General features: G+C 40.1%; 1 protein-coding gene across 1 annotated transcript; it reads left to right on the top strand.

Annotated features, from left to right (window-relative positions):
* The first annotated feature begins 273 nt into the window (after nucleotides 1–273).
* LOC126083882 (cytochrome c oxidase assembly protein COX16 homolog, mitochondrial) lies at nucleotides 274–25187 on the top strand. Its single transcript, XM_049897960.1, has 4 exons — nucleotides 274–513; nucleotides 8125–8196; nucleotides 20904–20966; nucleotides 24837–25187. Exons 1-4 carry the CDS (start codon nucleotides 445–447, stop codon nucleotides 24951–24953), a joined length of 321 nt encoding a protein of 106 aa, XP_049753917.1. The 5' UTR covers nucleotides 274–444; the 3' UTR covers nucleotides 24954–25187.
* Nucleotides 25188–60948: the final 35761 nt, after the last annotated feature.

Raw genomic sequence — 60948 nt, 5'->3', positions numbered from 1 at the left:
ATTAAGCTGATAAACTGCCCTAGCCTACAAATTTCCAGAGGCTAGATAGTATCAGCTCGGAAGTAACTTTTTTTCTTAGCAGGTCTTATCGAGCGGATATGTGCCAGGATTGTTCTAAGAATACTGTCCCCAGAACATGCGAGGTACCTACTGCCAGTTTTACAGGACCGCGAACCAGATTTAAGTTCCTCAAACCCAGCTGCACGCTGGCGTGCGGGAACCAAATTGCTGGCGCTTGACTTTCCGGACGGAGAGCTACTACGTAGCGGTGGATCGATTGCTTTAGCCTGGCGGAGGCCCATAAGGGGAGCACCGCGCTCCCGGCGGCCGAGGAAAGCTGGTGAACTCAGAGCGGCCTCTGTTTGGGAGTAAGCTTGAAACACAGATTCGCTAGGCAGCGCCAGGCCTGCTTGGCGGGGAGCCAGGCGGGACCGGGAGTCGGTAATGTTTGGTCCCGCCGCGATGCACGCTTTGCGCAGGAACAAGACCCTTCGCTACGGAGTCCCCATGTTGGTGAGTGGAGGCGAGGGGGAAGTTTGGGGCGGGATACCGGAAGGGGTGCCGCTCTCTGCGTGCCGGGTAGCCATTGCGGGAACTCCGTGTGTCATACGTGGGGCAGATGACCGGGACCTGGGCAAGGAAAGGGTTGGCGATGGGTTGGGAGTGTTTAGTCAGTCCTAGTCTTTACCCCTCCCGGAATAGGATTTTGCGTTTCCCTTTCCCACCCTGGTGGTGCTGTGGTTAAGAGCTCGGCTGTTAACCAAAAGATTGGCAGTTCCAATGCACCAGTTGCTCCCTGGAAATCCTAGGGGCAGTTCTACTCTGTCCTTATAGGGTTCCTAAGATTCGGAATCGACGCGACAGCAACGGGTTTGGTTTTGGTTTCCCTTCCCATGGTTGTTACCAGGGTCTTGCCTGCTTAAGAGTGTGACGTTTTCCCCCATTGGAACGTGTTTGTTGTTCCCAACTCGGTTTCATTCTTGAGTAAATTGAAGCCCGTAGAACGATGTCAGAGCCAGATTTTAACCTAATCCTGGATGATTACAAAGCTTGCATTTTTTTTTTTTCACTGCAGCATGACTTTTCGCTAGATCATTGGGACCACGTTTAATTACTTACTGTATCTGTACAACTTCGGGCATCTCCCTGTTTCAGCTTCCTACTTGTGAACTGGCGTATTTCTTCCAGGGTTGTTGTGTTGAGTTAAATAATAAAGAAATGCATAAATGTCTACCTACCTCCCTAGGATTGAATCGCTGGGTCATGTACTAATTCTATATTTAGCTTTTTGAGAAAGTGTCAGACTGTTTTCCAAAGCAGCTGCACTATTTTACATTCCCACTAGCAATGCAAAAGGGTTCCTTCCAATTTCTCCTCATCCTCGCCAACAGTTGTTGCCCATCTTTTTTGTTAAGCCTGTCCTTTTGGCTGTGAGGAAACCCTGCTGGCATAGTGGTTAAGAGCTATGTATGCTAACCAAAAAGTCTCTAGTTTGAATCCACATGTCCTCCTTGGAAACTCTGTGGGGCAGTTCTACTCTGTCCTATTGGGTCGCAATGAGTCGGAATCGACTCGAGGCAATCTTTTATTTTTATTTTTTATTGGCGGTGAGAAGCCCTGGTGTTGCAGTGGTTAAGGGTTGGGCTGCTAACCAAATGTCCGCAGGTGGAATGTACCAGCCGCTACTTGGAAACCCTATTAAGACAGTTCTACTGTGTCCTGTAGCGTCGCTACGATTTGGAATCAACTTGACGGCAACGGGTTTGCTTTTTGGTTATTGGCTCTGAAATGATACATCACTGTGACTTTGAATCCCATTTCCCTAATGACTAAAGGAGCCTTGGTGGCACAGTGGTACAGCGCTTGACTGCTAACCAAAAGGTTGGTGGTTGGAACTCATCAGCTGCTCCAGGGAGAAAGATGTGGTAGCCTGCTTCTGGTAAAGATTCACAGCCTTGGAAACCCTATGAGGCAGTTCTGCTCAGTCCTGTAGGGTTGCTATGAGTCACAATCGACTCCACAGCTGTGTTTTTTTTTTTTTCTAATGACTAATGATATTGAGCATCTTCTTAGGTGCTGTCGGGTGGGTTCTACTTTATATTGACCCCATGTGACAGATTAGAGCTGATCCATGAATTTTTCTTGGCTATAATCTTTAGGCAAGCAGATTGCCAGGTTTTTGCCAACCTTAGTAGCCAAGTACTTATCATACGTTTATTGGCCATGTATATATCTTCGTTGGAGGAAATATCTGTTCAAATCCTTTGCCTGTTTTGTAACTGGGGCATTTGCCTTTTTATTGGACAGATATTTCCTTAAACAGCTGGAGCCAGTAAGTCTCCCAGCCTTTGCCCGAAGCTCTGTGTGCTTGTTTGAGCACACTGAACACAACCGGGCAGTTTACAACTCTGACTTGGCTTTCACTTCTAGCTTGTGCACAGCCTCAAGGTTAGCTGTAGGTGAGAGTTTATGGCCCTCTCAGGTCTTCCCTGAACACGCATACTGCTCTGGGCATGCACACAGTTCTGTGCATAGCCATCGCCGTCTAGGCTCCCAGGAATATGTCCAAGCTTTTCAGAATCCTCTGTGGACATCTTATTCTCCATATTTTCTTTATAAGCTCTTTGGTTAGCCTATTTTTTGTGCTGGTTAACATGCTGGGCTGTGAACTGAAAGTTTAGAGGTTCCAGTCCAGCTAGAGGCACTGTGGAAGAAAGGCCTGGTGATCTACTTTCCCACTATCAGCCATTGATAACCTTATGGAGCACAGTTCTACTCTGACACACATGGCGTTGCCATGAGTTGGAATCGACTGGAGGGCAACTGGTTTTGGTTTATTGTTTGTCCAGATTGCTGTCCACCACCTGAAGCAGCCAGGATACTAAACAATTGCCTCTGATTTTTTTTTCAATGAATGCCTCCAGGGGAAAGTCTGTTCACACTGGATGAGTACCAAGTCAGGTCAACTGAAGGCAGCATTGCTAGTGGGATCCACCAGGGAACAGGTCAAATATTGACAATTCTCTGGGGACAGAGTTTTAAGGAGCTTCAGTCCCATTCTGCCCATTCAGTGGTTGCCAAGCTTTTCACCATGATTGCAGGCTGTTGACTTTTCAATACTATCACAGACCGGAGGGGCATGGTGGAAATAGGACAAGTTAAAATGCCACACAGCTCAGTGTTCTTACTGAGATTCAGGTTTTGGGGTTTTGTTTTTGTTTTAGAGTAAATGCTTCCCAGATTGCTGCAAACCTTTGTTTAATTTCCAGAGTCTGAAAAGTTGATTTTAACAATTTTTTACCAGTGTTTTCTTAGCTTTTACGGACGAGATGATTTTTGGAGATCCTTACATGCTGTCTGACAGACATAACTCTGATTCTTCTTTTTTATACTTTATTTTTTTGTGGTTTTTGAGAATATACACAGCAAAACATATACCAATTCAACAGTTTCTACATGTATAATTCAGTGACATTGATTACATTGAGTTGTGCAACCATTCTCACCCTCCTCTGAGTCGTTCCTCCCCTATTAATATAAACTCACTGGCCCCAAGCCTTCTATCTGACCTTTAAAGTTGCTGTTATCAGTTTGATCCCATATAAATAGATCTTAAAAGAACATAGTGCTCAAGGCAGACATTCTTTACTAGTTAAGCTAAACTATTGTTAGGTTTTAAGAAGACTTTAGGGGATATTTTTGGTTTAAGGTTCAATGATTATCTCAGGGGAATAGTTTCAAATGTTCATCCAGCCCTCTTGGCTCCAGAAAGTCTGGAGTCCATGAAAATTTGAAATTCTCTGCATTTTTCCCTTTTGATCAGAACTCTTCTATAGAATATTGGATCAAAATGTTCAATAATGGTAGCCAGGCACCATCCAATTCTTCTGGTCTCACGGCAAAGGAGGCAGTTGTTTACGGAGGTGATTAGTCACACATTCTGTTCCCTGTTCTTATTCCTGACTCTCCTTCTTCCTCTTTTGCATGCAGTTGTTGTGCCTTGGGTTCACCACTGGCAAGCTTTTAAGATCCCAGGTACTGCACAATGAACTGGGAGATAGAACAGAAGCTCCAAGGACATTATTAGGCCAGTTAAGTGGAATGTCCCATGACACCATTACCCTAAATCCCCAAACCAAGGAACCAAATCCTATGAGGTGTTTGGTTGTACATAAGCATCCTCAGCCTTTTTTTTGGTCATTTTTGTAAAAATGTTGGTTCTCTTTTATATCTTCTATTTCTTTGGTGAGATTTTCTAATTTTTCATTTATTTCAAGAACATTGCTCATTGCAGTTGCTTTTTGAGGCATTTTTTATGATGGCTGCTTTAAAATCTTTAAATTTCAGATAATTCAAACATCTGATTTACCTCCATGTAAACATCTATTGATAGTCTTTTTAAAATTCTAATTCTGTTATTTTCCTGATTGTTGTTATGACAAGTGAATTTTGGCTGTATTTTGGACACTGGATATTATGTTAGGAAACTCTGTATCCTATTTGAAGCCTCTACTTTAGCAGGCAGTTACCACGTTTAGATTTAGCATGTAGGTTGTAGCCTACTTTTTTGGCTTTCTTCCCAGTGATAATTTAGGTTCCAGAGCCCTTATAGTGCTAATCTGGTCTGGTTTGCGCCATCACTGATAGGGGTGGAATGCACTTCCCTAGGCTTCTCAGCGCAGCCTGCTGGGGAATGGCAGACACTGGGCCTGGAGGGTGGATAGCACTTCCCCTGTCCTATTCTCCAGGCTGTCCAGTGCTGGTAGGGTGCTCACTTGATCCCTACTTGCTTCTTTTTGCACATATTGTTGCATTTCTATATGTTGCACCGTCTATTTGGTCTGTTTTTCCCCTTAATGCTTTGCTCTGCTAACTGTTCTTCATCTTCATAATCTAAATTTAAGTTCAGGTCTTCTGAGAAGTCTGTTTTACAGCCTGTTCTCTGGGTTAGGTGTCAGGCTTAGATCCTCCCATGGCTCTGCTCCTCTGAATCATGTCATACAGTGCACTGTTTTTTTTTTTTTTTTAATTTTTATTAAGCTTCAAGTGAACATTTACCATTCCAATCAGTCTGTCACATGTAGGTTTACATACATCTTACTCCCTTCTCCCACTTGCTCTCCCCCTATTGAGTCAGCCCTTACAGGCTCTCGTTTCGTGCCAATTTTGCCATCTTCCCTCTCTCTCTATCTTCCCATCCCCCCTCCAGTCAAGAGTTGCCAACACACTCTCCCGTGTCCACCTGATTTAATTAGCTCACTCTTCATCAGTATCTCTCTCCCCGCCACTGACCAGTCCTTTTCGTGCCTGATGATTTGTCTTCGGGGATGGTTCCTGTCCTGTGCCATCAGAAGTTCTGGGGAGCATTGTCTCTGGGATTCCTCTAGTCGTAATCATACCATTAGATGTGGTCTTTTAATGAGAATTTGGGGTCTGTATCCCATTGGTCTCCTGCTCCCTCAGGAGTTGTCTGTTGTGCTCCCTGACAGGGCAGACATCGATTGTGGCCGGGCACCAACTGGTTCTTCTGGTCTGAGGATAATGTAGGTCTCTGGTTCATGTGGCCCTTTCTGTCTCTTGGGTTCTTAGTTGTCATGTGACCTTGGTGTTCTTCCTTTGCCTTTGCTCCCGGTGGGTTGAGACCAATTAATGTATTTTAGATGGCCGCTTGTTGGCATTTTGATTTTCCTTTCTTGTAATGCCCTTGTTAGGTTTGTGGTCAACTTTATGATGGCCTGATAAGCTAAATTAGAAAGTGTTCCTTCTTTTCCTAGTCTTTTAAAAAATTTGTGAAAGACCAGGGTCTTTCATCCTAGTTGTTTAGAAGAATTCACCAGTGAAGCCATATGAGCTTGACATTTTCTTTGTTGGACTTTTGTTTTTAATTACAGATTCAATTTATTATATAAGACCATTCAGATTTTTTTTTCTTCTTGTGTCAGTTTTGGCAGGTTAATTTTTACTAGGAATATTTTTCTTAATAATATCTTACTTTTTTCCCCCATTTCTTTAGAATGGGTTATGATGTCCCCTTTGTATTTCTTTTATTGGTAATATATTCTCTCTTTAAGAATCAGTTTTTGGTTTTGTTGATATTCTCTGAATTGTACATTTAAAAAAAATTTTAATTTTCTCTTGATCATTATTATATTCTTCTGTTTCCATTTGGTTTAATTTACTATTATTTTTCTATCATTTTGAGATTAATTTTTAGATTTATTTATATTTTTAGTATTTCCCTTTAAGCTTCCTAGTGTGAAGGTTGTAAATAACATAGAAAGGCCACCTACTATATAGTAGTCTATGCCTCATATCAGTGATGCCATAAAGAATGTTTTGTTTAAGTAGGTTATAAAAAAGGATACTCTGTCCCACTCTGAGGTGGCATAAACCATAGTTTTCTCCATTAGTCAAAGACAAGTTGATGGGTTTGGTCTGTGTAGCTTTTTTTTTTTTTAAATAGTTCTGTTAAGATTTTTATTTCATAGAGAAAATTAATATTTAGAATTACTAAGTAGGATTTGCATGCTGTTATTAAGGACTTTGTATAAGTTTTCCACTGAATGCAGTGGGAGCCATTGTAGGGTTTTGAGCAGAGGAAGGATATGATCTTATTTACACGTTTAAAAAATCCCCTGGAATCCAAATAACAGTCTATTGCAGTAAACCTGATGATGAATTATGGGGTCTGGCACCAGAGTGGTAGCAGTGGAGAGTTGAGAAAATAGAAGCAAAAGAATTTGCTGTTGAATGGATTTGATGTGGGGTATGCGAAAGAGAAGAGTAAAAGATGACTACAAGCTTTGTTTGTAAGCAACTGGAAACATGAAATTGCCATCAACTGAAATGGGAAAGGCTACAGGACAGGCAGGTTTGAGGAAGGGATATCAAGAGTTCAGGGATGGACCTGTTGCATTTTAGATGGGGCCTAAGGTGGAACAAGGAAGACTGAAGAAGAATTGACGCCTTTGAATTGTGGTGTTGGCGAAGAATATTGAATATACCATGGACTGCCAAAAGAACGAACAAATCTGTCTCGGAAGAAGTGCGGCCAGAATGCTCCTTAGAGGCAAGGATGGCGAGACTGCGTCTTACATACTTTGGACATGTTGTCAGGAGGGATCAGTCCCTGGAGAAGGACATCATGCTTGGCAGAGTACAGGGTCAGCAAAAAAGAGGAAGACCCTCAACAAGGTGGATTGACACAGTGGCTGCAACTATGAGCTCAAGCATAACAACAATTGTAAGGATGGCTCAGGACCGGGCAGTGTTTCGTTCTGTTGTGCATAGGGTCGCTATGAGTTGGAACCGACTCGACGGCACCTAACAACAACAATAAAGCTGGAAATATTAATTTGTGAGTAATCAGCATATTAATGTTTTTAAAGGCATAGGTTGGATTGAGGCCATAAAAGAAGTAAATGTAGATAAAGAGGAAGACTGACATTTTTCCCTGGGGCACTTCAACACTAGAGGACAGAGGCTTCCTGGAGGAGCCAATAAAGGAGACTAAGAAGAAATGACTTTCTCAGGTAGAAGAAAAGCCAGGTGTAAGGGAAGAGAATCAACAGTGTCAAATTTTACTCATCAAATTAGATGACAACAGAGAATCAACCATTGGTTTTAGTAACTTGGGTGCCACTGATGGTTGGAATGGGCTTAATAAAGAGTAGGGGGAACAGTGAGTATAGACAACTCATTTGAGAAATTTTTTACTGCAAAATAGTACAAAAAAAAATAGTAGCTGGTGGGGAAGTAGGGACTAGAGAAGTTTGTTTTTTGGTTTGTTAAATTGGAGAAATAATGGTACTTTTTATGATGAGTCATGCAGTGGTGAGCAAGAACTTGATGACACAGGAAAGAGGAGAGAATTAATGAAGCAGCGTCCTTTAGAAGGTAAGAGGAAATGGGATTTAGGGTACAGATGTTTCTTGGAGACAGTATATACTGGGAAACAGACTGTACATACATACACTTTTCCATCTACTCTGAAAAGATGAATGGTAACTCGCCAGGAGAAAATGATCTATAAGACTTTGCGGAATCTGTCTCTGTGGGTGTTTAGAGAAGTAATCTCTAAATTTTGCCATTCTTTTATTTGATTGTTCCCTTTTTTTGTTTCAGATGCTGATTGTTGGAGGTTCTTTTGGTCTTCGTGAGTTTTCACAAATCCGATATGATGCTGTGAAGATTAACGTAAGAACTAAAATTAGAGTTTGACATATGTTTATATATGTGTGTCCTGGTTTAGAGGAAGTGTATACTCAGTATTCCAAGTAGTCTGAGCTTTGTGTTACTTTTCAAGGCTAATATATACTATCTGGGCTGTTTCTTATTCTTTAAAATAATGCTAAAGATGACATGGAAGTGAATCATGGAGTGTAAAGAATTAGTAATCTTAGACTCCTTAGTCACTGGGAAATTTGTAATGTTGTTAGATTTCTTCCACAAAATATACTTTGGTGAAGTTTTTAGGATTTGTCGTTTGGTGCCATTGAGTCGGTTTCGACTTGTAGCTGTCCTATGTACAACAGAACAAAATGCTGCCTGCTCCTGTGCTACCCTCACAATCGTTGCTATGCTTGAGCCCGTTGTTGCAGGCACTGTGTAAATCCATCACATTGAGGGTCTTCCTCTTTTTCGCTGACCCTCTACTTTACCAGGCATAACATCCTTCTCCATGGACTGGTCCCTCCTGATAATGTGTCCAAAGTATATGAGACAACGTCTTGCCATCCTCGCTTCTAAGGAGCATTCTGAGTGTACTTCTTCCAAGACAGATTTTATTTGTTCTTCTGGCAGTCCATGGTATATTCAATATTCTTTGCCAACACCATAATTCAAATGCATCAATTCTTTTTCGATCTTCTTTTTTTATTGTCCAGCTTTCACATGCATGTGAGGTCATTTTAGAATTTAGAAGGGACTAAGGAACCGCCACCCATCTGTCAGCTTGTTGTACTGTGGTGGCTTGTATGTTCCTATGATGCTGGAAGCTGTGCCACTGGCATTTCAAATACCAGCAGAGTCACCTATGATAGACAAGTTTCAGCAGAGCTAGCTTCAAGACTAAGACAGACTAGGAAGAAAGGTCTAGTGACCTACTTCTGAAAATTAGCCTATGAAAACCCTGTGGATCACAACAGAATATTGTCTGAGATAGTCATGGAAGATGAGGCCCCTGGATTGGAAGGTTCTTCAGGATAGCCTCAACAGTGAACTCAAATATACCAGTATTCATGAAGGTTGTACAGGACCAGGTGGTATTTCATTTTGTTATATAGAAGGTTGCCATGAGTTAGAGCCAACTCTACAGCAGGTAACAACAACCTATTCTCATAATGTCTGTTTTGTGGTAGGACTGTATTAGTTTGTTTATATACATTATTCTCTTGAGGAAAATGAGGTTCAGAGAGATTAAGTAACTTTCCTAAGGTCACATGGCTATTTAGTGATAGAGTTAGGGTTCTCACCCTCTGTTATTACACAGTTGCTTTCAAATTTACACAAAGTGATACATAAAAACTCTTTGGGTCATTCACTGAAGCATGTAGTTTTTGTTTGTGACATTTGTATTTTTTCCAAGTCAGATATGTATTTCATTAGCAGACCTCAGTAATGTTGGTGGGAAAGTAAAGAGTATTAAAGGCCTGTTCAATATTCGTAGTTAATTTTATGGTCTGAGAGAAACACCACCTTCAGCTAGCCTTAAAGACAGTAGGTATGTGAGTAAATATTACATTTAAGAAGAGTGTATAGTTCAAGGGAATGGAGCAATTTTCAACTGTGTTTAAAGGTTTCTGTTATCACCCCAATTTATCAAGCAATTTTTTCTCTTTCTGTTTTAAGATGAAAGTTATAGTAATCTGACTTTTGGAAATGGGAAGACATGCATATTTGAAAAATAGTTGAGAATTTTTCATGTGTTAATCAATGTATTAGGCCCTACAGATAAAGATTCAAGAAACTGGTCCTTATAAAGCTTATAGCATAATCGAGGCCAGAGACATCTAATTTAAAAATGTACCCAAACATACCTATGCCCAATAAAATGCTGTATTAGAATTATACCATAAAACATTACTGAAACTGCAAGGAGAGGCAAACAGTTTAGACTTGGAAAAGGGAATTAGGGAGGTTTGCTAGCGGTATCAGCCCTTGAATTAAGGCTTTAAGATTGAGTAGGAGTTAGCTAAATAATGGAAGTGATTTAATTCCTATAAGGTAGAGGGAGCATTGTGTGTATGGTCAGATATTCATTTTAGAAATATCTCTCTGGTAAAGTGGTGTATAGGATGGAAGGGCAGTGCGGAGCAAGATAGGAGGGAAGATATTGTTTAGATTGGAGGTCAAGAGACCCATTAGGAAGCTATGGCAGTAGTGTAGGTGAATAATAACAGCACTTGAAATAAGATATTTACAGTGAAGACAAAGAGAAATGATGGGCTCCAGAAAAAATTTTAGCAGCAAATTGATAGTATTTGATGACTAATGTCATGTATGCAATATAACAATATGGGTAAATGTAGGCGGACTCAAGGCTTTTAGCTTTGAGAAAGGGATAGATGGTGGTGCTAATCACTGAAAAATACAGGATTAGTTTCACCTTTCTTTGGAATGGGTACAAATACAGATCTCTTCCAGTTAGTTGGCTAGGTAGCCATCTTCCAAATATCTTTGCATAGACGAGTGAGCACCACCAGCCCTGCGTCTCAATTGGTATTTCGTCAATTCCTGGAGCCTTGTTTTTCGCTATTGTCTTCAGTGCAGCTTGGACATCTTCCTTCAATACAATCGGTTCTTGGTCATATGCTACCTCCTGAAATGGTTGAACGGTGACCAGTTCTTTTTAGTACAGTGACTCTGGATTCTTTCCATCTTCTTTTGATGCTTCCTGCGTTGTTCAATATTTTGCCCGTAGAACCTTCAGAATTAAAACTTGAGGCTTGAAATTTTTCTTCAGTTCTTTCAGCCTGAGAAATGCCAAGAGTATTCTTCACTTCTGGTTTTCTAACTCCAGGTCTTTGCATATTTCATTATAATACTTTACTTTGTCTTCTCGAGCCACCCTTTGAAATCTTCTATTCAGCACTTTCCCTTGATCATTTCTTCCTTTTGCTTTAGCTTCTCTCTGTTCAAGAGCAAGTTGCAGAGTCTTTTCTGACATCCTTTGTGGTCTTTTCTTTCATGTGGTTTTTTTGTGTGTGTGTATTTTAGGTGAAAGTTTAAAGCTCAAGGTAATTTCTCATTTAAAAATTTATACACAATTGTTTTGTGACATCGGTTACAGTCCCCACAATGCGACAGCACACTTCCCCTTTCCATCCCCAGTTCCCTGTGTCCACTTGACCAGTTCTTGTCCCTTCCTGCCTTCTCATCCTGCTTTTGGAAAGGAGCTGCCCATTTGGCCTTGTATGTCTGATTGAACTAAGAAGCACATTCCTCATGTGTATTATTTTTTGACTTACAGTCTTGTCTAATCTTTGAAGAGTGGGCTTCGGGAATGGTTTCAGTCATGGGTTAACAGAATGCCCAGGGCTATAGTTTTGGGGGTTCCTCCAGTCTCTGTCAGACCATCAAGTCTGGTCTTTTTACATGAGTTTGAATTCTGTTCTAATTTTTCTCCTGCCTTGTCTGGGATTCTCTGTTGTGTTCCTTGTCAGGGCAGCCATTGGTGGTTGCTGGGCACCATCTCATTCTTCTGATCTCAGGCTGGAGTCTTTGGTTCATTTGGTCTTTTGGGCTAGTATTTTCCTTCTGTCTTTGGTTTTCTTCATTACCCTTTGCTCTGAGTGGAATGCGACCAATAGATGTATCTTAGATATCCTCTTGCAAGCTTTTAAGACCCCAGGTGCTACTCAACAAAGTAGGATGTGGAATATTTTCTTTTTTTTTTTTTTTAATTGTACTTTACATGAAGGTTTACAGAACAAACTAGTTTCTCATTAAACAGTATACATATTGTTTTATGACATTGGTTAACAATCCAACGACATGTCAACACTCTACCTTCTTGACCTTGATTACCCTATTACTAACTTTCCTGTCCCCTCCTGCTTTCTAGTCCTTGCCCTTGGGCTGGTGTGCCACTTTAGTCTTGTTTTGTTTTATGGGCCTAGCTAATCTTTGCCTAAAGGGTAAACCTCAGGGTAAACCAGGAGTGACTTCATTACTGAGCAAAAGGGGGTATCCGGGGGCCATACTCTCTGGGTTTCTGCAGTCTCTGTCAGGCCAATAAGTCTGGTCTTTTTTTGTGAGTTAGAATTTTGTTGTACATTTTTCTCCAGCTCTGTCTAGGACCCTCTACTGTGATACCTGTTAGAGCAGTCAGTGGTGGTAGCTGGGGACCATCTAGTTTGTACTGGACTCAGTCTGGTGGAGGCTGTGGTAGATGTGGACCATTAGTCCTTTGGAGTGATCTTTCCTTGTATCTTTAGTTTTCTTCATTCCCCCCTGTTCCCGAAGGGGTGAGACCGGTGGAGTATCTTAGATGGCTGCTCACAGGCTTTTAAGACCCCAGAAGCTACTCATCAAAGTAGAATGTAGAATATATTCCTTATAAACTATGTTATGCCGATTGACCTAGATGTCCCTGAAACTATGGTCCCTAGGGCCCAGCTCCAGTTACTCTGGCCCTCAAAGTGCTTGGACGTGTCTAGGAAACTTCCATGCTTTTGTTTTGGTCCTATTGTGCTGACTTCCCCTGTATTGTGTATTGTCCTTCCCTCACTGAATTTAACCTTTGTAAATTTTTTTTTTTTTTTACTATCTAGTTAGTAATTTCTCCCTTCTCCTCCCTCCCACCCTTGTAACCATCAAAGAATGCTTTTTTGTGTGTTTAAACCTTTTCTTGAGTTCTTCTACTAGTGGTTTCATGCAATATTTGTCCTTTTGTGATCTCATTATTTCACTCACCATAGTGCCTTCGAGATTCATCCATATTGTGAGATGTTTCACAGATTGCTCATCGTTCTTTATCATTGCATAGTATTCCATTGTGTGTATGTAGCATAATTTGTTTATCCATTCATCTGTTGATGGGCATTTAGGTTGTTCCATCTTTTTGGTATTGTTAATAGTGCTGCAGTGAACATGGGTGTACATATTCTATTCGTGTGATGGCTGTTATTTCTCTCAGGTGTATTCCTAGGAGTAGAATCGCTGGATCATATGGTATTTCTATTCTAGCTTTTGAAGGAAGCGCCGTATCACTTGCCAAAGTGATTGTACCATTTTACATTCCCACCAGCAGTGCATAAGAGCTCCAGTTTCCTCACAATCTCTCCAACATTTGTTATTTTGTGTTTTTTGGATTAGTACCACCCTTATTGGGGTGAGATAGTATCTCACTGTAGTTTTGATTTGCATTTCTTTAATGGTAATGATTGTGAGCATTTCTCCATATATCTGTTAGCCACTTTGGTGAAGTGTCTGTTCATATCCTTTGGTCATTTTTTGGTTGGATTGTCTTTTTGTTGTAGAGGTGTTGGGTTTTCCTATAGATTTTAGAGATTAAACCCTTATTGGATATGTCATAGCCAAAATTTTTTTCCCAGTCTGTAGGTTCTCTCTTTATTCTTTAGGTGAAGTCTTTTGATGAGCGTTAAGTGTTTGCCTTTTAGGAGCTCCCAGTTACCCCATTTGCATGGGGAATGCTTTCAGTCTTCCTCCGTTTAGAATGATGTTGGCTCTTGGCTTTGTATAAAGGCCCTTTATTATATCACGGAATTTCCTTTCTATTCCTATTTTGCTGAGAGTTTTTATCAGGAATGGGTTTTGAGCTTTGTCATATGCCTTTTTTGCATTGATTGATAAGATCATGTGGTTGTCATCTTTTATTTATGTGATGGATTATGCAGATTGATTTTCTAATGTTGAGCCATCCCTTCATACCTGGTATGGATCCCACTTGGTCACGAAGTATTATTGTTTTGATATACTGTTCAGTTCTGTTGGCTAGAAGTTTTTTTTTTTTTTTTTGAAGATTTTAGCATCTATGTTCATGAGGGATATTGGTGTATAATTTTCTTTTTTGTGGAGTGTCTTTGCCTGGCATTGGTATCAGAGTTATGCTGGCTTCATAAAATGAGTTTGGAAGTATTCCTTTCTTTTCTATGCTCTGAAATGCCTTTAGTAGTAATGGTCTGAACTATTCTTTGAAAGTTTGGTAGAACTGCCCTGTGAAGCCATCCAGGCCATAGCTTTTTTTTTTTTTTTTTTTCTTACCTTTCTAATCTCTGCTTTTATTATGAGTTTATTTAGTTTTTCTACCTCAGTTTGTGTTAGTTTAGGTAGGTAGAATGTTTCTAGACATTTATGCATTTCCTCTAGACTTTCAAATTTGTTGGAGTACAATTTTTCATAGTATTCTGTTATGATCCTTTTTATTTCAGTTGGGTCTGTTGTGAAATCATCCATCTCATTTCTTACTCAGGTTATGTACTTCCTCTCCTATTTTTCTTTTGTCATTTTGGCCAATGGTCTGTCAATTTTGTTGATTTTTTCGAAGAACCAACTTTTGATCTTGTTGACTCTTTCAGTTACTTATTCTCTATTTGGTTTATTTCTGATCTAATCTTTATTATTTCCTTTCTTCTGGTGCCTGAGGGCTTCTTTTGTGCTATTTTTCTGTTTGTTTGAGTTCTTGGGTTAATGTTTTGATTTTGGCCCATTCTTCTTTTTGGATGTGTGCATTTATTGCTCTATATTGCCCCCTAAGCACTGGTTTTGCTGTGTCCCAAAGGTTTGGGTAAGATGTGTTTTCCTTTCCATTTGATTCTATGAATTTCTTTATTCCAGCCTTGATTTCTTCTATAACCCAGTAGTTTTTAAGCAAGGTGTTATTCAGTTTCCATGTATTTGATTTTTTTTCCCTTGCTTTTTATGTTACTGATTTCTACTGTTACAGCTTTATGGTCAGAAAAGATACTTTGTATTATTTCGATGTTTTGGATTCTGTTAAGGCTTGCTTTGTGGCCTAAGATGTGGTCTATTCTGGACAGTGTTCCATATGTGTTGGAAAAGAATGTATGCTTTGCCACTATTGGGTAGAGTGTTTTGTATATGTATATGAGGTCAAGTTGATTGATTGTGACATTTAGATCTTCTATATCTTTATTGAGCTTCTTTCTAGATGTTCTGTCCTTCACCAAAAATTGTGTGTTTAAGTCTTGTACTATTATCGTGGAGCTGTGTATTTCTCTTTTCAATGCTGTTAGTTTGTTTCATGTATTTTGGGGCTCTGTCATTGGGTGTGTATATATTATGGTTTTGTCCTTCTTGTGTATTGACCCTTTAATCATTATATAGTGACTCCTTCCTTGTCCTTTGTGGTGGATTTTGCCTTAAAGCCTATTTTGTCAGAGATTAGCATTGCCACTCCTGTTCTTTTTTGGTTGTTGTTTGCTGGATATATATTTTTCCATCCTTTGAGTTTTAGTTTGTTTTGTCTTTGTGTCTGACGTGTGTCTCTTGTAGATAGCATATAGATGAATTGTGTTTTTTAATCCATTCTGCCACTCTCTGTCTCTTTACTGGTGCATTTAGGCCATTTACATTCAGTGTAATTATTGATAGATACGAGTTTACTGCTGTCATTTTGATGTGGTTTTTTTTATGGTGTTGACAGTTTCTTTGTTCCACTTAATTTTCTGTGCTGAGTTCTTTATGTATTTTCTTTTCATCTTTTTCATTATTGTTGATTTTGTGTTTGCTGAGTCTTTATGTTTTCCTTATTTTTTATTTTGATGGGTGGGTTTGTTAGCTTCCTTTGTGGTTACCTTGAAATTTACCTTTATTTTTCTAAGTTTAAACCGGTCTCCTATTTCTTGATATCACCTTAACTTCCTCTCCATATGTAAGTTCTATGACTGCATTATTTATTCCCTGTTTTATGTTTTGTCATTGTCATTGCTTACATATTGACATCTCTGGCTTCCTATTTTCAGTCTTTTAGCTTTGATTTGTTTTTGTGAATGCCCTGTCTGGGTTGATATCTGATGGATATGTGTGTCCTAGTCTTGGATTGTTATCTGATATTGTTGGTTCTCTAACCAGAGGACTCCCTTTAATATTTCTTGTAATTTTGCTTTGGTTTTTACAAATCCCCTTAACTTCTGATTATCTGGAAATGAGCTTCAGGTATATGCCGTGCTGTTTTATGCTAATTAGGGCATGCAGTATTGAATTGGCCCACACAGGTCTGGGCAGGGGTAAAGGGCACTGCAAGTCTGTGAACCCCTTATACTAGTGACTGGGCAAAGGAGCAGGGCCTCCTGACCTGCCCTGAGTTCCCACCTGAGGGGGCATGGTGTTTTTTAGTACTGAGGGACTGATGTGGGCACGGAGAGCATTGAGTTCCTAGTTAACAGGGCACGGCAGTTGTTGAATACCTGGAGACTGGTGTTGGAGTGGATGGGGGTGGGTGAAGGGAAGTAAGCGTTTCTCTGCTTTGAAACTCTGGAAGAGGAGGAGTTAGTTTGCCCCCCCACAGTAGGTTAGAAGATTGCACTTAACTTTCACAGGTCTGCTCCTACTTGCTTCTGGAGGTGTGTGAAGATTCACTGCTGTGTGGCTGTGCCTGATGTGAAGCTCATCTTTGAATGTTGGTGCTTGACTCAGCTGGTGTACGCTGCACACATTCAGGTAGCAGGGTGCTGGCAATCTCATGATCTGTACTTCTCTGCTGCTTTTGAATTTTCTCTCCTTCCACCTGACACTCAGTCTAATTCTTCCGCTTTGTCTTTGATGAATAGGGTTCTTCGATTTTCATATATGATCGATTCACTTGTTTTTTCGGGTCTTTGTTGTAAGAGGGATGACTCGGAGCATCTGACTATTCTGTCATCTTGTTCCCTCTTCTCTTTCCTGTCTTTTTAATGACCTTTTGCATTCTTCATGTATGATGTCCTCGATGTCATTCCACAACTCGTCTGGTCTTCGGTCATTAGTGTACAATGCATCAAATCTATTCTTGAGATCGTGTCTAAATTCAGGTGGGATATACTCAAGGTCGTATTTTGGCTCTCATGAACTTCCTCTAATTTTCTTCGGCTTCAACTTGAACTTGAATATGAGCAGTTGATGGTCTGTTCCGCAGTCGACCCCTGTCCTTGTTCTGACTGATGATATTGAGCTTTTCCATCGTTTCTTTCCACAGATGTAGTCAATTATGATTCCTGTGTATTACATCCGGTGAGGTCCACGTATATAGTTGCCGTTTATGTTGTAGAAGAAAGGTAATTGCAGTGAATAAGTCATTGGTCTTGCAAAATTCTATCATGCGATCTCCAGTGTCCTTTCTATCACCAAGACCATATTTTGCAACTACAGATCCTTCTTAATTTGCCACTTTTGCATTCCAATCACCAGTAATTATCAATCATCTTGTTGGCATTTTGATCAATTTCAGACTGCAGAAGTTGGTAAAAGTCTTCAATTCTTGTTTGGCCTTAGTGGTTGGTGTGTAAATTTGAATAATAGTTGTATTAACTGGTCTTCCTTGTAGGCATATGGAATTATCTTATCATTGACAGTGTTGTATTTCAGAATGGACCTTGAAATGTTCGTCTTGCCGATGAATCTGTTGCTTATTCCTTTTCAATTTGTCATTTCTGTCATAGTAGACCATATGATTATCTGTTTCAGCTCACTAATGCCTAAGATATCAATGTTTACTTTTTTCCATAGCCATGCCAATAAGATTGAGTGTAAAATTCTTTTGAGGTTCTCTTGTTACCAGAGAAAATGCCCTTGGTTCTTGTCTTTGGTGTAGGAAGGAATTCAAATACTGAGACAAGTAGTGCCAGGCAAGCAGAGGTTTATTAGCTAGCAGAGGGTTAGTAGCAAAAGTACACTTGACCAGGGAGTATCAAGCGGGCTACTCCCAGAGAAAGAGAGAGAGTCTGAGTGCCCCAGTACAGTTGTTTGCTTAGGGCTTTACACCCTTTTCTCCTACCTCCCCCTGTTAACATTTAACTGCCAAGTCAGGGACCCCTGTAGGGACCATTTCCTCTTTCTCTTTCTCCAGTACCCGAGTGCAAGCTATCCCCCTTATACTCTCGTCTTCAGAACATTTTTGACTGTATTTGAAATGTTAACGCTGATTTGCAAATTGTATATTAAGTAAACTTCAGTCAATTTCTATTATTGGCTTAATAGGATTTTTGCTTTAACACACATTTAGGCCCTTGATCCATTTTGACTGGTTTTTGTGCATGGTGTAAATCATGGAACCTGATTTATGCTTTTGCATGTGGAAATCCAATTTCCCTAGCACAATTTATTGAAGAGAATTTGCCCTTCCTCAGTGAATGGACTTAGCACCCTTGCTGAAAATCAGTTGACCGTGCAAATATCATTCATAATAGAGAAGCACTTGAAGCATTCCCATTAAAGCTAGGAACCAGAAAAGAATATCTGTTACTTTTTAATACTATCCTGGAGGTCATAGCCTATACATTCAAACATCAAAAAGAAATAAGTGAAACCTGTAAGAGCCAGAACTCGATGAGACTTCCTTGTTTTTCCAGGTCTCACAAATTTTCTGCCTTTGACAGTGTGCAGTCTTACCACTTTTCTGTCACTCTTTATTAGTAGAAAATATTTGAGTTTTCCTTCTCTGTTTTCCTCCTTACACAGGTTCTGGTTTTCACAGGTTTTACTGTAGCATAAATTTTGGAAAGAAAGAGATGAAATTGTTATTATGTACAGATGAAATGTTGTCTACCAAGAAAACTGAAGAAGATTAACTAAGAACTCTAAGAATGAAAAAGACAGTTTTACAGTGTGGTCCTTGACTTCTTAACACTTTGTCATTTCATTTTGATTGCCTCTTTAATGTGCTAACTTATTTTAAAAACTTTTTTAGCTTCCAGATATATTGGTTAATGATTTTAGGTTTTATTGATCATAGTTAGTGAATATGGTATATATGACAATATTTTTACATGTGAATTTGCCTAGTTTTACTTTATGCCCTAGAAGAGGGTTAACTTTCATAAATATCTTTTATATTGTTAGGTGCCATTGAGTTGGCACTGGATCATAGTAACCTTACGTATAACAGAATGAAGTGTTGTCCGGTCCTGTACCATCCTCACAGTCCTTGCTATGTTTGAGCCCATTTTTGCAGCCATTGTGTCAATCCTGTCTTGTGTATATTTGGGAGGAAAATGCTGGCAAGATTTTGTATATACCTATTAGAAAAACTTGTTAATTATTTTATTCGTATCTGCAATATTCATATTTATTTATGGTCTGCTGCTCTATTAGTTTTTGAAAGAAGTATGTGAAACTCTTCCACTATGTATTGTCTATTTATTAATTGCTTCCTGTATTTTTATCCGTTTTTTGCTGCACAAATTTCAGAGCAATGTAGTCACTTAACATTTTATAACAAATCTAATCTTGAAGAATTGTTCCATTTATCAATATAAAATGTTATTTGTTGATGCTGTTTGCCTTGAATTTTATTTTGTCCATTGTAAATATTGCTATCTCTTGATTTCCCCTGAAACCTAGTTTTTTTATTTTTTGAGTTGTGTTTTTTTAACCCTTTGCCTTCGATGTTGTGCTTTTATTCTTTTTTAAGTACATTACCTGTAAGTAGCATATATAGCTGGATGTTTAAAAGTTTCAGTGAGAAAACAGATGAGTTGAACACTTATTGGGATTATTGGTATGTTTGTATATATTTCTACCACTTGAAACAGTGGTTGAGAAAATTCAATCAAGTAGAAGCCAATAAAGAAGAAAAGGAAAAACAAAGAGAAAACAGTGAAAATAAATCGAGGTTCCAAGTGATCCTCTCTCAGTATTATCATTGAAAATATAATTTCATTTTCTTTGAGCATTTGAAGTTTCTAATGAACAGTCTTTTTTCCTAATGTTCATTCCTTTGTAAGTAATCTGTTTTTTCATTCTTTTAGCCTTTGAGATTTCCTTTTATCCTTAATATTCTGAGGTTTTACTATGCCTGGCTAAGAGTGTGTTCTTTCAGGCTAAGGACTCATGTCTTTTCTATATAATAAGGAATTCTTTAATCATTTCCCTTTCTCTTGTCTCTTCATTTTCTAATTCTGGAACTCTTAATAGACATATAATGGAACTTTTGGATTTAGCATTCATAATACGCATTTTCTTTTATTCATCTCATCCTTACCTCTTTGTGCATATTCTAGTGGAATCCTTAGGTTGTACTTCCCTAGTTTACTGTATTGCCCTTAAGCAGTGTCCAGTCACTGTTCATTCATTCCATTTAATTTAGTATTTCTGTTGTTTGTGTTTTTTAATTTCAACAGTCACATTCTTCTTTCCTAAAAACTTTGTGATACACGATAACATGGTCTCAACTATTTACCACCATAAAATCCTGTCTAATTCTCTTATAGCTATTTCTTTGTCTCTGGTCTGTGGAAGATGTTCTTTGTTTTCAAGAGCAGCATTATATTTATTAGTATATTTCTTATATCATTTCTATGTAACATAATTTAGGGTGGTGGTAATTAATAGCATGAACCCTAGAGGCAGAGAACCAACAACGTCCAAAGCACGCTTTGCCTCTTTGACAAGTTATTCACACTCCCTGTGTCTGATTTTCCTTCCTTGTGATAATAGGGATAATAATAATAATACCTATCTTGGATGGTTGTGAGGATTAAATGAAATAATATGATGAAATTTCTGGCAGAGAACAAGCGCTTAGCATATGTTAGCCGTTGTTGGTTATAGTAGTGATGGTCGTAGTACATTAGTTGTCATTATGCAATTAGAGTAGATGAAAATTTTACCGTGTATTTATAATCTGCCATGCTATTCCAGACGTTTCTCCTATAACTTTTAAAATTGAAAATTGAATCTAACAAATTCAAATAACTTACTTGGCGCCTCTTTCTTTTCTACAGATTGATCCTGAACTGGAAAAAAAACTGAAAATGAATGAAGTATCACTGGAGTCAGAGTATGAGGTACAGTATGTCTGTACTGTTTTTTGTAACAAGCTTTTAGTCAGTGACTGGAATCTATCTGCCTCAGATAAACTGCCAGAAAAAAAGTTATCTTGACTATATCATATGGGGACAACCAGGTAGTCACTTGAAAAGGAAATAAAGATGGATCCATACTTCAATTTTAGTTAATTTTAGATGAGTCATAATTTAAAAACAAAAAAATGCTAGAAGTACTAGGGGACAAAATGGAGAATTTTTTTTGTGTGTGTGGTCTCATGTCAGGAAAACATATTTAAATATGATACAAAACCCAGAAGCCATAACAGTAAAGATTGGTAAGTCCATACATAAAAATTCAAAAGTTCAGCCTAGAAAAAAATCCTGTATATGAAGCCACAAGTTAATGAGAAATCATAAGAATATTCTTTATCTTATCATGATGAATTAATTGATTTTAATGTAAAGAGCATGTACAAATCAATATGAAAAAGTTCAACACAGTAGGTAGGAACATGGGCAAAGCATGTCGAGAGTAAAGGAAATACATATGATTCTTAAACATGTGAAGAGATGCTCAGCTTAACTCATTGTAATAGTAATGTTTGTTACAATTATGCGGTGCCATTTTCTGTCCATTTAATTAACAAAAATGAAAGAGTTTAATGGTACATTGTATTATGGGGTGTAGTGAGGGAGGACATTCTCCATCTGTGATGGTTTGGTCATTTTGAGGGAAGTTTATTTTTAAGTTTTTTCTTGACTGTGGATCATTGCAAATGACTTCAGACACCAACTACCAGGAGTTAGACCAACTCCATAGGTGAAGGGCACAGTCCTCCACAAGTCTGCCCTCACTTCAGATAGCAGCCGCAAATTCAGGAGTTCCCAGGGCCACCCTCATTTCTGACCAGCTGGCTCTAAATTCAGGGGTTCTCACTACCCCCTCAGGTTTGATAATTCACTAGAACAAGTCACAGAGCTCATTGAAATTGCTGTACTTATGATTACAGTTTTATTATAGCAAAAGGATACAAATCAGAACCAGCCAAAGGGAGAGATGCATAAGGCAGGGTCTGGGAGGGTCCCAAACTCAAAGTGGCCCCAAAGACATGTTACTTTCCTGGCACATTGATGTACAGAGAATATCTTCCATTAGGGAAGCTCACCAGTGCCTTGATGTCCAGCGCTTTTAATGTGAAGCTTCATTAAGTAGGTGTGGTTGAGTGTATCATTTGCCATGTGATTAAACATTAGCTGCCTTCCACTCCCTGGAGGTAGGGCTGATACTGCATGGCCCAAAGCTCCAAATCTCTAATCACGTGGTTAGTTTTTCTGATGGTTTGGTTTTGGGTTTTATCCTGGGATAACTCATTAGCATAAACTATCTAGGGGCTCAACATGAGTTACCTCATTAGCATAATAGGTGTGGTGCAAGGGATCCATTTTAAATAACAAAGATACTCCAATCATGTAGGAAATTCCAGGATTTTAGAGTTAGCCCTGGTGGTCCAGTGGTTAAGAGCTGCTAACCAAAATGTCGGCTGTTCTAATCCATCAGCCGCTTCTTGGAAACCCTATGGGGCAGTTCTATTCTGTCTTACAAGGTCTCTGTGTGTTGGAATCGAACCTGTGACAAAGGCCAGACCTCTCCTTGTCATTTTTGATTAAAAGGTGAACATAATACATTAAAGAAACTTCTGAAGAGTGTTGATTCTTGTTTTTGCAGGTAGTTCAGTTATTGGCTGATTACCTTGAACATGTGTTTACTTTTTTTTTTTTTTTAATATTGTGGTTTTGGTGAAAGTTTACACAGCAAATTAGGTTCCCGTTTGACAATTTCTACACCAAATGTTCAGTGACATTAGTTATATTTTTCACAATGTGTTAACATTTCTTTCAGCACTTCTTGACTCTAATATCTGTTTCGCTCTCCATGTTAGCTGGCAGCTAAATGGTAAACCGTGGTGGTCTTGTAGAGGCATGTACAGCCTAGTCTTCAGCTACTCTGCATGTTTTGTGAAATGGAACTCTTTCTTTCACAAGGACTGGGCCATTTTTACGTGAAGTTGTCCTGCCAGCCTTGCACCCCATCTAAGAATTACCTTAAATTCTCGTGAGCACATATATCTGCCTTATCTGGGTGGTGCCTATTTTTGTTTTTTTTTTAATTGTCGTGCAGATATACACAACAAAACATTCACCAGTTCAGCAGTTTCTACATGCACAATTCAGTGACACTGATGACACTCTTCATGTTGTACAACCCTTTTCCCTGTCTTTTTCCTAATTATTCTACCACTAATTAACATACACTCAGTGCCTCCCAAGCAAAAGCTCTCCCTTTCCCCCCTCACCTTTGGTAACCACTAATAAGGTTTGGTTTCTATATATTTGCTTATGTGAGGTCCTATGGTATTTATCCTTTTGTGATGACTTATTTCACGCAGCACGTTTCATCCATATTGTGGCATGCATCATGACTTCATTTTTCTTTATGGCTGAATAAAATTCCTTTGTATGTGTGTACCACATTTTGTTTATCTGTGCATTAATTGATAGACAATTAGGTTGTTTCCATCTTTTGGCTATTGTGAAAAGTGCCACAGTGAACATTGTTATATAGGTTTTATCCTTTTTAAAAATATTTTATAATTTTAGATCATTGCATAACTATGCTTAAAAAATACTTGACTCTCTGGTACTGTAAATTACTGAAATTTTGTTCATCCATATATATTTAATACCCTTGATAAAACTGCAAGTAAAATTTATAGAATGACTTCATTCACTGCTTCCCCGTTATTTGGTCAAAAATTGTAACTTACTACTTGTAGACATATAAGCACTTTCTCAGTAGTGATACTGTGGAGGATTTGGGAGTAGATTTTCCTTTTAATTCTTTTAGAAATCATAAAATTTGAAAACTGAAGAAATCACATAGAGAATTTGGTCCAGCTTTTTCATTATTACTTACGAGGGAATTAAGGCCTAGATTCTAGATAAATCACTTGCCCAAGGTTATACAGTTAGTAAAAGAGTAATGCCTAGTATCCATGTGTCATGGTAAATTTATACCATTTTTCCTGTTTCTGAATGAATATAAGCTATTGTGTTCTCTCAGCCTTCTTTTCTATCTTACTCACTCAATTATTCCATAATAATCAAAGCAGCGTATGTAAAAATTATTGTCAGAGTCGTGGCCAGTAGAAGGGTAAAGAAACATTTATGTAGTTCCCTTTTACCCTACCTTCATTTCTGTGCTTGAGAGAGACTTCAGACAAAAATGAAGGTAGGATGATCCAAACTGTAATTAAAACTATGTCTGACTGCCTGAAATGCTGTTGCTCATGGCAGTTGTGAGAACTGCCTTTTTTTTTTTTTTTAATCCTCCTTAAGCCCAGCCTCATTTTTTGAAGCCAGGACACATCATCTTGGTCTCTTTTCTTCCTTGTTGCAGACTTTAGAGCCTCCACTTTTTTTCTTTTCCTCTCATCCTCTCATTTACTACACCATCTGTGTGGTCCCTTTTAGTCATTATGCCAGATCAGCCTTCAGATTTGGACTTTGTTTTCCCGGCTTCTTCCTTTGTGCTCAAAATCAAAGCATATTCACTCTTTTTCTGTTTTAGTAGTTTTATACTTACTTAGATATTGATGTTAGATAGGCACTAACATCAATAGCAAGCACAAAAACTTCCAAATACTAAGAAATATGACATCTCTTTAATTATTATGCTTGTTCAGCAGTAAATTTAATTGCTAAAATTATAATTGACAGCTCATTAGATTCTTTCCATTCACCTATTTATTCATTTATTTAGTAATGTCCTGATCAAAGCCACAGAGCCCCTACACTAATATGAATGCCTTAATTTTTGTGGTTCTGTAGAAAATAAAGGATTCTGCTTTTGATGACTGGAAGAATGTTCGAGGACCCAGGCCTTGGGAAGATCCTGACCTCCTCCAAGGACGAAATCCAGAAATCGTTAAGACTAAGACAGCCTGAGTATGCTGATTCTGTTTTTTTTAATTAAATATGTTATCAATTGGGCTTCCCACTATATGCTCATATATAGTGCTAAGAAAATTCCAGAACTGCAGAACTCTGTATATGAGTAATTCAGTGGCAAAGCAATCTTGATAAAAATCTGTATACTTCCCAACTATCCATTTGCAAATGAAGGTAACAGCATTGACAACATATGTTGTACACCTCTCAATAAAAATGTAGATACTATCACTCAAGAGTCATTTATTCTACTCCCCAACTGCCACTCATATTCCTTACTTACCAGCCACTAGGGGGACATCTTGGATATTTCAACCTGATTCCTAATGAAAACAGTGGATCAGCGTCCAAACTCTCAGTAAAATCAAGCAGTGATTTTATGTCAAACCTTTGTAGGAAAATCAGTGGTGATCACAGTCTGAGAAGAGTCTTGGTTTTATTGACATTACTTAATATGGTGTGGTGATCAGTCCTCAAAGTATCACATGATGTTTGTATTGGTATCATTAATTTAACTGACATCAGCTTAGAGGAAGTTGACTTGAAAAAAAATGTGTTAAGGAAATTATTGTTCCTGGGTAAAATAAAAATCATGGAGTGACATATGATTATATGCAGCTGTAGCAGATTTGTTTGGGTAATGCACAAATTTGGGGAACAGTGATTTAAGGTATGCTTTATGCCTTTTTTTTTTTTTTTTAATGCCTTAGCATAATTTGACCCTGTAAGTTTTTTTTTAAACTTTGGGTTTGCTATGATCTAATCCCTAGGCAAAAGGATGGAGTTGAGAGAAGTTAGTTTTTTGTTTTGTTTTAACTCTTTTTCTCCTTTCCGCCTATCTTGGGCAGCCTTGTTTTCCCCCACCCAGTTTTTCAGTCTGAGTTCTAGATGCCTAAAGCCTCTCAACTGAAATACTGCCCCTATAACTACCAAGAGATTATAAATCTTCTACACCTCTCACTCCAATCAGAATCTCTATTTTCAGTCTGTTTAGGAAAACCAAAAGCAAGCTGATTATCCGATGGCCATAATTTGTGCTAGAGATGATTCATAAGATACAGTTATCTCAAAGAGCATTTGAATTTAAAAAAGAGCTTCTTAAACCAATTGAATGTTAAACAGTAGAATGTTTTGAGCAAAGGGAGTTGTATCCCTAGCCTGTTCCTATTCTTTAAATCCACCAAAACAGAATCAGAGAGGGTTTTATTCTTAAAAATCTATTGTAACCAGACATCAGTGTGAGCCTCCTCCCCAAACCCACTCCCATGCTACCACCCTGCTGCTAAATGTATGATCTTTACAAACAATAATCTTTAATTTCCTATTTGTTTCCTCAATTTTAGGGGAGGATTAAAAGGAGATAGCTATATAAAGCACATAGCACAGCCCTAAGTGGTAACCATGATTGTTAGGATTTAGGCATCCTGTTTCTAAAAGGTTGCATACTCCTTGTACTGTATATTTTTGTCCCATTTTAGGTATAAATTATATCTTTGAAACATTGAGTTTTTTTCCTCCTAACCCTTGTTGAATTCTCCCCACTCCCTCCTGCATACTCACAGACTAAGAACACATTATTTTACGGTGTATATTCAATGTAGTAAACATTGCCTCTGACACAAGCATTCATTTTTTGAGGTCTACTACAAAATTTAAGTGTTTATTAGAGAAGCTGATTTAGTGGATTAAAAAAAAAATTAGAACTCATAAAATTGGAGGAGACAGTGTTAGAAACCTATAATATTTGACTTCTGATATTCTGATTTTTCACACTTATACTGTAGAGTTTCAGAAACCCACTGCCCACTGCTGTCGAGTTGATTCTGACTCATAGCGACCCTATAGGACAGGGTAGAACTGCCCCATAGAGTTTCCAAGGACCGCCTGGGAGATTCAAACTGCTGACCTCTTGGTTAGCAGCCATAGCACTTAACCACTAGAGTTTCAGAACAAGTGCTGCATTGTGACTGTGTTAGGTTCTTTGCTTTGGTGATCTCTATTTTGTTCAACCATTTCAAGAGGTAGCATATGATGAGGAACCGATGGAACTGAAGGAAGAAGTCCAAGCTGCACTGAAGGCATGGGCAACAAACAAGGCTCCAGGAATTGATGGAATACCAATTGAGTTGTTTCAACAAATGGATGCACCACTGGAAGTGCTCACTCATCTATGGGAAGAAATTTGGAAGACAGCTACCTGTCCAACTGACTGGAAGACATCCGTATTTATGCCTATTCCCAAGAAAGGTGATCCAACTGAATGTGGAAATTATTAAACAATATCATTGATATCACATGCAAGTAAAATTTTGCTGAAGATCATTCAAAAATGGCTGCAGCAGTATATCGACAGGGAACTGCCAGAAATTCAGGCCAGATTCAGAAGAGGACATGGAACCAGGGATATCATCACTGATGTCAGATGGATCCTGGCTGAAAGCAGAGAATACCAGAAAGATGTTTACATGTGTTTTATCAACTATGCAAAGATACTCACTTGTGTGGATCATAACAAATTACAGATAACATTGCAAAGAATGGGAATTCCAGAACATTTAGTTGTGCTCATGAGGAACCTGTATTTAGATCAAGATGCAGTTGTTTAGACAGGACAAGGAGATACTCTGTGGTTTAAAGTCAGGAAAGATGTGCATCAGGGTTGTATTCTTTCACCATACCTATTCAGTCTGTATGCTGAGCAGATAATCAAGAAGCTGGACTGTATGAAGAAGAACAGGGCACCAGGATTGGAGGAAGACTCGTTAACAGCCTGCGTTACACAGATAACACAACCTTGCTTCCTGAAAGTGAAGAGGACTTGAAGCACTTACTGATGAAGGTCAAAGACCATAGCCTTCAGTATGGATTGCACCTCAACGTAAAGAAAACAAAAATCCTCACAACTGGACCAATAAGCAACATCATGGTGAATGGGGAAAAAAATCTAAGTTGTCAAGGATTTCATTTTACTTGGATCCGCAATCAACACCCATGAAAGCAGCAGTCAAGAAATCAAAAGATGCATTGCCTTGGGCAAATCAGCTGCAAAAGACCTTTTTAAGGTGTTGAAAAGCAAAGATGTCACCCTGAAGACAAAGGTGCGGTATTTTCAGTTGCATCATATGCATGCGAAAGCTGGACCATGAATAAGGAAGCCTGAAGAAGAATTGATGCCTTTGAATTGTGGTATTGGTGAAGAATATCGAATATACCATGGACTGCCAAAAATACAAACAAATCAGTCCTGGAAGAAGTACAAACAGAATGCTCCTCAGAAGCAAGGATGGCGAGACTGTGTCTTACATACCTTGGACGTGTTGTCAGGAGAGATCAGTCCCTGGAGAAGGACATCATGCTTGGTGAAGCAGAGGTTTAACAAAAGAAAGGAAGACACTCAACAAGATGGATTGACACAGTGGCTGCAACAGTGGGCTCAAGCATAACAACGATTGTGAGCATGGCGCAGGAGCGGGCAGTGTTTTGTTCTATGGTACATAGGGTCGCTGTGAGTTGGAATCAACTTGAGGGCACCTAACAACAACACAATGTTCTGGTAAAAGTTAGACCTTCCTATAGACTGCCTTTTTAAGGAAGAAATATTTTCTGCTCTCCAGTATTATCTTTTAGAAGCTTTTTTCCAATCAAAAAAGTAAAATATAGACATCCAGTTAAAAAATAGCAGTTAGAAAACATGCATTAATCGCTAAAATAAGTCAATACTAGGAGAGAAATGGAAGAGATTGGAAGCTGGAAAACAGATGGATGAGTTGTAATTGACTTGTACTCAGATATGCTGAGTTCTTGGTTGGCTGTGGGGAAAGTAAAGATTAACCCTATCTTGGTGCCACTGGAAGTGGGGCACAGGTGGGGCGCATAACAGAATTTGTTACAAATATATTTAAGAATCAGATCAATGCATGCCCTTTCCTGCTTGAAGTGGCAAGGGACTCACTGCCCTTCACATCCTAGAGAAGAAAGAGGATTTAATGTCTGAGGAAGTTAAAAACAGGTTTTGGGGTGGGTGACACCAACTACACTTGACAGAGAGCTTGGAGATAAACTTGTGAACAGTTGTTGTTAGGTGCTGTTGAGTCAGTTCTGACTCACAGCAACACTACAAAAGAAGGAAACACTGCCTGGACCTGCACCCTCCTCAGAATTGTTGCTATGCTTGAGCCCATTGTTGCAGCCACTGTGTCAGTCCATCTCATCAAGGGTCTTCTTCTTTTTCGCTGACCCTCTATTTTACCAAGCATGATGTCCTTCTCAGAGACTGGTCCCTCCTGATAACATTTCCAAAGTACACAAGAGGAAGTCTCATCATCCTTATTTCTAAGGAGTATTTTGACTGTATGTATTTCTTCCAACTTAGATTTGTTTGTTCTTCTGGCAGTCCATGGTATATTCAGTATTATTCATCAGCGCCATAATTCAGATGCATCAATTCTTCAAGCTTCCTTTTCCATTGTCCAGCTTTCGCATACATTATTGGCAATTGAAAATATCGAGGCTTGGGTCAGGCGCACCTTAGTCCTCAAAGTGACATCTTTGAAAGAGGTCTTTTGCAGCAGATTTGCCCAGTGCAATACACATCAGTTCTTGACTGTTTCCATGGGTGTTGATTGTGGGCTTAAGTAAAATGAAATCCTTGACAAATTCACTATTTTCTCTGTTCATTGTGATGTTGCTTATTTGTCCAGTTGTGAGGATTTTTATTTTCTTTATGTTGAGATGTAATCCATACTGAGGCTGTAGTCTTCGATCTTCGCGCTTCAAGACCTCTTCGTGCTTCAAGACCTCTTAGCTTTCAGCAAGCCAGTTTGTGTCATCTGCATAACACAGGTTGTTAACGAGTCTTCCTCCAATTCTGATGCCATATTCTTCTTCATATAGTCCAGGTTCTCAGATTATTTGCTCAGCATACAGAACAATTAAGTATGGTGAAATGATACAGCCCTGACATAGGCCTTTTCGGATTTTAAACCATGCAGTATCCTCTTGTTCTGTTCAAACGACTGCCTCTTGGTCTATGTACAGGTTCCCCATGAGCACAATGAAGTGTTCTGAAATTCCCATTCTTTGCAATTTTATCCACAATTTGTTATGATCCACACAGTCGAATGCCTTTGCATAGTCAATAAAACACAGGTAAACATCTTTCTGGTAAACAGTAGATGTGCTGAACTGAAAAGTAGTTATTTGGTGAAGTTTTACTCACTGAATGTTATGATTCCTCAGTTTTATTTCTTCAGTGGGCTGCCAGATTACTGGCAAAGATTTACTGGCAGGACATTAGATAAGTCATCTATGGGAGATCTGGCATACTTAAGAGAAAATACTTAAAGATAGTTACACGGGCAGTTTCTGACAGCCCATCCTGCTCAGCCTCACAGTGAAGCTTCCTGTGGATAAACCTGACCTATGAACACTTTAGTTTCCAATCACCTTTTTAGTGTCCCACTTTTAAATATGAATGGGTAGCCAACAATTACCAGATTCTTGACAAAAGCTTGTAATATGAAAAACGAGAGCCAAAATATACATACAAATATATATATCCCAAAAACAAAAACATTTTGGAAAAAATGGAGACTAAACGAGGGTAAGAAAATGAGATTATCTACACACATATGTGTGATATACTTACATACATACATATCCGCATTCTTGGAGGCATAAGAAAATACTGTATCCTTGGAAGAAAAACTTGATGCCATTAAAAAAAAAAGTTTTGGGGACTAAAAAAATGGAGGGGAATTAAAGTATTAGAAGATAAAATTTAGATGAAAAAGACAAAAAACGATGGGAATATAGGAGAGAAAGTGTAAGGAAGTTAGTGAAATACAAGAATTGAGGGATATGATTTTTCTAACTTGAAAGGATCCAGGACAACGAATGAAAATAGACCTACACAAAGACATGAAGAACTTCAGAACACTGGTGGTAAAAAGAAAATTATAAGAGCTTTTAGAACAGAAAAATGTTTCCATGCAAAAGACCAAGCCCCTGGAAGATAAACTTCTCTATAGCAACATAAAGGCTAGAAAATGAAAAAATCCCTTAAGCTTTAAAGCAAAAAGATTTATATACTAGAATTCTATTCATAGCCTTCTGTCATCTAAATGTTAAGTATATCCGAACTTGGGGTCACAAAAAATCAGGGCTTCGAACTGGTTCTGCCTTATTCAGTCATGGCCCCTGTCTTGATTGGTTATCTAGTGTTGCTGTATCAGAAATACTACAAATGGATCGCTTCAACAAAAGGAAATTTATTCTTTCACAGTCTAGTAGGCTACAAGTCCAAATTAAGGGCATCAGCTCCAGGGGAAGGCTTTCTCTCTGGTGGCTCTGGAGGAAGATTCTTGTCATCAGTCCTCCCATGGTCAAGCAGCTTCACCTCTCAGGAACCCCAGGTACAAAGGATGCACTTTGTTCCTGGTGCTGCTTTCTTTGTGCCATGAGGTCCCCATGTCTCTCTGCTCGCTTCTCTTGTATCTCAAAAGAGATTGGCTTAAGACCCAGTCTAATCTTATAGATCTCATCAGTATAACTGCTGCTTATAACTGCTGTCTCATTAATGGCAGTGACAGGATTTACAACACATAGGAAAATAACATCAGATGACCGAATGGTGGACAATCAGACAATACAGGGAATCATGGCATAGCCAAATTGATACACATTTTGGAGGGACACAATTCAATCCATAACAGCTGTCGAAGAGACACCAGAATAGACCCAAAATGTGAGAAATTACAGGCCCTGCTAGAAACTTAATCTCCCTCTTAGAAAACAAAGGAAGCGTGTGCATAGCAACCATATCTCTTGCCCATCCAATTTTGAGAGCAGCTGGAAACAGCAGTGCCCCATTCAAAGATGGCAGCTGACCATGCTACTTTGAATGTGTGTTGTTCTCCACAGTCCTGCCAAAAACCCAATCTCCTATATCAGGCTCCTGAAGGGGCTCACTGTGTCTCTTTGAGATTCCCATTCCAGGGCTTTGAGCTATAATTTTTCCCATTCCAATTCACTCAAATTTCAAAAAATTTGGGTCTGTTCTAGTTTTGCATCGGTGGCCATGACCAAACTGGTTTGAGCTGCTTCAAAGCTCAGCACAAAATACCTCTCATGCACCCTTTCTCAAGAACTTACTTGAGGATAGGTTCTGCCAAAATGAGGAAGTAAACTCAAGAAAGACGAAGACACAAGATCCATGTAGCAAAGGAACAAAACAAGATGAAGAGGATGGGAATATCAGGAATGGTGATGGTGAAAGGAAATCCCAAGACAACAACTCCAGAAACTGGAGCTATCATCAGAAGGCCAAGGGAGACACTTCTTCAAGAAGATATAATTGACAGAATGCTTAGTATGTCTGGGGGTGGGGAGGAGGGGGAACCAGCAACCCTATAGGACAGAGTAGAACCACCCCATAGGGTTTCCAAGGAGCGCCTGGTGGATTTGAACTTTTGACTTTGGTTAGCAGCCAAACTCTTAACCACTATACCACCAGAGTTTCCAATATGTCTGAATATGGCAAAATAAGTTTTATACAACTAGTAGCTTGAGGATATGCTTGTAATAAGCACATAAAGAAGAAAACATGAAAACAATATTCCCAAAGAGAACAAAAAGTTGTGCAGAAAAAGAAAATAGCAGAATATAGGGTCTTTATGGTAATAGTACTTACAAACTCATTTTACTGGCACTATGAAAAAAAAAAATGAAATAACTAACGAAATTACTACATATCGGGAGGATGCAGATATAGAAAATGGGTGTGGGGAGGTAGGGAGTAATGTGCAAAGTGAGCTAGATTCTCATATTCCATATCAGTAAGTGAACAGATTATACCTAGACCTTAAAAACAAAGCAGAAATATAAGCATGTTTATTTAGATATACAGAAGATAAAAGTCTGGAAGAGTTTTTTTTTTTTTTTTTTTCAGTTGAATTTTGAACTAATTTCAGGCTCAACAGATGCAAAAATAGTACATGGAGTCCTATGTACCGTTCACCCAGCTTCCCCCAATGGTGAGACGGTATGTAACTGTAGTACACTATTGTCTTAGTTACCTAGTGCTGCTGTAACAGAAACACCACAAGTCGATGGCTTTAACAAAGAGAAGTTTATTTCTTCACAGTAAAGTAGGCTAAAAGTCCATATTCAGGGTGCCGGCTCCAGGGGAAGGCATTCTGTCTCTGTTGGCTCTGGAAGAAGGTCCTTTTCATCAGTCTTCTCCTGGACTAGGAGCTTCTCCATGCAGGAACCCCGGGTCCAAAGGATGCACTCTGCTCCCGACACTGCTTTCTTGGTGGTATGAGGTCCCCCCTCTCTGCTTGCTTCCCTTTCCTTTTTATCTCTTGAGAGAGAAAAGGTGGTGCAGGCCACACCCCAGGGAAACTACATTAGATGAAGGATGTGACCTGGTTAAGGGTGTTACAGTCCCACCCTAATCCTCTTTAACATAAAATTACAATCACAAAATGGACGAAAACCACACGATACTGGAAATCATGGCCCAGCCAAATTGATACACACATTTTTAGGGGGACATAATTTAATCCATGACAACTATTGAAACCAGAAAATTGACATTGGTGTAATACTCTTTAACTACATGCACTTTGTGTGTGTGTGTGTGTGTGTGTGTGTGTGTGTGTATGTGTGGTTTTATAACATTATCATTTTTGTTTCAACTATATTAAGGTGTTTTTTAAAAACGAAAGTCTATTGTTATCACGATGATCATCAGAGCTTACTACCATTTCTTCCTTATCATCTTGATTTTATACCATGCTCAGATAAGACTTCCCATCTCCAAAATAATAAAAATTTCCTCCTAGAATTTTATATGTTTCAATGATGAGATCTTTAACCCATTTAGAATTTGTAAATGGAGTAGGAATCTAACTCCCCTCTCCCCCCCGCCCCAGTCTGGAGAGTAAATTGTTCAACACTGCTTATTAAATAATTTTTTTCTACATACTAGAAATCCTACTTTTATCACCATCATAATTTATTTACATGTACACATCCCACAAACACTTTTTAAAGTCTCTCTATTCTGCTTCATTGTTTTTTTTCCCCCATTACTATTTCAGTATAACACCTGCCTCATGAATAGTTCCTAGCACAGAGTAGGAGCTCAATAAAATTTAGTCAATAATGAAAAATTGGCCAGTAAACCCTTTTTACTGTTTGTGCATGATAGAGTTGGGGTTTGGTACCTTGCAACCAAGAGTCCTAATTAATATATATGGAAACAATAATTTGAGTAGAAAAGAATTACAAGATATTAGTTTATTCCCCTGAAAAATTCTTGTTCCTCTATTGCATCTAGTATTTAATGTTGCAGATGACAAGTCCAATTCTCTTAGCAGACTAGAAATTCTTCTCTTCTCCTACCCCATTTCTAAGGCTGAGATGTTTATAGGCTTTTCTCTTTTAACTTGGGAATTCAGATTTTTAACTTGGATGTTTATATATACAAACACACACCGATAAAAATAGTCATGCTGGCACTCAGTAACCACTTTTAATATGAAGTCCCAAATTTTCATCTTAGGGATATTTGTTGACATAATTTGATTATTCTCATCCATTTGGTACACTTGTCTCCCCTGGAACTTTAGCTATTAAACACACATTAGGTCTTTTCCTCGCCTCATATATTTTCTCACGATTTCCATCTCTATTTTTGCCATAATTATGATAGAATTTCTCTAATTAGTCTAGGACATAAACTCTACTACAATTCATTACGTTTACCTTTTTTTTTTTTTTAACAAAAAATAATCTTTTTCTCTGCTCCTAGTAGAACTTCTGTTTTATATCCTCAAATCTCATTGAAAATACTAATTGGCTTGTTTGTTTTAAAATTCTCCCATTTCCTGTGGTAAGCCTGTTTATTGGACCATTTATTTTGCTCAGTTTACTTCTCTTTTGGGCTGTTGAATCTCTCAAATACAAAGTTCCTCTTTGCCTGTTCGTATTTGTAAGTGAACATCTAGAATTCTTAGCACTGCTTGTTGGTAAGGCTGTGTAGGTGAATGTTTAATTTAACCCTACAAGTCTCCCCCAAGCACAGCTAGTGACTGTGGGTCTCTGCAGATGAGGCCTTGACCTAATGCAGAGGTGGGCAAGTCCACCTGATCATCAAGCTCAGTAAACCCAGGGTTTCTGAAATGTGCAGGTGCCACTGGGAATTTTTAATTTAATAGTTGTTTATTTTTATGTGTAATACAAAAAAAAAATAAAACTAAGCCAGGCCTCAGAGTCATATAGTCCATTTAAGTTAAAAAAGAGTTAATTTACATTGAAAACATATCCTATAACTGTGTGCCAAGGAGACATTGAGGTACACATGTATGGCTACAGTTGTAATTGCCAGTGGGAAAAAGGGTTTCCTTGGAGGTGGACAGAATTAGGGATTTCACTCCTCTGTTAAAACTTTCCCTTAGCCTAACCATCTTAGAGAAAATTGAGGCTAATCAGAAGTGGAGGCAGCTTCTCTCGGGTTCTAGAGCCCACGTCCGGAGACCACCGCAGCAATTCTTTCCAGTTCCTGACATTTCTAAAGTCTCTGGGTTACATTCAAATTTGCCCTGGGCCACTTAGCATAATTTCAAGCATGTGATGGTAACAGCAACATGGGAATGGTGAAATACTGTTATGAGATGGAATTCAGGAAACAGGGCACTATAAAAAGGATTGGCAATCTACTAATGGGCTCTAGGAAAACCCTGATATATTGAGAGTACATGTTGTTGTTGTTGTTAGGTGCCATTGAGTCGGTTCAGACTCATAGCGACCCTATGCACAACAGAATGAAACACTGCCCCGTCCTGAGCTATCCTTACAGTTGTTGTTATGCTTGAGCTCATTGTTGCAGCCACTGTGTCAGTCCACCTCATTGAGGGTCTTCCTCTTTTCCACTGACCCTGTACTCTGCCAAGCATGATGTCCTTCTCCAGGGACTAATCCCTCCTGACAACATGTCCAAAGTGTGTAAGAAGCAGTCTCGCCATCCTTGCTTCTAAGGAACATTCTGGTTGTACTTCTTCCAAGACAGATTTGTTCGTTCTTTTGGCAGTCCACGGTATATTCAATATTCTTCACCAACACCACAATTCAAAGGCATCAATTCTTCTTCAGGCTTCCTTATTCATTGTCCAGCTTTCACATGCATATCATGCAATTGAAAATACCATGGCTTGGGTCAGGTGCACCTTAGTCTTCAGGGTGACATCTTTGCTCGTCACCACTTTAAATAGATCCTTTGCAGCAGATTTACCCAATGCAATGCATCTTTTGATTTCTTGACTGCTTACATGGGTGTTGATTGTGGATCCAAGTAAAATTGAAATCCTTGACAACTTCAATTTTTTTTCCCTTTATCATGATGTTGCTCATTGGTCCAGTTGTGAGGATTTTTGTTTTCTTTATGTTGAGGTGTAATCCATACTGAAAGCTGTGGTCTTTGATCTTCATTAGTAAGTGCTTCAATTCCTCTTCACTTTCAGCAAGCAAGGTTGTGTCATCTGCATAATGCAGGTTGTTAATGAGTCTTCCTCCAGTCCTGATGCCCTATTCTTCTTCATATAGTCCATCTTCTCGTATTATTTGCTCAGCATACAGATTGAATAGGTATGGCGAAAGAATACAACCCTGACGCACACCTTTCATGACTTTAAGCCAATCAGTATCCCCTTGTTTTGTCTGAACAACTGCCTCTTGATCTATGTAAAGGTTCCTCATAAGCACAATTAAATGTTCTGGAATTCCCATTCTTCACATTGTTATCCATAATTTGTTATGATCCACACAGTTGAATGCCTTTGCATAGTCAATAAAACACAGGTAAACATCGTCCTGGTATTCTCTGATTTCAGGCAGGGTCCATCTGACATCAGCAATGATATCCCTGGTTCCACGTCCTCTTCTGAAGCCGACCTGAATTTCTGGCAGTTCCCTGTCGATATACTGCTGCCACAGGTTTTGAATGATCTTCAGCGAAATTTTGCTTGTGTGTGATATTAATGATATTGTTCTATAATTTCCACATTAGGTTGGATCACCTTTCTTGGGAATAGGCATAAATATGGATCTCTTCCAGTCAGTTGGCCAGGAAGCTGTCTTCCATATTTCTTGGCATAGACGAGTGAGTACCTCTAGTGCTGCATCCGTTTGTTGAAACATCTCAATTGGTATTCCATCAATTCCTGGAGCCTTGTTTTTCACTAATGCCTTCAGAGCAGCTTGAACTTCCTCCTTCAGTACCATTGGTTCCTGATCACATGCCACCTCTTGAAATGGTTGAACATTGACTAATTCCTTTTGGTATAATGACTCTGTGTATGCCTTCCATCTTCTTTTGATGCTTCCTGCATCGTTTAATATTTTCCCCACGGAATCCTTCACTATTGCAACTCGAGGCTTGAATTTTTTCTTCAGTTCTTTCAGCTTGAGAAATGCTGAGCGTCTTCTTTCCTTTTGGTTTTCCATCTCCAGCTCTTTGCACATGTCATTATAATACTTTGTCTTCTCGAGCCACCCTTTGAAATATTCTGTTAAGTTCTTTTACTTCATCAATTCTTCCTTTTGCTTTAGCTGCTCGATGTTCGAGAGCAAGTTTCAGAGTCTCCTCTGACATCCATCTTGGTCTTTTCTTTCTTTCCTGTCTTTTCAATGACCTCTTACTTTCTTCATGGATGAGAGTAAATGTATCATTCAAATCAGAGAGAAACAAGATAGATACCTTGTTTTCTTTTGCTTAGACTGAGAAGCCAGACCACTTTACTTTTAACAAAGGTTTACCTATTAGGGTAAAGAACTGGGTAGACCTGCCATTCCATATTTAAAGTGGCAAATGCCTGGTTACTCTGTCTGGATATATTTTTATATATAGTAGGAACGTGGGCTACTATAAAAATAATAGAGAGGAGAGAAGGAAGTGGCACTGATAAGGGCAAAACCTTGATTCCTCCAAAAGAATAGGGATAAAAATTTACTAATATAGTTGTTCTTTGGAAAGAAAAATAACGCTCTGTGTGCACACACCCAAATACACACAAATATAAATACATATACATTATATAGAACTGGCAGATTGTATTTTCCAAAGGTATCTCCCAACCCACATTTTTTTGTGCAGGGTGACCTTGTTACTCCACCATGAAAAGTGGAGTCTTAATTCCCTGCCCACTGAATCTGGACTAAGCTGTCTTTAGTGACTCACTTGTAACCAGTCTAGACCACCAGGCCTAGATTGTTGTTGGGTACTGTCAAGTCAATTCTGACTCATAACAACTTCATTGAGAGGGCAGAACTGCCGCATAGGTTTTTATTGGCTGTAATCAATCTTAATGAAAGCAGGTCACCAAGTCTTTATCAGAGCTGCTGGATGGGTTCAAAGCTCCAATTTTCTGGTTAACCAGTGCACCGTCACAGCTCAGGTCTAGATTAGGAGGTGGGGAAGGATGAGGTTACCATCTGATTCCCTTGGCACTCAGTCTCTAGATATTCCCTCCCAGGATGTTCCTGCAGGGAACCCAGCACCATGCTATAAGAAGCTAAAGTCACATGGGGAGAGGGGCATAAGTAGGTGCCACAACAGTCAGTCACTCCAGCTAGGACCTATCCATGTAAATGAAGAAACCTCAAGATAATTCTAGCCCCGAGACTTCGAATTGCATCTACTCATTGAGTGGGAAATGTGAACATTTGAGTAAAAATGTGACAAATAGTTGAGGACTAAACCAAAGCAATGGAATAAATGAACAGGTGAAAGAATAGAGAGATAGTTAAGAGATTAAATAGGATCTTGGCGAAGTCTGGTAAGTGGTGGCTGAGGGAGGTAAAGTACAAGGTTTGGAAAGAAATTAAGTTCAGAATTAGAAATGCCTAGAATGGAGTGCTAAAAAGTACAGGTTAATGGAAGATCAAAGAAAGCCATGAATTAGAATGAGAAAGAGCTGCAAGATAGCAAAAACAAAAGAAGAACAGTGGCTTTATGTAAAGCCGAGTTTTCAAAGAGAAGGGAGTAAGTATTAGTGGTGCACATGGCAGAACAGTCAGGGTGGATAAAGTAGGGAAAGTATGGGTTTTAGCAAATAGTGGGTCAGTGAGAATATTAGCAAGAAAAATTTTGAGGAGTGAATGGGTAGTGAGGAAGTCGAAGCAGCAAAATTCATGTTTTAAGGGGTTTATCAGAGAAAGATTATTAACATATACCTCGTACTCTTTGCTGTGTTATTGCAAAAAGATGACTCTTTTATTCAAAGATAATTACATTTGAAGATACCCCTTGCCGTCAAGTTGATTTTGACTCATAGTGACCGTATATTTGGAGATATTATGGCATATATATTATAATATGCTGGTATTTATATATGACTGCTACATGTGATTAGGACATATTTGAGTTCCAGTAGTCTTGCTGGGTTTCAGAGCACAAAATCCCGTGTTTTCTGCCTGCTTAATACCAATTATGGTACTAGGGTAATTAACACATTTGACGGAACACCAGAGATAAGGCTTATAACCCTTCCCAAAGTAACAGACTATTTGTGTTTAAAATGAAGAAACTTTCATCCGTTGGTCTTGCCCTCATTAGTATAACTGGACTCAACATAAAGTGTAAAGTCTAATGTGTTCCAAAAGCTTTATACACATTAAGCTATTTATGGACAAAACTGAGGCCTGCAAAAGTAAACAATGAGCCCAAGGTAACACAGTAAGTAAAGGGAATTGTCTGGATTGCAACAGCATGGAGAGGGTCTGACTAATTGCAAGGCCTAATCCTTTCATTATTATACCCACATCAACCTGCATCCCCTTGAAGAATGGGACAAGGCCCTTATACTCAGAGTGCTCAATGTGAAAGGGGACACAAACACACATAGAACAATTTTCTAAGATTATGTTAACAGTAATATATCCTAAAGGTCTGTACAAAGTGCTGTATAAATATAAATGAGAACAAAACTACCACTTTGGAAGCCCATACCATTTGGAAGATACAGCTCTAAGCACTTTATATATCCTTAAAACTATGTGAAATAAGATATAAGTCCATTTCACAAACTAGCAAGCCAAAACACAAGGATGACCGAAAGGTGTTACGTGTTGTTGTTAGGTACCCTCTTGTTGGTTCTGACTCATAGCGACCCCATGTACACTGCCCCATCCTGTGCCATCTCAGAATTGTTATGCTTGAGCCCATTGTTGCAGCCACCGTACCAATCCATCTCATTGAGAGTCTCAGTGATCCTGAGATGCGTCATACTGTAATGGAAGTATGTAGATTTTGTAGTCACTGAATTTGGGTCAATCCTATTCTAATATTACTTTCTAAGTTTCAGTTTATTCATCTTGTAAAGGGTATAACAACATGACCATGTTAAAGAATGGCTCCTCAAAAGCAAGCAAGCAAGCACCTGGTAACTACCATGAAAAGGGGACCGAAATCCTATCTCGGGAGGGAGGAGATAAGAAGGACTGCCTACAAACTCTCAGTCGTCAGCCCTTTCCTTTCCAGAGTGTCTCCTCCTTTCTACGCACTGTAGGGTTCCAGCAGTTGCTAAGTAGGGCTCAAGTGGGAGGCCTCATCCCTTCTGGAATCCCGCTCCCATACTTGTCCCTCAGGTCTCCGGTACCAACCTGGGGACTCCATAGGTTCCCACACAAGTCATGCATTACCGCGGATGCAAACATGACGGGACTCTATGTTTCATCTGGACGCCCCACCCGACCAAGCAGGCAGAGAACAGCCTCGCATATCTCAGAGATTCCGGCTCTTTCCTGAAAACTGGATTGACCCACTGTCTTTTCTTGGCTGCCGGGTGCTCAGTCCGCTTGCTAGACCTCAGCCAGAGAAAAGCAATTGACCCACCGCCACATACTAATTCTCCATTCAGAAATTCGAGCGTCAATAATTTAGTTCTGGCATGCCAGAGAGTAATTGAGATTTGGGGCTTGAGTGGGGTTCGCAGCCACTGTCAAACTGATATGGAAACCCATGTGCTGGGACTTGACTAAGGTCTTCTTAGAACACTTCCTGGAAAATAGCTGCTGAGTAAAATCATCTAAAGAAAATAAAAGCTACTTTGAAGCAGTGGCGTCACTAGGGGATGCGGACTGCACCAGGTGACACCGTCAGAGGGGGTGACACAAAAATGACTATAAAATTTTGTGCAGTGTTTAAGCAGAAATTATTTTTTATAAAAATATCCCTGTAGTTGGTTATAACAACAAAAACATTTTTTTGGAAGCCCGGCTTACATGTATCAACATACCTACAAAGCTAAAACTCTGCTAATTTACGTTTTGAACCTTCTAATGCACTATGAGGGTGGGGGGGGGGAGGAGGGACACCATGAGTTATCACACCGGGTGACACCAACCCTAGTGATGCCACTGCTTTGAAGGTGGTACTCTAGCATTTGTTAATTAATTGGATTGTTTTTATTTTCCATGCACACTGTAAGATAGGTGGGACTGGTATACTGGCTTCCACTCTACAAATGAGGAAAAGAGATCAGAGAAGGTCTTGACTTAAGCTTAAGACATCACCTGTTAATAGGCAGAGTGCAGGTCAGAACTCAGCACTGTGGAAAAGTCCATTTGGAGTTTTCTTCTTTGCAGTTGGATTGTCCCATCATCCTATAGCAGAGAGATGGAGGCAGGAGAAGTCATGCTCCAGCCCTATTGGTTAGTTCCACAAGGGGTATCAAGTGGAGGATTGGGTGTGTCATGGAGCATAAAGACTAAGGCTGAGTAAGGCATATCATTTGGTACAACGAGGTCTGAAGGGCAGAATAGTTGGGAACTTGGGAGTTTACCTGGATTTAGCCAGGATGTTTCCTCCTTCTGGACTTCATTTTCTACAAATGTATAGCGGAGGAGAGGTACTAGACACTTACAGGGTGGCATTAGTATCTGGTGAGACTGTAAGCCTCAAGGGCATGAAATGCTGCTTTTAAGGGCTCTTCCCCCTTCTTTCTCCTCTCCTCTCCCTCCACCACAACACCAGAGACAATCCTTTCGGAGCTGACCAGATGTGGGAGGGCTTTAAAGCAGGTTTTTCTGATCTCCTGCCAAAGAATGAATACATTGATTTAAGACATTGATGTCTTTGGCCTTTAAAATCCCATGGGAGCATTTAAATTTACATGCAGTTGATTGGTCACACTCTATCATCATCTTCGAGCCCCTGACCCTAAACACAAAGTATTATTACCAATTGTCTTAGTCATCTAGTGCTGCTATAACAGAAATACCACAAGTGAGTGGCTTTAACAAAGAGAAATTTATTCTCTCACAGTCTAGTATGCTAGAGGTCCAAATTCAGGGTGTCAGCTCCAGGGGAAGGCTTTCTCTGTCAGCTCTGGGGGAAGGTCCTGGTCATCACTCTTCTCTGGTGGAGGAGCTTCTCAGCACAGCTACCCCAGGTCTAAAGGACTTGCTATTCTCCTGGCTTTTGTTTCTTGGTGGTATGAGGTCCCCATGTCTCTCTGCTCACGTCTCTCTTTTATATCTCATAAGAGATTGGCTTAAGACACAACCTAATCTTGTAGATTGACATAATTGCCTCATTAACACAACTGCTGCTAATCCTGCCTCATTATCATCATAGAGGTAGGATTTGCAACACATAGGATAATCCCATCAGATGACAAAATTGTGGACAATCACACAATACTGGGAATCATGGCATAGCCAAGTTGACAGATACTTTTGGGGAACACAATCCAATCCATGACACCAATGTAAATTTTACTGAAGATTTCATGGGGCAGAGAGGAGAGAGTTTACACGGCACACCACACAAAGAGTAATTCAAACAGAAATCCCCATGATCGAATTCCTCTTCTCCACAAAGTCCATCATGGGCTGCCCCACTCACAGGCACCCTATCCTTTTCTCACCTGGTGATTTCCCTACTCAGGGCCCAGCCTTGGTTGATCCTGTCTTTGCTGTTTCTGGATATTCTCTTCCTCTTAACCAATATACTCCCAACTCACCCCCGCCTTTCCCCTCCAATAATCATCATCATCTCATAAATTTCATATGCAGAGTAACTTAACTTTTCCCCAGATCCTGCAAACTGGCATATCCATCCCCAGACCCTCTGCAAACAAGTTCATTACTGTTACAGGAAAGGTACTGTTATAGAAAGGTACGTTCTATAAATTATGAGATGTGTTATCTTGAGAAAATTGCTTAGCTACTTGGTGCCTCAGTTCCCTCATGTGAAAAGTGGGAATAATAGTAATAGTAGCAACTTGATAAAGTTGTTTTGAGCTAATTATGTAAAGCCCTTAGAAAAATAACAGGCATAGAAAAAACACTCGACAGTGGTTAGCAATTATTATTACAAAGTAGGAGAAGTGAAAACAAAAATGCTTATCAAAGATCAAAGTTTCTAATGAATAATCCTGATCAAAAGGGGGGAAATGCAGAATATAATTTAAGATTCTCATGGACTCTAGACTTCCTGGTGCCATAGGGGATGGATGAGCCCCTGAAACAATTGCCCTGAGATAATCTTTAAAACTTAAAAACATCCCCTGGAGTCTTCTTTAAACCAAACAATAGTTTAGCTTAACTAGTAAAAAATGCCTGCCTTGAGCATTATGCTCTTTTAAGAACTATCTATAGGGGATCAAAGTAAAACAGCAACTTGGAAGATTACACAGGAACCTTAAGGGCAGTGAGTTTATGTTAATGCAGTAGGAACAACTCAGAAAAGAGTAAAAACAGTTGACAACAAATAATGTAATCAATGTCACTGAATTGTACATGTAGAAATGGTTGAATTGATATGTTTTGTTGTGTATACTCTCAACAACAAAATAAAATTTAAAAATATCCTGTCATAGCATCACATCTGAAATAGTATTTTCACAACATTCCTCAGCAGTCTATTCAATTATTAGCAGTTATCCTGTGTGCTCCACAAGTCTGTCATTTTGTCGCACTGCAGTGGCTTGCCTGTTGCTGTGATACCAGAAGCTATGCCACCGTTATTTCAAATACCAGCAGGTTCACCCATGGTGGACAGGTTTCAGCTGAGCTTCCAGATTAAGACAGACTAGGAAGAAAGACCTGGCGGTCTGCTTCTAGAAATTAGTGAAAACATGATGAATAGCAGCAGAACACTGTCTGATATACTGCTGAAAGATGAGCTCCTCAGGTTGGAAAGCACTCAAAATTCAAAATATGTTTGGGGAAGAGCTGCTTCCTTAGAGTCGACCTTAATGACGTGGATGTGTAGTCAAGTTTTGGGGATCTTCATTTGCTGATGTGGCACTACTGAAAATGGGAAGAAAGAGCTGCAAACATCCATTAATAATTGAAACATGGAGTGTATGAAGTATGAATCTAGTAAAATTGGAAATTGTCAAAAATGAAATGAAACACATAAACATGGATGTGCTAGGCCTTGGTGAGCCACAATGGACTAGTATTGGCCATTTTGAATCAATCATATGGTCTACTATGCCAGGAATGACAAATTAAAAAGGAATGGTGTTGCTTTCATTGTCAAAAAGAACATTTCAAAATCTATCCTGAAGTACAATGCTGTCAGTGATAGAATAATATCGACACACCTACAAGGAAGACCAGTTAATATGACTGTCACTAAAATTTATAAACCAACAACTAAGGCCAAAGATGAAGAAATTGAAGATTTTTAGCAACTTCTGCAGTCTGAAACTGATCAAACATGCAATAAAGATGCATTGATAATTATTGGTGATTTGAATGTGAGAGCTGGAAACAAAGAAGTATTGGTAGTTGGAAAATATGGCCTTGGTGATAGAAATGACGCTGGAGATAGCATAATAGAATTTTACAAGATCAACGACTTCTTCATTACAAATACCTTTTTTCAATAACATAAACAGCGACTACACATGCGGACCTCGCCAGGTGGAATACACAGGAATCAAATCCACTACAACTGTGGAAAGAGACAATGGAAAAATCTCAGTATCTTCTGTCAGAACTAGGCCAGGAGCCGGCTGTGGAACAGACCATCAATTGCTCATATGCAAGTTGAAGTTGATTGAAGAAAATTAGAACTAGCCCACGAAAGCCAAAGTATGACCTTGACTACTCTTGCTGTTTGGTGCCATCGAGTCAGTTCCAACTCAGAGCGACCCCAGGTACACCAGAACAAAACACTGCCTGTTCCTGCACCATTCTCACAACCATTGTTATTCTTGAGCCCATTGTTATAGTCACTGTGTCAATCCATCTTATTGAGGGTCTTCCTCTTTTTGATGACCCTCTACTTTACCAAGTATGATGTCCTCCTCCAGGGATTGATCCCTCCTGATAATATGTCCAAAGTATGAGACATAGTCTCGCCATCCTTGCTTCTGAGGAGCATTCTAGTTGTATTTCTTCCAAGGCAGATCTGTTCATTCTTTTGACAGTCCATGGTATAATTGAAAACACCATGGTTTGGGTCAGGCACACCTTAGTCTTCAAGGTGACATCTTTGCTTTTCAATCTTTAAAGAGATTTTTTTTTTTTGGCAGCAGATTTCTCAGTGCAGTGTGTTTTGATTTCTTGACTGTTGCTTCCATGGGCATTAATTGTAGATCCAAGTAAAATGAAATCCTTGACAACTTCAATCTTTTCTCTGTTTATGCTAAGGTTGCTTATTGGTCCATTTGTGAGGATTTTTTTTTTTTGTCCAAGTTGAGATGTAATCCATACTGAAGGCCATGGTCTTTGATCTTCATAAGCAAGAGCTTCAAGTCCTCTTCATTTTCAGCAAGCAAGGTTATGCCATCTACATAACACAGGCTGTTAATCAATCTTCCTCTAATCCTGATGCCCCGCTCTTCTTCATATAGTCCAGCTTTTTGATTTATCTGCTCAGCATACAGATTGAATAGGTATGGTGAAAGGATACAACCCTGACACACACCTTTCCTGGCTTTAAGCCATGCAGTAGCTCCTTGTTCTGTTCAAAGGACTACCTCTTGATCTATGTATAGGTTCCTCATGAGGATAATTAAGTGCTCTGGATTTCCCATTCCTCCAATGTTATCCATAATTTGTTATGACCCATACAGTCAAATGCCTTTGCATGGTCAATAAAACACAGGTTAATATCTTTCTGGAGTTCTCTACTTTCAGCCAGGATCTACCTGTCATCAGCTATGTTATCCCTTGTTCCACATCCTCTTCTGCATCAGGCTTGAATTTCTGGCAGTTCCCTGTTGATGTACTTCTGCAACCACTTTTGAGTGATCTTCAGCAAAGTTTTACTTGCATGTGATATTAATAATATTGTTAGATAATTTCTGCATTTGGTTGGGTCACCTTTCTCAGAAATAGGCATAAATATGGATCTCTTCTGGTACGTAGGCCACTGTCTTCCAAACTTCTTGGCATAGATGAGTGTCTTGGTTATCTAGTGCTGCTATAACAGAAATACTACAAGTGGATGGTTTTAACGAAAAGAAGTTTATTTCTTCACAGTAAAGTAGGCTAAAAGGCCAAATTCAGGGTATCAGTGCCAGGGGAAGTCTTTCTGTCTCTGCCAGCCTTCTCATCAATGTTCCCCCAGACTAGGAGCTTCTCTGTGCAGGAACCCTGGGTGCAAAGGATACAGTCTGCTCCCAGCACTTCTTTCTTGTGGTGTGAGGTCCCCCCTCTCTACTCACTTCCCTTTCCTTTTTATCTTTTGAGAGATAAAAGGTGGTGCAGGCCATGCCCCAGGGAAACTCCTTTTACATTGGATCAGGGATGTGACCTGGGTAAGGGTGTTACAATCCCACCCTAATCTTCTTTAACATAAAATTACAATCACAAAATGGAGGACAACTACACAATACTGGAAATCGTGGCCTAACCAAGTAAACACATATTTTGGGGGGACAAAATTCAATCCATGACAATGCGTGAGCACTTCCGGCGCTGCATCCTTTTGTTGAAACATCTCAAATGGTATTCCATCAATTCCTGGAGCCTGATTTTTCACTAATGCCTTCAGGCAGCTTGGACCTCTTCCTTCAGTACCATCAGTTCCTGATCATATGCTATGTCCTGAAATGATGGAACGTTGACCAATTCTTTTTGGTATAGTGACTCTGTATTCCTTCCATCTACTTTTGATACTTCCTATGTCATTTAATATTTTCCCCATAGAATCCTTCAATATTGCAACTTGAGGCTTGAATTTTCTCTTCAGTTCTTTCAGCTTGAGAAATGGTGAGCGTGTTCTTCCTTTTCGGTTTTCTATCTCCAGCTCTTTGCACATTTTATTATAATGCTTTACTTTGTCTTCTCGAGCCACCCTTTGAAATTTTCTGTACAGCTATTTTACTTCATCATTTCTTCATTTTGCCTTAGCTATTCAACATTCAAGAGCAAGTTTCAAAGTCTCTTCTAACATCCATTTTGGTCTTTCCTGTCTTTTTAATGACATCTTGCTTCTTCATGTATGATATCCTTGATGTCATTCCACAACTCATCTGGTCTTTCCTTATTAGTGTTCAGTGCATCAAGTCTATTCTTGACATGGTCTCTAAATTCAGGTGGGAGATACTCAAAGTCATACTTTGGCTCTTGTGGACTTGTTCTAGTTTTCTTCAGTTTTGACTTGAACTTGCATATGAGCAATTGATGGTCTGTTCCACTGTCGGCCCCTGGCCTTGTTCTGACTGAAGATATCAAGCTTTTCCATCGCCTCTTTCCACAGATGTAGTTGATTTGATTCCTGTGTATTCCACCTAGCTAGGTCTACATGTACAGTCGCCATTTGTGTCGTTGATAAAAAGTATTTGCAATGAATATGTCATTGGTTTGCAAAACTCTATCATGCAATCTCCAGCATCATTTCTATCACCAACCTATGTTTTCCAACTTTCGATGCTTCTGCTTTGTTTCTAACTTCCATATTCCAATCACCAGTAATTATCAATGTATCATGATTGCATGTGTGATTAATTTCAGACTGAAGAAGTTGGTAAAAATCTTCTATTTCTTCCTCTTAGGCCTTAGCAGTTGGCGCATAAATTTGAATGATAGCTGTATTAACTGGTCTTCTTTGTAGGCTTATGGATATTATCCTATCACTGACAGCATTGTACTTCAGGATAAGTCTTGAAAAGTTCATTTTGACGATGAATGCAATGCCATTCCTCTTCAAGGTTTCATTCCCAGCATAGTAGACCATATCATTATCTGATTCAAAATGCCCAATATCGTCCATTTTATCTCACTAATGCCTAAGATATGGATGTTTATGCATTCCATTTCATTTTCGATGATTTCCAATTTTCCTAGATTTATACTTCATACATTCCATGTTTTGATTATTAATGGATGTTTGCAGCTGTTTCTTCTCATTTTCAGTCATGCCACATCAGCAAATGTAGGTCCCGAAAGCTTGACTCCATTGTTGTCACCAAGGTTGACACTACTTTGAGGAGGCAGCTCTTCCCCAGTTGTATTCTGAATGTCTTCCAATCTGAGGGGCTCACCTTCCGGCAGTGTATGACACAACGTTCTGCTGCTATTCAAAAGGTTTTCACTGCTAATTCTTTTCAGAAGCAGACCACTGGGTCCTTCTTCCTAGTCATAGGAAGTAGTATATCCCACCTGAATTTAGAAACCATCTCAAGAATAGATTTGATACATTGAACATTAATGACTGAAGACCAGACGAGCTGTGGAATAACATCAAGGACATCATACAAGAAGAAAACAAGGGGTCATTAAAAAGCCAGGAAAGAAATAAAAAATCAAAATGGATGTCAAAAGAGATTGCAACTTGCTCTTGAACGTAGAGTAGCTAAAGCGAATGGAAGAAATGATGAAGTAAAAGAACTGAACAGAAGATTTCAAAGGGCGACTCGAGAAGACAAAGTAAAGTATTATAATAAAATGTGCAAAGACCTGGAGATAGAAAACCAAAAAGGAAGAACACGCTCAACATTTCTCAAGCTGAAAGAACTGAAGAAAAAATTCAAGCCTTGAATTGCAATACTGAAGGATTCTATGTCACCATACTTATTCTATCTGTATCCTGACCAAATAATTTGAGAAGGTGGACTATAAGAACAACAGGGAGGGCATCAGGATTGGAGGAAGACTCTTTGACAACCTGCAATATGCAGATGACACAACACTGCTTGCTGAAGGTGAAGAGGACTTGAAGCACTTACTGATGAAAATCAAAGACTACAACCTTTAGTATGAATTACACTTGAACATAACGATGACAAAAATCCTCACAACTGGACCAATAAGCAATTTCATAATAAATGGAGAAAATATTGAAGTTGTCAAGGATTTGATTTTACTTGGATCCACAATCAATGTCCATGGAAGCAGCAGTCAAGAAATCAAATGACATGTCGCATTGAGCAATCTGCTACAAAAGATCTCTTTAAGTGTTAAAACACAAAAATGTCACTTTGTGGACAAAGGTGCATGTGACCCAAGCCATGGTATTTTCAGTTGCCTCATGTTCAATCAATAGCTGGACAATGAATAAAGAAGACCGAGAAGAAACTGATGCCTTCAAATTATGGTGTTGACAAAGAATATTGAACGTTCCATGGACTGCCAGAAGAAGGAATAAATCTGTCTTGGAAGAAGTACAGCCAGGATGCTCCTTAGAAACAAGGATGACAAGACTTCGTCTCACATAGTTTGGACATCTTATCAGGAGGGACCAGTTCCTGGAGAAGGACATCATGATTGGTAAAGTAGAGGGTCAGAGAAAAAGAGGAAGACCCTCAACCAAATGGACTGACACAGTGGCTGCAACAACAGGGTCAACCATAACAATTTTGAGAATGGCACAGGACTAGGCAGTGTTGCATTCTGTTGTACATAGGGTCGCTATGAGTCAGAATCATCTCAATGGCACCTAACAACAACAATCCGTTGTGGAAAGATTGAGGTGAATGTCTTGTATGTCTCTATTCTGCAAACAACAAACTTTAGTGTAATAACAGAAAAACTGATAGACCTGAATTGGAATCTTTGCTCTGTCTTTTTCAAATTGTAATCTTACACAAATTATATAACCCCTTTGAGTCTCAGTTAATCCATCTGTAAACTGGAGTTTTGTGGTTGGTTGTGTAAGTTAACCAAGGTGAAAAAAGATGAGGTGCGTAAAAAACTCAGCAGCGACAGGCACAAAAAAGGCAGGCAATCAAGAAATGGCTATTCAAATGATATACATCCTGTCCGGCAGTCATTGCTTCAAATAATTTATTAAAAAAAAAAAAATTCCCTGGTTTGCTTTCTGTCTTAAATAGTGTTTAACCTGCTAGGAGAGTCGACAAAAGGCTTCTGTAATGCAGCTTTCAGTTGGTTAACACGTGTGTGTGTTCCTTTAGATTGTAAGAGTGGAGACCAGAATTTGAAGGCTGAGAGGCAGGAATCTGGTCTCTGGTAAATCCTAAGAGAAATTTTCTGGGACAGGGAGACCTTGGAGCCCTGGTGGCACAGTGGTTAAGAGCTATCTATGACTGCTGACCAAAATGTCAGCAGTTTGAATCCAGCAGCCCTCCTTGGAAGCCCTATGGAGCAGTTCTACTCTGTCCTATAGGGTTGCTGTGAGTCGAAATTTACTCAGTGGCAATAAGTTTGGCTTTTTTTGGAAGCCAGGGGAGCCCTGGTGGCGCAGTGGTTAAGAGCTTGGCTGCTAACCAAAAAAAGGTTAGCAGTTCAAACCCACCAGCCACTCCATGGGAGAAATATGTGCCAATCTGCTTGCCTAATGATTATAGCGTAGGAAACCCTATAGAGTCGTTCTGCTCTGGCCTATATGGTCACTATGAGTGGCAATCCACTGAATGACAACGGAGTTTGTTTTTGTTTTTGGTGAGGCCTTGTGGAGTTGCTGCCTAAGACCACCAGATGGCACTCTAACGCCACGCAATACTGAGTTTGTGGCGCGAACTCTTCGTGTTGTCCAGCTCTTGGGTAAGACGGCACCTTCCACAGGGGTTCCCATCATCCTTAGTCCCCTCTCGTGTTTCTCTCTGCATTCTCCCTGCAGATACTGTAAAAAAAACAGCCAGAAAATTCCAGGCTGAGGGAATCACATTGGCTACTTGGAAGCTGAATCCTCTTCGTGCCTCGTTGCTGTCCCCCCTACCCCGCCAAGGAGAGGCTGATGCCTGTGGTTCAGCAGAGCCACATCAATCTTGGACTCCACAAAGAGGAGACCTGAGAAGCCACACAGAGAAAGTCCTTCCCCATCTGGTGCCTTGAGGACCACCTGTGTCTTGGCTGTGCTCTACTTTTCTCCCTTCAACATTTCTTCCTGTCTTCATGCTTCTTGCTCCGCTTTCTCCTTCCCTTCTCAGCTCCTTTTTCCTTGCCCGGATATATTGACCACAAGAAACCAGGACTCCTCCACATGACACAGAGATAAAACTTTCTCCTGGAGCTGGAACTCTGAATTCAGACTTCTAGCCTCCTAAACTGTGAGAGAATAAATTTCTGTTAAAGCCATCCACTTGTGGTATTTCTGTTATAGTAGTAACTAGATAAGTAAGACACATGGTCTCTAGTCTGATACCGATTAGGCAGTCAGTCTCTAGAGACTTACTCTAGTTACTTCATGTTTCGGAGAAGGAAGTAGAACCCAGGAGGTAAAGTCCAAGCATGGGATCACAGACTGGACTCTGAGCCCACCTGACGCTCACAGACATCACTTATATGCAGAAACTCCCTTCCCTCAGCTGAGCTTCGTACCTACTGGACAAACTTGCATTTCCTGATACCTCTGTGTTCCTGAATTGTTGGCTTTGTTGATTCATAGGTATTTGTGCATGAGGCCACTCTACCTTTCTCTGTTCACACACAACATCCATCCATTCAATAAATTATTTTCTAGCATGTACTGGCCTGGTACTGTCAGAAATGCTGAAGACATTAAACCTTCTCTCAGGGGCTTACATTCTTAAGCGCATTCACAAATAAGAGGCATACAGACTTTACCACCTTTGGAAGAAAATCAGCTGGCTCCCACCCAACCCTTTAAAATGAAGGTGAACCAAAGGATTGTCTTGCCTGGTAATCAGGATAACTAGATTCTAGTCCAGAATCTTCCATCAAACATCTCTGTGGCCTTGGGTAAGTCACCTCCCCTCTTTGGCCTCATCTTCCCCTTTTATAAAGTTAGGGCCTTAGTCTAAGAAAGACGACCTCTAAGGTTCTGTCTCAATTTCACATTCTGTAATTCTCTGTCGGCTCTGAGGGAAGGACTTGTATCTTTGAGCTTCTGTTCCTGGGCAATCTTCATGTGGCTTCACATCTCTCTTCCCCCAGCTCTGCTTCTTTCACTTGCGTATTTAATATCTTTTATATCTCAAAAGTGATTGACTCAGGATGCGTTCTACACTAATCATACCTCATTAACATAACAATGACAACCTATTCCCAAATGAGATTATAACCACATGCAGAGAGGTTAGGATTTACAACACATAGTTTGATGAAACATAATTCACTCCATAGCACCACGCGTACACTTCAAGGAGGGAATGGCTTTCATAGGAATGTCATCTTGTCTGTGACACTGTGCTTTTTTGGGGGCAGGGTCTTCCTGAACTATGTAGTGGGTAGAAAGAAGCCCAACAATCCCCACTTAGCCTCATTCCATCTGGCTCCACTCCCAAACCTAAGCCCCATTTCTCCCTTCTCTGCTTTTGACGAAGATCTTGGAGGAGAGATGGAGGATTTAGTTCTGAAATGCTTGACCCTGGTGAAACAATCTTTAAGTAACTTGTGGCCTATTTGAAAATTTAGCACCTAACTGACCATTTATTTCATTTAGTGTCCTTGAGGCCAACAGCCCCGGGCACCATTACCAACCCCTAACTTGTAAGTAGAGTAGCATGAGCCACATTCCCTTCTAACTGGTTTCTCCAGATGTTTTTTAGGCAATTGGCCAGCTTCCTGCTCAAGATAAGAAAAACAAGCGGCTGGGTCTGCAGACTACAGAACCATTTAAGACCAAATCTGGCCCACCTAACTTGTGCAGAGCCATCAACCCCATCCTCTAGGTGACCCCAGAACTTTTCTCCATTGGATGGAACCAAATTTTAGCAGCCCTAGATTGGGGGAAAACTTTCAGAAGCAAAGAGTCCTAGCCTAAGATTTGATTTGAGAGACGCCCCTTTTGAATGGGCGAGAGCAGACGATGGAGCCACCCTGGGAAGGTCTTTTTTGGGCCAGACCAGTCAATGGCCTTACTCCTTCCTGCCATTTACCCTTCCCCTAAAAAATGCTGTTTCAGTCATTGTTCAGGGAGCCATCTTAGCGGCATAAGTCCCAGTGTGCTCCTTTGGTTGGCCAACCAAATAAAGCTTCTTTTGCTTTCACCCAGTTTGTGTCTGTATGGTCTTCACCAATTTCATGTCCCTGTGGCCATGCCGAGTGAGACCTGAGACCCCCAGTAACATCCTGGTCCACATCTAGTGAAATCAGATTCCTGAAACCATTACTTCTTCTCTCATGTGTTATGAAGGATGTTCCAAAAACAAAGGAGTTGGTTTTTTTAATTACATTTCATACTACGATCCCAGACCACCCACCACCCTGTTCCCTAAAGCTCCAGGGTGGCTGCATCAGGTAGGTAATGAGATGGGGGGGTGGTGGTGGTGGAAGAAGAGTGTCAGCATACAACACTCTTCTCTTTGGGGGACTAGGCTCCTGATACTTGACAAGGCAGTGAAAGAAGAGCAAGTCTCAAAGGCTCTCTCAGTGGATTTGTTGCAGGCTAAGGCAACCCAGCTTGAGTCTAAGCCCTGCCTAGGTTCTTGCCTTCTACTGACCAAGAATGACCAGGAGAGGCTCAGAGGTTCCACACAAACAATGGTTTATGTGTGGCAGAAAGAAAGTGAAGGTTCATGAGCCGGGATAGAGAGGGACCAGGCAACACTAGCCTCTGTTCCCCCACAACAAAAGTTTTTCTGGGGCTTATATGGGTTTGGAGAGGATAATAGAGTAATGAATATTTAGTAGATTTCTTTCAAGGGGCGGGTACTTTTCAGAATGGCAGTGCATGCTAAATTAGGTTGTGCGCACATCTGGAATCCAAGATGGAACCCATAGCAAAGGCTTCTGGGACTGGGTGGCAGGACTTATGAGGGAGCCTCATGCGTGCGCAGTCCCCCCCACCCTCCCCTGCGTTGGTTTGATTCCTGTTGCGGGTACTTGCATCAGGCGGAGGTCAACTGTCAGTCACCTTTCAGATGTCTGTGCATGCTCCAGGAACCAGATCCAGTAGGTCCTTCTGAAAAGCATCTTACAAGGGAGTACATTGTTTGTTCTTTCCAGAATGCCGGTTTTGTGTCATTAGCCAACCAAAAAATTTTTGTAAGTAAGTTGCAAGTTGCTGGTGTTGCAGGGCTCCTTGCCTAGGGGCTCAGTCCCTTTTCCTTCCCTATCTCAGATTCTGCTGCCTGCATTTATCTCTGGGAGCAGGCATGGTCCCTCCCTGGAACACGGATCTCAACCACCACCATGGCTGGAGGCTTCCTTGATGACTAGAATGTGTTTCTGTACAAATGAGGGCTAAGGGGTGGAGCTGAATGGAATGGGTGGTGATGGAAAAACACTAAATAGACAAATGGTAACTTTGGTGAAGGGTAAGACAATACACAATACTGGAGAAGCCTGCATAACTTGTACAAGGCAAGGTCAAGGAAGCTCCATAGACACATCCAAACTCCCTGAGGGACCGACCAAATTGCTGGGCTGAGGGCTGTGGGGACCAGGATCTCAGGGAGCATCTAGCCCAATTGGTGTAACATAGTTTATAAAGGAAAAGTTCTACTTTCTACATTGGTGAGTAGCGTCTGGGATCTTAAAAGTCTGGAAGTGGCCATCTAAGATACTCTATGGGCCTTAACCCTTCAGGAGCAAGGGAGAATGAAGAAAACCAAAGATACAAGGGAAAGATGAGTCCAAAGGACTAACGGACCACAGCTACCACAGCCACCACCAGACTGAGCCCAGTACAACGAGATGGTGCCTGGCTACCACCACTGACTGCTCTGACAGGGATTGCAATAGGGGTTCCTGGACAGAACTGGAGAAAAATGTAGAACAAAATTCTAACTCACAAAAAAGGCCAGACTTACTGGCCTGACAGAGACTGCAGAAACCCAGGGAGTATGGTGTCCGGACACCCTTCATCCAAAGGTAGACACATAAACTAAAATGAGACTAAATGGGAACACCAGCCCAGGGGCAAGGACTGGAAGGCAGGAGGGGACAGGAAAGCTGGTAATACAGAACCCAAGGTCGAGAAGGGAGAGTGTTGGCATGTTGTGGGGTTGTTAACCAATGTCGTAAAATAGTATGTGTACTAGCTGTTTAATGAAAAGCTAGTTTGTTCTGTAAACCTTTATCTAAAGCACAACTTAAAAAAAGGAAATGAGAGCTAACCTGAGCTGAATTGCTATCTCTGTAAAATAAAAACCAGATGACGTAAAAGGTCAGACACTAATTCACCATCACCTGTACTGAAATTTGTGTGGGGAATGGGTTCATGGCAATGGGTTTTTATTTTTATTTTGAGGGAATTATGATCATCAACTGACAGATGTAAAATTTAAATTCAGGCTGTAGCCTCCTTGCTCAAATCGGTTTTACGATGTGCTACATTTCATGAAAATATGCCTGGGCACCAAGGATCAGGTTCCTGATGGACACAATGGTCACCGTGGGCAAATGAGTTCTCTGAAGAGAGATTACCACGAATGGAAATATTTATACTAAGACTGTTCATGGTGAGAGTGACTCAAATACAGCCCCCACTGTGGGAATAAAGGGAAGCAACTGCTCATCAGTTTTTGTTTCTTTGTTTCATCACCTAATGAGCCTAAGGAAAGGCGCAAAGTGCTTTATCAGTAGCAAGAACTTCACCCCTTCTGGATCCAATAAAATGCTGGGAAGTCATCAGTCAGGAGAATCAGGGTGACCCATCATGGACAAATTCCAGCGGAGAAGAGATGGCAAGGATTAGCTAATTCAGCTATTGGGTGACTGCAACATACCAAAGAAGCCCTGGTGGCGTGGTGGTTAAGTACTTGGGTGTTAACTGAAAGGTTGGGAGTTCAAACCCACCAGCTACTCTGCAGAGAAAGATGTAGCAGTCTGCTTCCATAAAGATTACAGCCTTGAAATCCCTATGAGGCACTTTTACTCTTTCTGTAGGGTTGCTGTGAGTCAGAACTGACTCCACAGCGATGGGTACCACATACCAGGCAATGGTTTCCCATTTGGAATACAGCATTGTTAAAACAGAAACATATCCTTGCCCTTATGGAACATATATTGTAGCAGCTGGATTAAAAATAAAAAACAGTTGCAGCCAAGTCGATTACAACTCATGGTTACTCATGTGTGTCACAGTAGAACTGCACTCCATAGGGTTTTCGTTGGCTGTGATCTTTTGGAAGTAGATCCTAGGCCTTCCAAGGTGCCTCTGGGTGGATTTAAACTGCCATCTTTTCAGTTAGTAGTCAGGTGCTTAACCTTTTGCACCACCCAAGGATATGGGCATTAAATAATGAACAAGCAAATCAGTAAATTCTATAGTATGTTAGAAAGTGTAAGTATTATGGCAGATAAAGTAAACAAAGGTGATAGAAATTTAGAGTCTATTGCGGGAGAAAACCGCAGGTTATGATTTTAAATAGAAACTTAAGGGTAGGCCTCATTGAGAAGGTGACATTTTAGCAAATATCTGAAGTAAGGGAATCAACGATGTGTATATCTGGGGTGTAAGTGAGTTCCAGTCAGAGGGAACAGACAGCACAAAGGCTCTAAGGTGGGAATGTGATTGGAGGAACATATGGGGGCAAGTGGGATTGAAGCCAAGTGAGTCAGGGAAGAGTAACAGGAGAGATGAAGAAGTGAATTGGAAAGATAGGGGCAGATCATATAGGCCTTGTTGGCCACTGTAAGGCCTTTGGCTTTACTGTGAGGGGAATGGTGAGCTGCTGGAGGGTTCTGAGCAGAATGACATGATTTCGACCTACATTACAGAAGTACCTCTCTGGCTGCTGGGTTGAAGCATACATCTGACTCAAGCCAAATGCCTCTTTCAGATGCTCTTACATTTCACATCCAGATAAAGAATTGCGCAGATGAGTTATAGAGATGTGGCACAGGGCAGCAAAGGAAGTGAAGGTAAGTCAGAGAGTCAGCTTTGGTGACATCTGCTTTGAACAACCCTGCCCTGATGAAATTCCAGGAACATTTCTCAATATGAAATAAACATCTTTGCAGTAACTGTCCATTTTTGTGCCTTAGTGTCTATGCTTGGTGCAACTCCAAAGAAGCTAAACAGGCCCCACTTGGTATAGTGGGGGCTGTTCCAGTGGGCAACACAGAGCCAGAAGTCTGTTCACCTTTTTTGACTCTCTAGCCGCTTTTTTTGTTAGGTAAGTAAGAAATTGCCTTCAAACAAGAAAAGTATGTCTGAAAACGTTCTTCACAGCGTCAGCTTGATTAAGGAACTGGTTTAGAAGACTTTTGTTAAAATCATGTAAATCATCATTCATTCTATGAATATTTACCAAGCACTTTTCACATGCTAGGGACTTTTCTAGATGCTGGGGATTTGAACACTAACACACGCTCTTGTTTTATCTTGCTTATTCTCTAGAGTATGATAAATGCTTTGTGATATATACGCATCAAAGGCTGTCGGAGCTCTGAGGAAAAAGTAAATAACACTGCCTGGGGAGTAGTGGAGACTTCAAGAACATAAAGACCCTCCAGCTGCACTTTGAAGGTGTGTACTGCTATGGATGGGATTGTGTCCTCCAAAAATGTGTATCAATTTGGTTGGGCCGTGATTCCCAGTATTATGTGATTGTCCACCATTTTGTCATCTGATATGACTTTCCTATTTGGAAACCGCGGTGGTGTAGCGGTTAAGAACTATGGCCGATAGCCAAAAGGTCAGCAGTTTGAATCCACCAGGCGCTCCTTGGAAACTCTATGGGACAGTTCTACTGTGTCCTATAGGGCTGCTATGAACTGGAATCGACGTGAGGGCAATGGGTTTTTTAATTTTTTATTTATTTTTGTGTTGTAAATCCTAGCTCTATGATGTTAATGAGGTGGGATTAGAGGCAGCTATGTTAATGAAGTTATGTTAATGAGCCAGGACTCAATCTACAAGATTAGGCTGTATTTTGAGTGAATCTCTTTTGAGATATAAAAGAGAGAAGCCAGCAGAGAGACAGGGGGGACCTCATACCACCAAGAAACAAGAGCCAGGAGAATAGTACATCCTTTTGACCTGGGATCCCTGTGCTGAGAAGCTCCTCAACTGGGGAAGAACAAAGATAAGGACCTTCCCCCAGAGCAGACAGAGAAAGAAAGCCTTCCCCTGGAGCTGGTACTCTGAATTTGGACTTCTATTGTCCTAGGCTGTGAGAGAATAGATTACGCTTTGTTAAACCCATCTACTTACTGTATTTCTGTTATAGCAGCACTAGATGAGTAAGACATAGAGGTTCATGGAATACTCAGGGAATGGTGAGTCCTCATGGATGAAGTAGGGAATGAATAGGGGACAGGAGCAGAAAAGGCAAGTCAAAGTCATATTGCAAAGGGCCTTAAGGTTCCTTGGTAAGAAAGTTGCAGTGAACAGTAAGCTAAGGCAGGAGAATTACTTCATCATTATGTCTCTTAGGTAACTTGAGAATCACAATGAAGTTTACATTTTTCGTATTTGACCCTGTAGCCCTGTAGACATGGGTGTTATTGGGACAGCCTAAAGACAGGCGTTTTCTCCGTGGAGACCAAATAGGAGGGTTCCTCTACTAGTCAGGTGGAAAGATAAGGGATTAAACCAGGAATTTTCAGTGGTAATAGGCAGAGATGGATGGAAAGATTTCAGGGATGGCATGGAAGATGTAACAACAACAACTTATGTTATTTTATTGTTGTTAGATGTTGTTAGATGGTTCTGAATCATAGCAACCCTTTGTTCAACAGAACGGAACATTGCCCCATCCGCTCCATCCTGACAATCATTGTTATGCTTGAGCCCATTGTTGCAGCCACTGTGTCAATCCATCTAGTTAAGGATCTTCCTCTTTTTAGCTGACCCTCTGCTTTACCAAGCATGATGTCCTTCTCCAGGGACTGATCTCTCTGGATCACATGTCCAAAGTATGTGAGACGAGGTCTTATCATCCTTGCTTCTAATGAGCATTCTAGCTGTACATCTTCCAAGACAGATTTGTTTGTTCTTCCAGCAGTTCATGGTATATTCAATATACTTCTCCAACACCATATTTTAAAAGCATCAATTCTTCTTTAGTCTTCTTTATTCTTTGTCCAGCTTTCACATGCCTATGAGGCAATTGAAAATACCATGCCTTTGGTCAGGCACACCTTAGTCCTCAAAGTGATATCTTTGCTTTTCAGCACTTTAAAGAAATCTTTTGCAGCAGATTTACCCAACGCAATGCGTTGTTTGATTTCTTAACTGCTGTTTTCATGGGTGTTGATTGTAGATCCAAGTACAATGAAATCTTTGGCAACTTCGGCATTCTCTCCATTTATCATGGTGTTGCTTATTGGTCCACTTGTGAGGATTTTTTGTTTTCTTTTTTTTTAATAGTTTTTATTGTGCTTTAAGCGAAAGTTTACAAATCAAGTCAGTCTCTCACACAAAAACCATACTCACCCTGCTACACACTCCTAATTACTCTCCCCCTAATGAGACAGCCCGCTCTCTCCCTCCACTCTGTTTTTTCGTGTCCATTTCACCAGCTTCTAACCCCCTCCACCCTGTCATCTCCCCTCCAGGGAGGAGATGCCAACGTAGTCTCAAGTGTCCACCTGATCCAAGAAGCTCACTCCTCACCAGCATCCCTCTCCAACCCATTGTCCAGTCCAATCCGTGTCTGAAGAGTTGGCTTTGGGAATGGTTCCTGTCCTGGGCCAACAGAAGGCCTGGGGGCCATGACCACTGGGGTCTTTCTAGTCTCAGTCAGACCATTAAGTCTGGTCTTATGAGATTTTGGGGTGTGCATCTCACTGCTCTCCTGCTCCCTCAGGGGTTCTCTGTTGTGTTCCCTGTCAGGGCAGTCATCGGTTGTAGCCGGGCGCCATCTAGTTCTTCTGGTCTCAGGATGATGTAGTCTCTGGTTCACGTGGCCCTTTCTGTCTCTTGGGCTTGTAATCGCCTTGTGTCCTTGATGTTCTTCATTCTCCTTTGATCCAGGTGGGTTGAGACCAATTGATCCATCTTAGATGGCTGCTTGCTTGCATTTAAGACCCCAAACGCCACTCTTCAAAGTGGAATGCATAATGTTTTCTTAATGGATTTTGTTATGCCAATTGACTTAGATGTCCCCTGAAACCATGGTCCCCAGACCCCTGCCCCTGCTACGCTGGCCTTTGAAGCATTCAGTTTATTCAGGAAACTTCTTTGCTTTTGGTTTAGTCAGGTTGTGCTGACCTCCCCTGTATTGTGTGCTGTCTTTCCCTTCACCTAAAGTAGTTCTTATCTACTATCTAATTAGTGAATGCCCCCTCCCACCCTCCCTCCCTCCCCCATCTCGTAACCACGAAAAAATGTGTTCTTCTCAGTTTAAACTATTTCTCAAGATCTTATAACCGTGGTCTTATACAATATTTGTCCTCTCGCATCTGACTAATTTCATTCAGCATAATGCCTTCCAGGTTCCTCCATGTTATGAAATGTTTCACAGGTTCCTCACTGTTCTTTATTCCATTGTGTAAATATACCATAATTGATTTATCCATTCATCTGTTGATGGGCACCTTAGTTGCTTTCATCTTTTTGCTATTGTAAACAGTGCTGCAATTAACGTAGGTGTGCATATATCTGTTCCTGTAAGGTTCTTATTTCTCTAGGATATATTCCAAGGAGTGGGATTGCTGGATCGTATGGTAGTTCTATTTCTAGCTTTGTAAGGAAGCACCAAATCGATTTCCA

The sequence above is a fragment of the Elephas maximus genome, chromosome 10, assembly GCF_024166365.1.
Source record: "Elephas maximus indicus isolate mEleMax1 chromosome 10, mEleMax1 primary haplotype, whole genome shotgun sequence".
Taxonomy (NCBI): Eukaryota; Metazoa; Chordata; class Mammalia; order Proboscidea; family Elephantidae; genus Elephas; species Elephas maximus.
This window is presented reverse-complemented; position numbering and strand designations above follow the sequence as displayed.

What these genes read in the sequence shown, in the direction of transcription:
- LOC126083882 (XM_049897960.1), top strand. Translation starts at nt 445, where the DNA reads ATGTTTGGTCCCGCCGCGATGCACGCTTTGCGCAGGAACAAGACCCTT. An exon ending in GCTACGGAGTCCCCATGTTG is followed by an intron (nt 514 to 8,124) that starts GTGAGTGGAGGC and finishes TTTTTGTTTCAG; the next exon opens with ATGCTGATTGTTGGAGGTTC. An exon ending in CACTGGAGTCAGAGTATGAG is followed by an intron (nt 20,967 to 24,836) that starts GTACAGTATGTC and finishes GTGGTTCTGTAG; the next exon opens with AAAATAAAGGATTCTGCTTT.